This window comes from Coregonus clupeaformis, chromosome 21 (assembly GCF_020615455.1).
Source record: "Coregonus clupeaformis isolate EN_2021a chromosome 21, ASM2061545v1, whole genome shotgun sequence".
Lineage (NCBI taxonomy): Eukaryota > Metazoa > Chordata > Actinopteri > Salmoniformes > Salmonidae > Coregonus > Coregonus clupeaformis.
Genome location: NC_059212.1, coordinates 23,339,889 through 23,394,884, shown reverse-complemented (window position 1 = coordinate 23,394,884; position 54,996 = coordinate 23,339,889). Strand labels below are relative to the sequence as shown.

Here is a 54,996-nt window from a genome sequence, read left to right as displayed (position 1 = left end):
CTGCCAGAACTGCTCATCCTGAAAATAACACAAACAGAGCTACCCTCTGAAGAACTCCCCATGCTATTCCCACTGTGAGGCCTAGCTAGGTCTCAGTCTCTGCCTTTTCCTCTGAATAACTCAGGGTGGTCTAGGCCTAGTCTACTAGTCTGTCCCACTCCCAAAATAGTTCTGGGTTACATTTCTGAGGAAAAGTCGTTTGAAAAGTTTTTTCAGGATGACAGTCATACTATTACTGTATATGCCTCATAGAAAGAGTGAATTGTATTATTACTGTTTGATTGTGTGTAGGCTATGTCAAACATTTTCATTCTGTACATGAAACATATTAATGTGTATGATTCTGGTGTTTTGGATGTTACTTAGGTGATGAGAAAAAAAGTAAGGGAGAGAATTGGTATTCACCCAGGTAGGTAACAGTTGCCACAAAATAGAAAAACTAACTGTGAATGGAAATTCAATTACCTTTCTCCAGTTTGCACAAGCAGTAACTGTACATAGTCCACTAATCTGATTTGTAATTATTATTGTTATTTCTTGTTCACCAACAACTAGTGCCAACTGCACAATTACTGTAGGTAGTGTACTACTTACTGCATGCTTGATGCACAGTACACTGAAGCAATGACTGTTAGCCATTCTGATTTTGCTTAGGAAGGGAGACAGTCAAGACTTTCAAACTGCTCAAACGACAAACATCAGTCGAAAGACAAAAGTCACTGCAGAAGGTAAGATAATTCCATAGTGTAGAAGACATTTCTCATGGAAACTGGCAGTGGGCTTATTTCAACAGTGGCAGAAAGCCACATTGCAATGCCAAGACATTTACTGTTAAGTCCATCAGACATTTGTGTCTCTTTCTACATCAGGTCCTGCCGGGAAATAGGCTACATGGCATGGATCTGTATTGCTGAGTGTTAAAAATGGCAGAAACAGATATGTCTGTTTTCATGGTTTGTGTGTATGTGTGTGTGTGTATGCACGCGTGTGTGCGTGTGTGAGCCTATAGTGCTCAAACTAAAAAACGAGTAGAGCAGAGTACTGGCAACCAGCCATTGTCCATCAAATACTACCCAGTAAAATAGAACACCATTTCCCATTTTTCCCAGCTTGAGAATAGCTCCCAATTTAGGCAAAGATAGTTGCCTGGCTACCCAGACTCCTTGCTCAGGCCAAATGCTACGCCATGCCCACAGATGTTAGTTTATTTTCTGCAACGAGGGGATTTGATTATCTGGCCAACGTTACCCCGATGGGAGGAGTTTCCACTGGGGAAAAGTGATTGCATTAGTTTTGGAACCAGGCTGCCTCCCGGGTGTAAGGCAGGTGCACCATTCAAAGCCCACGGCGAAGTCGACTCTAGCCTAGGCTAGATTAAGCACATGGAGTAATGAGTAGGAATCTGTGTTTTCACATGCAAAAATGATTGCTTTTGATAAAAATGCTTTATCTGCCTTCCCATTGAAAACTAGTTGGAAAATTCAAACATATATTTTATGGAAAATATATGTTATATGTTTCTGGACGATGCACCATGCTGCCTTGTTGACAACATGACCGAGCGGCGCTGATTTCTGTTCGATTTGAGAAGGGTGCTCCGCTTTTGCCCGTTCACGTCACAGGCCATAGACCAGTGCACCACGGCTCAGGTTAATAGAACTCCCTCAGTGAGTCTGGATCTGAATACCTCCCGACGATTTCTAGAATGCAAACACATTCTAACTGTTTTGATTTGTCCCAGAAACTGATGGGTTGGGCCAGAGCCAGAACACAAGTGGGTAAAGCGGCATTTCGAAAATGTGCCATTGGCTTTGATATTCTTGATTGGTTAGAGATTATCCAATCGCTGATGACTTTGCTTTGTACATCACCCCTTATTTTGACATCACTACAAACAACTTCAACGATGGCAGTCTCAGACTGAAGTATGTAGCGAACATCGAGCAGCGGAAGATTTCAGTTTGAGTCGTCAGGCAACAAAGATAGTACTCACCATGTCAGGGCTTCTTGGGATTAATGTAACGATCCCTGCAGTCTGAGTCGGTTTCTGTCTGGGTATTAGTTTTTCTGCTCGGGATCTCCAGTTTCCCGAGGGTTCTGGAACGCTCCCTGCCTGGTTGCCGGGCAACGTTGCTAGGCGGGAGCTCTCTTGATTTCCGCACCTGCATCCCATCAGCAATCTGCACACCTGGTCCTGATCATCACCCTTCTTAGGCTCTGTCCTAACATCCATTCCCTGCCGGATCGTTAGCCATGAACAGTATGTTTGTCCGTGTATCAGCCTTGGAACTTCTAGCGTTAGTTTTGTTGTTTTGCACCTTTTTGACTTGCTGTATACTTACCTCCGTTTTGTTCTATCTGCAGTCACTCACCCGGAACCTTCACCCAACCTCTGCCTGATGGTCGGCGGCTGCCGAGCCATTACTGGACCTACCACTGCACCCTCAACAACCCATCCACGCCACCCGCTCTGTTCCCTGGATTATTCAGCCTCACTCGTGGATCTATTAAATAAACACTCACCTTTGTTTCAATTTACCTTGTCCTGGTCTGCTTCTGGGTTCTGGCTTAGTAAACCGTGACAGAACGATCCGGCCAGTAATGAACCCAGCGGACCTGGACTCTGTTCGCCATGCCATTACCCATCAGGAGAAGATGTTGGGCCATCATAGCACGGAGCTACAGGAGATCGCGTTGGCAGTTCGGAACCTTTCTACCGGTCTGACGGAGGTCCAGAACCAGCGCAAGTTTCCGGTGGAGGATCCACTACCGGTTTCACCCATCTCGCCTGCCGCTTCTGGAGCTGTGTCCTTCCGTGAGCCCAAGGTTCCGACGCCGGATAAATATGAGGGGGAGCTGGGAAGATGCCGTTCTTTCCTTATGCAGTGTGGGTTAGTGTTCGATCTACAGCCCTACTCTTATGCCACAGACAAGGCTAGGATAGCCTTTGTGATTGAGTTACTGCGTGGTCGAGCGCTGGAGTGGGCTTCAGCCGTTTGGGAACGACAAGACCCCTGCATGGCTTCATACCAGGGGTTCACGGCCGAGATGAGGAAGCTCTTCGACCATTCCGTCCGAGGGAGGGACGCAGCTAGGCGCCTGTTTTCGCTTCACCAAGGAACTGCGCGTGGCCGACTTCGTGATCGAGTTCAAGGCGTTGGCTGTGGAGAGTGGGTGGAATGAGGAGTCTCTGCAAGCGGCCTTTTACCAGGGTCTGTCGGAGCAGCTCAAGGATGAGTTGATCTCCTATCCGGAGCCTAGTGACCTGGACAGCTTGGTAGCCTTGTCTATTCGGGTGGATAATCGAGTCCGAGGAGCGAAGGAGGGAGAAGCAATGGGTTCCGTCCAATCGATCAGCTTCTCAGGTTCCAGTCGGGTCGGGGATTGGACCAGAATACGTCGATCATCGTCCACCACACAGGATTAGTGGAGAGGTCCTGTCTCCCGATTCTGAACCAATGCAAGTAGGGGCGGCACGGGTTAACCAAGGAGGAACGCCAACTCAGACGTAGGACTAACTGTTGCCTCTACTGTGGTGGTTCGGGACATTACCTCGCCACCTGTTCCCGGCGGTCGTCAAACTGCGCGGCTCGCTAAAGTTGGGAGGACTTTTAGCGAGCCAGTTTCGACCTCTCAATACCTCTGTCAGACCCCGTTTCCCGGCTACCCTTATGAACAGGAATCAGAGCTTAGCGATTAACGCTTTTATCGATTCAGGTGCCGATGGAAGCTTTCTTGATGCCGAGTTGGTGGAACAGCTGGGGCTTTCCAAGGAGCAATTGCCGGAAGCCATTGAAGCGACCACTCTGAACGGCAGTAGTCTGGCACGTATCACGATGAGGACTGAACCGGTTAAGATGCTGTTGTCGGGGAATCATTCGGAGATGATTTCATTCTTCATTCTGCCGTCTTCCCATGTTCCTCTGGTCCTTGGATACCCCTGGCTGAAGGAACACAATCCCACGTTCGATTGGGTGACGGGCAAGGTAACGAGTTGGAGCCTTGATTGTCATGCTAACTGTCTCAAGACTGCCTGTCCCCATTCGGTTCCCAGTCAGGTGATTGAGGCTAAACCCCCAGATTTGTCCCTGGTTCCCGAGACATATCACGATTTGGGGGAAGTGTTCAGTAAGCAGAAGGCTCTGTCACTCCCTCCCCCACCCGACCATATGATTGTGCCATCAACCTGTTCCCTGGAGCTGTCTACCCTAAGGGAAGGTTATACAGTATCTCCCGACCTGAACGTGAGGCTTTGGAGACCTACATCAAGGAGTCCCTAGCTGCTGGTCTCGTTCGTCCCTCGTCATCACCCCTGGGGGCAGGATTCTTCTTTGTGGGTAAGAAGGATGGCTCTCTTCGACCGTGTATTGATTATCGGGGGTTGAATGACATCACGGTCAAGAACAAGTATCCCCTGCCCTTGATGAGTTCTGCCTTCGACTCCTTACAGGGTGCTACGGTGTTCACCAAGCTAGACCTACGCAATGCGTATCACATGGTCCGGATCAGAGAGGGGGACGAGTGGTTGACGGGTTTCAATACACCGATGGGTCACTCGAGTATCAGGTGATGCCGTTTGGACTGACCAATGCTCCAGCGGTATTCCAGAGTATGGTGAACGACGTCCTGAGAGATATGATCGGTCTCTTTGTGTTTGTTTACCTGGATGACATTCTGATCTTCTCGAAGGAACCTTCCGACCACGTCCAGCATGTCCGGCAGGTTCTGCAGCGATTGTTGGAGAATCGCCTGTTCGTGAAGGCCGAGAAGTGCGAGTTTCACGCCCACACGACATCCTTTCTCGGGTACATCATCTCCAGGGGAGAGATTAGGATGGACCAGGAGAAGGTTAGAGCGGTTCTGGAATGGGCCCAGCCCGGTACGAGATTGCAGCTCCAGAGATTTTTGGGGTTTGCGAATTTCTACCGCAGATTCATCCGGGATTACAGCCGTGTGGCCGCTCCGTTAACTGCCTTGACTTCCAGTATCAGGATCTTCAAGTGGAATCCGGAGGCGGATCGAGCGTTTCTGGATTTGAAGAGGCGATTCACCAACGCACCGATTCTCTCTCAACCGGACACGGCCCGTCAGTTCGTCGTTGAAGTGGACGCGTCTGATGTGGGAGTTGGCGCCATCCTGTCGCAGCGATGCTCCACGGACAGTAAACTCCATCCCTGCGCCTACTACTCTCGTCGCCTTTCGCCTGCGGAGAGGAATTACGATGTGGGTAACCGGGAGCTTCTCGCGGTGAAACTTGCCTTGGAGGAGTGGCGCCACTGGTTGGAGGGGGCGGAGCAACCGTTTATTGTCTGGACTGACCACAAGAATCTTGCTTACGTGCAATCGGCTAGACGTCTCAACTCCCGTCAGGCCAGGTGGGCGTTGTTTTTCGGACGATTCAATTTTTTCCCTGACGTTCCGACCTGGATCTAAGAACGGCAAGGCGGACGCCTTGTCCCGGATGTTCTCAAGACGGAGGAGAGTGGGTCCAAGACCGAGACAATTCTCCCCGGGACTGCGTCGTGGGAGCAGTTAGGTGGAAGATTGAGGAGGAGGTGATGGCGGCCCTTCGGACGCAGCCCGGTCCCGGTAACGGTCCACCCGGTCGGTTGTTTGTGCCTGAGTCGGTTCGTCCTGCTGTCCTCAAATGGTCCCACGCCAGCAAGATGGCTTGTCACCCTGGCGTGGCTCGGACGATGGCGTTTCTTCGCAGACGTTTTTGGTGGCCTGCCATGGCCGAGGATACTCGGGGGTTATGTTGCTGCCTGTCCAGTGTGTGCGCAGAATAAGAGTACCAATCGGCCCAGCTCTGGACTACTTCACCCCCTTCCTATTCCCCGGCGACCATGGTCGCATCTGGCCCTGGACTTTGTCACTGGGTTGCCCGCTTCTGAGGGAAACACGGTCGTTCTGACTATCGTGGACAGATTCAGCAAGTTCGCCCACTTTGTGCCTATTGCCAAGCTTCCCTCTGCCTCGGAGACGTCCGAGATCCTGGTTAGGGAGGTTTTCAGGGTCCACGGTTTGCCCAGTGATATCGTTTCCGACCGTGGCCCTCAGTTTACCTCTGCTGTCTGGAAGTCCTTCTGTTTGGCCATTGGAGCTACAGTCAGCCTCACATCTGGTTTTCACCCCCAATCTAATGGTCAGGCGGAGAGAGCCAACCAGAAGATGGAATCCACGCTACGCTGCCTTGTCTCCTCCAACCCCACCTCCTGGGTCTCTCAGTTGCCTTGGGTTGAGTATGCCCACAATACTCTCCCCTACATCTGCCACTGGGATGTCTCCCTTCCAGTGCCTGTATGGCTACCAACCTCCCTTGTTCCCTTCTCAGGAGAAGGAGCTCTCAGTGCCCTCTGTTCAGGCCCATATTCGTCGTTGCCACCGGACCTGGCATCGGGCCAGAAAGGCACTCCTTAGAGTTTCGGACCGGTATCAGCTCCAGGCGAATCGTCGCCGGATCCCCGCTCCCACCTATACCATCGGAGATAGGGTCTGGTTGGCCACACGGGATCTTCCTTTACGGACTGAGGCTAGGAAGTTGTTACCGAAGTTCATTGGTCCGTTTGTGGTGGAGAAGGTGATCAATCCGGTGGCAGTTCGACTCAAACTACCGAGGACGCTCAGAGTCCATCCCACCTTTCATGTCTCCTGCCTCAAGCCTGTTCTCCTCAGTCCTCTGTTGCCTCCTCCGCCGCCTCCTCCTCCTCCTCCTCGGATGATCGGAGGTGGTCCTGCCTACACGGTGCGACGCATCATGGATTCCAGACGGCGGGGCCGGGGTTTCCAGTATCTCGTGGACTGGGAGGGGTATGGTCCTGAAGAGAGGAGTTGGATTCCGCGGCGACAGATCCTAGATGCTGACCTCATTCGTGACTTCTACCGCCTCCATCCTGGCGCTCCGGGGAGTCCGCCCGGTGGCGTTCGTCGGAGGGGGGGTACTGTAACGATCCCTGCAGTCTGAGTCGGTTTCTGTCTGGGTATTAGTTTTTCTGCTCGGGATCTCCAGTTTCCCGAGGGTTCTGGAAACGCTCCCTGCCTGGTTGCCGGGCAACGTTGCTAGGCGGGAGCTCTCTTGATTTCCGCACCTGCATCCCATCAGCAATCTGCACACCTGGTCCTGATCATCACCCTTCTTAGGCTCTGTCCTAACATCCATTCCCTGCCGGATGCGTTAGCCATGAACAGTATGTTTGTCCGTGTATCAGCCTTGGAACTTCTAGCGTTAGTTTTGTTGTTTTGCACCTTTTTGACTTGCTGTATACTTACCTCCGTTTTGTTCTATCTGCAGTCACTCACCCGGAACCTTCACCCAACCTCTGCCTGATGGTTGGCGGCTGCCGAGCCATTACTGGACCTACCACTGCACCCTCAACAACCCATCCACGCCACCCGCTCTGTTCCCTGGATTATTCAGCCTCACTCGTGGATCTATTAAATAAACACTCACCTTTGTTTCAATTTACCTTGTCCTGGTCTGCTTCTGGGTTCTGGCTTAGTAAACCGTGACAATTAAAGTACCGGTACTTGAAGTACTTCTCTCATGATCTCATTCAAATGCCCTTGTATGGTCATCACATATCTGGGAATGCCAAGTTTCCCTCTCCTACGCGGTGAGCCCCCTATTTCCACTCCTCCCAACTCAGAATTCTCCCCAGCTATGGCCATTGGCCCCTACTGTCATGCATGATTTACTAGAAACCGAACAAGAGATCCTCCCAGATACAAGACTAGATATATTCAATGTATTCAAAAGCCATTGTGACACATTGAGTATCATATGAAGGACCTACGTGGCCATTCGCCCCACACTTTTCAAACCTTTCAGGTTGACTAGAGGAAAGAATAGATGTACATTTTCCCTCTCCAACAACTTTTCCTCTCCATCGTGGTGACTCAAACATCCCACTCATCCCAACTCTATTGTAAATGCTCCCCATCTGTGACTCTTGGCCCCCTCTGTCATGTATGGTTTCCTTCCAAACAAAGTCGGAGCCCTTTCGATATGGAGAAGCTGACTGAAAAACACTATATAGAATGGTGACCGAGGTCCTGTATCAGCAGATTACGCTGAGATGTGGTGCTACACACTGCTAAATGAGAACCCACTTGTAGACCCTGACCCATGTAGAGTAGACATGCAGTAAAGCTCAGACAAATACTTCCCCCTCAGCCTAGACATCTGAGAGAGAGAGAGAGAGAGAGAGAGAGAGAGAGAGAGAGAGAGAGAGAGAGAGAGAGAGAGAGAGAGAGAGAGAGAGAGAGAAGAGAGAGAGAGAGAGAGAGAGAGAGAGAGAGAGAGAGAGAGAGAGAGAGAGAGAGAGAGAGAGAGAGGAATGCTTCCTAATGAATCATAAGGATTAAAAGACCCAGTCAAGTCTCATTCAATGTTAACATCTCACTGTTTAGGTTGTTCAGTCTATACAGTATGTCTATACATGGAGACAATAACCTTTAAATAGGCAAGATAAGTCATGAAAGTTACATAATGATTTCAATGGGGTAATTTCCTTGACTTTCAAAACACACTTTTCATTCAGCCCTCTGTATCAGGACCATTAAACATTTAAACATTTAAAAGGTTTGACAACCATTAAAAAGTATTGTGATTGATCTACACTTTCTAAACCTCTTTTGCAAATCCTAGCTGTATGTGCAGTAGCAGAAGACTATTAAGCCCCTAAGTGAAATGTTTTTTTCCAAGTAAATTATAACGGATTCTCTTTGACTTGATTATGTTGCCTGATAACTAACTTTTTTACGACCCACGAACAGATAGACAGAAGAGACAGAATAACATTCAGAGGCATTCATTGAGTAATGACCAAATTTGAGTAATTTGCTCTCATAATTAAGGTAACACTTCATCCAAAGTACTTCAACAGATGTGTGGTCCCGTTTACATTTAGAACAGGTCGGCCTGCGGTACATGCAGAGAGTTTTTGTAATACTGTTATTACGGAACATGCAGAGAGAGATTTCTTGAATTAGTTTGGTTAAATATTATCCAGAACAAATCCAGGTTTCTGAATTAATACTGTAAGCCAGTTGATGCTATTAGTAATTAGCCTCTTGGAATGCTGATTTGCTTTGTAATGGAACATATTTATTTTGTGAGTATAAACCATAGGCTACAGTGATCAGTAGTCATATACTTCAGTTCATGGCATAAAATTGGATATTAAACCATGTTCAAATCATATTCACTCATGTAGAAGAACCTCAGGTAGCCTAATTGATTAAGTAAATCATGCATACAGTAGCCTATCAATCAAACATGAAGCAACACATCAATGTTGTTGTTGTACTTTAATTTGATATAATATCACATAAGCTAGCTATGTAGTGTAAAAAATCCTTAGCTTACTTGAGACTACTCAAGAAAGTGTATATACTGTATTCATCAGTGGTAAACATCTGTGTTGGTGAAAAAAGCAAGTGAAAAACAGAAAGGGAATCCCACCATCTAGTGGTGATTATAAACAGCTATACAAGAGAGCAACTGATTATGTTGGTCATATGGGGGTATTAGCGTTCCCACAACACTGTTTACTTAAATGACTGGTTAAATGACATGCTATGGGTGAATGGCATGCAGTAAAGTAGTACGATACTCCTCAAGGCTCTTATTGTCATGTTCAAGACAACTCGAAACTCGGAAACCCAGAAATGTCCGACATGGAAACTCGTTGTAGAAAGATGAGCTCCGAGTTTCCCATTTGGATAAGATCAGAATCGACCAATAGAAAAATAACATATGTACATTTTAACTCGGAGGTTCCGAGTTTCCATGTTGTCTTGAAAGCACCATACAGTGCCTTCAGAAAGTATTCAGACCGCTTGACTTTTTCTACATTTTGTTAGGTTACAGCATTATTCTAAAATTGATTAAATTGTTTTTTTCCCTCATCAATCTACACACAATCATTTTTACTAATTTATAAAAAACAGAAATATTACATTTACAAAAATATTCAGACCCTTTAATCAGTACTTTGTTGAAGCACCTTTGGCAGCAATTACAGCCTAGAGTCTTCTTGGGTATGACGCTACAAGCTTGGCACACCTGTATTTGGGGAGTTTCTCCCATTCTTCTCTGCAGATCCTCTCAAGCTCTGTCAGGTTGGGGAGCGTTGCTGCACAGCTATTTTCAGGTCTCTCCAGAGATGTTCGATTGAGTTCAAGTCCGGGCTCTGGCTGGGCCACTCAAGGACATTCAGAGACATGTCCTGAAGCCACTGCTGCATTGCCTTGGCTTAGTGTCGATGTCCTGTTGGAAGGTGAATCTTCGCCCCAGTCTGAGGTCCTGAGCGCTCTGGAGCAGGTTTTCATCAAGGATCTCTCTGTACTTTGCTCCGTTCATCTTTCCCTCGATCCTGACTAGTCTACCAGTCCCTGCAGCTGAAAAACACCCCCACAGCATGATGCTGCCACCACCATGCTTCACTGTAGGGATGGTGCCAGGTTTCCTCCAGACGTGACATTTGGCATTCAGGCCAAAGAGTTGAATCTTGGTTTCATCAGACCAGAGAATCTTGTTTCTTGTCTTTAGGTGCCTTTTGGCAAACTCCAAGTGGGCTGTCATGTGCCTTTTACTGAGGAGTGGCTTCTGTATACCATAAAGGCCTGATGGGTGGAGTGCTGCAGAGATGGTTGTCCTTCTGGAAGGTTCTCCCATCTCCACAGAGGAACTCTAGAGCTCTGTCAGAGTGACTATCGGGTTCTTAGTCACCTCCCTGACCAAGGCCCTTCTCCCCCGATTGCTCAGTTTGGCCGGGCGGCCAGCTCTATGAAGAGTCTTGGTGGTTCCAAAGTTCTTCCATTTAAGAATGATGGCCACTGTGTTCTTGGGGACTGTCAATGCTGCAGACATTTTTTGGTACCCTTCTGCAGATCTGTGCCTCAACATAATCCTGTCTCGGAGCTCTACGGACAATTCCTTCGACCTCATGGCTTGGTTTTTGCTCTGACAAGCACTGCCAATTGTGGGACCTTACACAAACAGGTGTGTGCCTTTCCAAATCATGTCCAATCAATTACATATATAACAGGTGGACTCCAATCAAGTTGTAGAAATATCACAAGGATGATCAATGGAAACAGGATGCACCTGAGCTCAATTTCGAGTCTCATAGCAAAGGGTCTGAATACTTATGTAAAGAAGTTATTTCTGTTCTTTTTTATAATTTTTTTCTAAAATTTCTACAAAACTGTTTTCACTTTGTCATTATTGGGTATTGGGTGTAGATTGCTGAGGATTATATATTTATTTTAAATCCATTTTAGAATAAGTCTGTATGGTATCAAAATGTGTAAAAAGTCAAGGGGTCTGAATACTTTCCGAAGGCACTTTATATCCACTTATAGCAATCTGTTTCGTCACACAATACCATCGATACACACGCACATTACTGATGTTTGAGGAAGAGCTACCGACGCATGTAAAGTTGGGGTATATAAAATACGCTGTGAGAGCCACTGCAATGCCAGATTGTACAAAATGTGGACATGTGTCAAGTGTGTGCAGCAGGGGCGGTGTGTTCATTAGGGCGATATGGGCGACGCACTGCCAAACGGGAAAAGGAAGGGATTTTTTTTCTAATCAATTATATCACGGCAACAGTAGTTATCAGTGTTCTAATCTAGACGTCTGATCTGCCACTAAATGTCCAATCAGGCTAAAGTCGTGCTTCAAATGGCCCCGCCCCTTTTGGGGCGATTTCAGTCAGGTTGAAAATCGCCCAGAAGTGTCTCATAGCCTCTCATGTAAAATCTTTTTTTTTCAAATATCAGAGCTTTCAATACAATCTCTATGGGTTTCTGAGGGCTTGCACTTACGCTGTTATGTGGGCAGCTTGTCTCTCCCTTTTCTGTTTCCCTTCCTCCTTGTTTTGTCCCCTCTTTTTCTGTTGTATCTGTATGTGTGTTTGTCCCCTTTATGTGGGTGTGTCTGGAGTGGATCAGGGGGCGTGCTCAGGATCTGCCTCTCCTGTGCAGCTGCGGGTTGTTTCCAGTGATTCCTGCCTACGCAGCTGCATCCTATTCTCTCATCAACCTGCACTACTTATTCCTGGGCATGGCTCTCCACCGGCGCCAGATCGTTGTTCTTACCAGAGCGGTAACTTGGCTCACCAGTAAAGTTATTTTGTCTTTGTCTTCAGCCTGGCTCTCCACTCTCCTTAACCTGTCGTTTGTTTTGTCCTTAGTTTCGGACATATCTCCCAACCTGCCTGCCTTCCTGCCTGTCGGTCTGCCTGCCTGCCTGCCTGCCTGCCTGCCTGCCTGCCTGCCTGCCTCAGCCTCTCCTTCCTCCGGGCCGACTAGCCCACTCTGTTCCTTTACTTCAGTTGTTTTTGGACTAAGACAATTTTTACTTTGATTAAATATTTTTGTTTCTTCCACTCCCTTTGTCGTGTTGTTTCTCTGAGTGCTGGGTTGAACCATAGCCTAACAGAACGATCTGGCCATGGACCCAACAGAGAAACAGCACGGGGCAAACAAAGACAGCTTCCAACAAGCTATCCAGGCTCAAGGAACGTTGCTAGGACAGCATGACCAGTTGATTCGGACTCTTGTGGAAGATAATCATCAACTGCTGAACCAGGTGACTCAGTTAACTACACACGTCTCTAAATTGTCTGTTATCAGTTCTCCATCTCTCTCTGACCCCCAGTTTGATGCACCCCAAGTTGTTTCCTCGGACACTAGGCAGGCTTCGTTCCGTCGGGAACCCCCTGTCACGTCGCCTGAACCGTTCAATGGAGAATTGGACAAGTGCCGGGGATTTTTGCTTCAGTGTGACTTGATTTTTCGGCAGAGACCACTGTCGTTTTCTACTGATTCATCTAAGGTACATTATGTTCTGGGGCTGTTAAGAGGGAAAGCTCTGGTTTGGGCTGAGGCTGTGTGCTCAGATCAAACTTTGACTGGATTGACTTTTGCTGATTTCTCTGCTAAATTGAAGACTGTTTTTGACCATCCTGACCATGTGGGTAATTCCTCCAAGATACTTTTTAATTTGAGGCAGGGTTCTAACAGTGTGGCAGAGTACTCTATTGAGTTCTGGACGTTGGCAGCGGACTCCAAGTGGAACAATGTGGCACTTCAAGGAGCATTTCTAAACCGGTTTGAATGAGGCCATTAAGGATGAACTGGCTGCTCGTGATGAGCCACATGATTTACATTCTCTCGTTTCCCCTGTCCATCAAGCTAGACAATCGGTTGCGGAGAGGCGTGGGAGAGGCGATCGGCCACATCTAGGGAGGACGAGTTCCCCAGCCTTCAACCACTCGAGTCTCGCCTCTCCGGAGTCGGCAGCTTCTTGTTCCTGATTCCATCCCGAGCACAAAGGAGGAACCTATGCAAGTGGGTCGAGCTCGACTACCTCCAGCAGAGCGGCAACGGCGCCTCCAGGCGGGTGAGTGCCTGTACTGTGGAGACGCCACACACATTCTGGCTACATGCCCTAAGCGGCCAAAAGACAAGGCTCGCTCGTAACGGTGGGTCTACTTGCGAGCCCAGAGTTAGATCCTGAACCCATCATTCCCCGATTACAAGTACCTGTAACCTTACGTTTCCAGAGTCATTCCCTGCCACTCTCAGCTCTCATAGACTCAGGTGCAGAAGATAACTTTATTAGCCACCAGTTCGTTACACAAGCTCGTATCCCCATGGAGCCACTACCTACCCCCATTCGGTCACAGCCCTTGATGGGCGCCTCCTCGCGGAGATAACTCATCAAACCACCCCCGTTTCCCTAGTGATTTCTGGCAATCATTGTGAAAGCATTCAGCTAAGAGTTATGTCTGGCTCAGCTACCTCCCTAATCCTTGGCTTCCCCTGGTTGGCTCTTCACAACCCACAAATTGATTGGACACGTCACACCATTCTCAGTTGGAGCACTAACTGCCATTCCGAGTGCCTGAGGTCAGCGGTTCCCCCCACTAAGTGTAACCCAACTCCTCCCTCAGCTCCTCTTGATCTGTCATCTGTCCCCAAAGAATACCATGACTTAGCGGAGGTTTTCAGTAAGGACAAGGCTCTGTCTCTACCACCACATAGGCCTTATGATTGCCCTATTGAACTGCTTCCTGGTGCTCCCTTGCCCTCTAGTCGGGTTATACAATCTGTCCCGACCGGAAAGAGAGGCAATGGAGCAGTACATTGGTGATTCTCTGGTCTCGGGCATAATCCGTCCCTCGTCGTCTCCTTTGGGTGCAGGTTTCTTTTTCGTGGAAAAGAAGGACAAGTCGTTACGCCCCTGTATCGATTTCAGGGGTTTAAACAACATAACTGTTAAAAACAAGTATCCCCTTCCACTCATCAACTCAGCTTTTGAACCTCTGCATGGCGCCACAGTGTTTTCCAAGCTCGACCTCAGGAATGCTTATCACCTTGTCCGAATCCGAAAGGGAGATGAGTGGAAAACCGCTTTCAACACTCCACTGGGACATTTTGAGTATTTGGTCATGCCCTTTGGGCTTTCAAATGCCCCTGCGGTTTTCCAAGCCATGGTGAACGATGTTCTTAGGGGATTTTTGAACCGTTTTGTCTTTGTATACCTGGATGATATTCTTGTTTTTTCCAAGTCACCCGAGGAGCATGAGTCACACGTCCGTCAAGTCCTTCAACGGCTCTTGGAGAACAAGCTGTACGTCAAAGCAGAGAAGTGTGAGTTCCACAAACAGTCTACATCGTTCCTTGGATTCATAATTGAGAGCGGGCAGGTGAAGGCGGACCCCGAGAAGATCCGGGCAGTGACGGAATGGCCCACACCCACCACCCGTAAGCAACTTCAACGATTTTTGGGCTTTGCTAACTTCTACCGTAGATTCATTAAGGGTTTTAGTAGAGTGGTGGCACCCCTTACAAGACTCACATCTCCTAAAGTCCCTTTTCGGTGGTCCCCTGAGGCGGAGCAGGCGGTAGGGGGTTTTGAAGGAACTGTTTTCCACCTCCCCCGTGTTGATACACCCCAATACCTCTCTGCAGTTTGTTGTGGAGGTGGACGCGTCGGACTCAGGTGTGGGAGCAGTCCTCTCCCAGCGCTCCCCCACTGACCAAAAGCTTCACCCCTGTGCTTTTTTCTCCAAGAAATTGTCACCCACAGAACGGAATTACGACGTTGGAAACCGGGAACTGCTGGCGGTCAAGCTTGCACTGGAAGAATGGCGGCACTGGCTGGATGGAGCTGAACTGCCGTTTGTGGTCTGGACTGACCACAAAAACTTGGCTTACATCCAAGCCACTAAGAGACTCAACTCACGCCAAGCCAGATGGGCCCTGTTTTTTAGTAGGTTTAACTTTATTCTTACATACAGACCGGGGTCAAGAAATGTTAAACCAGATGCTTTGTCCCGCCAGTTTGCTGCTACCCCTCCCAGTTCCCAGCCGTCCCTGGTCCCACATTGCCATGGATTTTGTCACCGGCCTACCCAAGTCTGAAGGTAATGATACTATACTTACCATTGTGGACAGATTCTCTAAATCTGTCCACTATATAGCATTACCAAAATTACCGTCTGCCAGTGAGACAGCGGACCTCCTAGTCCAACATGTATTCCGTCCCCATGGAATACCTGTGGACATCGTATCTGATAGAGGCCCACAGTTTACTTCCCGTGTTTGGAAGGTTTTCTGTTCTGCTTTGGGTGCTTCCGTTAGTCTGTCCTCAGGGTTTCATCCCCAGACCAACGGTCAAACAGAAAGAGCCAATCAAAACCTCGAAGCAACCCTTCGTTGTGTGGCTGCTCAACATCCATCATCCTGGGCCAAACATCTGCCCTGGATAGAGTACGCCCACAACTCCCTCACCGCCTCTGCCACCGGTCTTTCACCCTTCGAGGTTACCATGGGTTATCAACCCCCTCTGTTTCCTGCTCAGGAGAAGGAATTGGCTGTTCCTTCGGTTCAGGAGAACCTCCGCCGCTGCCAGAGAGTGTGGAGCGACGCTCGGGAAGCATTGCTTCGGACCACCGACAGGAACAAGACAACAGCGGATAGGAGCAGGACTCCCGCACCTGTGTTTCATCCTGGTCAAGAGGTTTGGCTGTCATCTAAGAACGTACCTCTTCGTACTAAATCACGCAAGCTGTCTCCTCGGTACCTGGGTCCGTTTGTGGTGGAGTCCATCATTAACCCCGCTGCGGTTCGTTTGAAGTTGCCTTCAGCCATGAAGATACACCCTACTTTCCACGTTTCCCAACTGAAACCTGTGTCCTCCAGCCTTTTGTGTCCGCCGGCTGATCCACCTCCACCTGTTCGCCTCATTGACGACCATCCGGCCTACACCGTCAGTAGGCTCCTGGACTCTCGGAGGCGGGGTAGGGGTCTCCAATACCTAGTCGATTGGGAAGGTTATGGACCAGAGGAGAGGTCTTGGGTCCCTAAGCGTTTTGTGTTGGATCCTCAGCTGATCACGGACTTCCATCACGACAACCCTGACAGGCCTGGTGGGTCGCCAGGTGGCGACCATTGAGGGGGGTACTGTTATGTGGGCAGCTTGTCTCTCCCTTTTCTGTTTCCCCTTCCTCCTTGTTTTGTCCCCTCTTTTTCTGTTGTATCTGTATGTGTGTTTGTCCCCTTTATGTGGGTGTGTCTGGAGTGGATCAGGGGCGTGCTCAGGATCTGCCTCTCCTGTGCAGCTGCGGGTTGTTTCCAGTGATTCCTGCCTCACGCAGCTGCATCCTATTCTCTCATCAACCTGCACTACTTATTCCTGGGCATGGCTCTCCACCGGCGCCAGATCGTTGTTCTTACCAGAGCGGTAACTTGGCTCACCAGTAAAGTTATTTTGTCTTTGTCTTCAGCCTGGCTCTCCACTCTCCTTAACCTGTCGTTTGTTTTGTCCTTAGTTTCGGACATATCTCCCAACCTGCCTGCCTGCCTGCCTGCCTGCCTGCCTGCCTCAGCCTCTCCTTCCTCCGGAGCCGACTAGCCCACTCTGTTCCTTTACTTCAGTTGTTTTTGGACTAAGACAATTTTTACTTTGATTAAATATTTTTGTTTCTTCCACTCCCTTTGTCGTGTTGTTTCTCTGAGTGCTGGGTTGAACCATAGCCTAACATACGCGCTTTCGTCATACGTAACATAACCATGAACGTAACTAAGAAAAGAGCGGGTAGTAGCGTCAATCAATTCACGTACTACTATCAAGATGGCTAGCGTTCAGTGCAACTCGATTGTCTCTTTGAAAGAAGTTCACATCAAAGACCATTCAAAACGAGCTACTGGAGTGTATGCTAGCGGTCATGAGGGAACATATTGTGGAGGAGGTGAAGTCGGCGAACTTCGTAGCTATCCAAGCTGACGAGACCACGGACGTTTCTACACAGACACAGCTGGTGCTTGTGCTGAGGTACATAGATAGCAACCTCAGTCTCAATCGCCAGTGTGCTTTTGGAGAGACTGAACGGTCTTTTTGCCGACGACGAGAAAGTCAAACTGTGGTGCACTGGCACTGTACCAGGTTCTCATGAGCTACAACGACGTTCTCTGAGACTGTGACTCTGTTGAACATCCTCATAACTACTCCCATGACAACAGCTGAAGCTGAGAGATGTTTCTCAACTTTGACACGAGTTAAGACATTCCTGCGAAATTCAATGGGCCAGGAACGTCTGAATGCACTGGCCATGCTTTCCATGGAGAGGGAACTAGTCCTCAGCATGCCTGATTTCAATGAGAAAGTCATTGACCGCTTTGCTGCATTGAAAGAGAGAAGAGAACAGTTTCAGTACAAGTAATGTAGCCTCTCTCTCTCTTTGTCCCTCCCTGTCTGTCTCTTTAACACACACACGCCCAAATCAGTTCACAGTTGATGTTGTTTAAAATAGTTATTTTTCATTTTTAAAAAAGTACAAAAAATAAAATAATCTGTTCATGTTCATTTTTACAAATCTATACAATTGGCCAGAATATGGTTGTTCATATTTACAAATCTATACAATTGGCCAGAATATGGTTGTTCATTTTTACAAAGCCATACAGATAGCTGTGTTTACCTTTTCTATAAATTATTTTCAAATTCTGTTTTCAGGCAAAATGTCTATCAATGTTCATTTTCACAAATCTATACAAGAGGGCAGAATATGGAAGTCTATAAAAATGTCTTATTACCAATAACTTGCATCAATGTTTTCAGTAGCCTCTATCAAAAGCTCCTGCTTGCTTGTTGTGAATTATGCTCAGGTGCACATATTTCCAATTCAACCATGAGGCAAAAAAATGTGGTAAAAGCTCTTGTTGATCCTGCAATCTGAACAAATACCAAGATGCTGTATTTTCAGCTGATATTTCATTTGTTTATGGAAATGCATATTGTTTATGCAGTGTTGAGGAATGTGAAAGAACACCCTTGATTATTTTTACTGTGATAACTTATTTTGCTTTTGTAAGCCAACACTTTTGAGATCAGTCAATAAATGCTTCTGGCATTGACTTATATGCTGCCCCTGTCTTCATGTTGTTGCTGGACATATCTTTTTTAAAATGTGTGTAGGTCACCTAAATCATCAGAAAAATTGCCCCCCCTGAGAATTTTTTCAGGAGCCGCCACTGGTGTGCAGGCTGAAAATGTTTGTTGCTGAATAAAATGTTTGTTGAAGAGTCGGAGGGTGTAGGATGCTGCAATTGTGGTGGGAATCATGTTCCTGAGTCCCCGGGGTGCCCTGTCAGGGTGAAGGAGGTTGGAGGTGGCGAGGATCAGGGATGTCCAGCAGGTCTCCTATGCGGAGGCAGTGGAAATAGTTGAAGGAGGAAATGGAGATGAGGAGGAGGACATGGCAGTGGATGTCCCGCCCCGCAGCTTTCTGAGAAAGTTGTTCATCATAGATCCTGAAACACTGATGGTTGAGAAAGTGGATTTTGTTGCTTTTATTGAGAAGGTGATGAATTGTACTGGCCAAACTACCAAGAAATCGAAGAAACTGTATATCATACATTGTGAATGCGGCTAAAAGGTTTTTGGATCTCCAGGACATCACGGCAGAGACATTGTTGGGAATATTATCTGAAGATGTTTCCTCCTCTTAGGCCCCAGAGCCTGTGTGGGGATCTGAGTTGGAATTGAATAAGACTGAGACTATTTTGTTAGATTTTCTTTGTTGTTGATTTTTGGAATATTATGAGTATGTTTTTAATCCTTCTCCCTTTTCCCCTTTTACATTTTTTTATTGGCTTCACAGTTTTCACCCCACCCAGTAGGTGGCGGCAATACACCAAAACAAGATGTAGTCCGCCATAAAACCACACAGAAGAAGACAAAGTACGCACAAAGATGGTGGATAAATGAAGATAGGGCACTCAGGCCAGTTACCATTGAAAGAAATTGTCAGATCCGGTCTACTTAACTGGGTGTGTCTCCCATAGACAAAGCCGGCCGCGACCGGGAGACCCATGGGGCGGCGCACAATTGGCCCAGCGTCGTCCAGGGTAGGGGAGGGAATGGCCGGCAGGGGATGTAGCTCAGTTGGTAGAGCATGGCGTTTGCAACGCCAGGGTTGTGGGTTCGATAAAATAATGTATGCGCTAACTGTAAGTCGCTCTGGATAAGAGCGTCTGCTAAATGACTAAAATGTAAATGTAATGCAATTGCAGATGGGTCTGGTCTACTTACTTCATTGACTTTCATTGATCCAGAAAAAAATGGGGTGTCTCGCTTCCTCTTCCGTCTCTGGTACACAGACAGGACACACCCTTTTCACGCCACTTCGATACAGCTACGACCGGAAGTGATTTTCTCTAACCCTAACCCTTTTCCTAACCTTAACCTCAGTCTCCTAACCTGCTACGTTAATTCTCCTAACCTGCTATGTTAATTCTCTTAAACCTGATACGAAAAAGTCACTTCCGGTCGTAGCTGTATCGAAGTGAGGTGAAAATAGTGTTTCTCGTAGACAGACACACAGTTTTGGCTAAAGGCAGTGGAACATGGAGAAGAAGAAGATGGCGGAGGCTGATGTTTAAAAAATAAACTGATGGCGTGTCGAGTGTAGATGAGCGTGAGAAGGAATGGATTACCGTGGCGAACAATAAGGGAAATAAGAGAAATAAAGTGGTTGTGGAATCGAGTAAAGCCAAGCCTTGCTCTGACTCGTTTTTAGTTGGAGTGAAGGTTTTGGACCGATGGCGTTATCTGGGAGATCCGTTTGACATCTCGATTAATATCATAGATGCATTGGATAAGGTTGCGTCAGGTTGTTGAGGATAACAAGAAGTGGGCTTTGTGTGTGTGTGTGTGTGTGTTCGAGGAGCAGAAGGAGAGTGCTTTGCAATGGAAAAATATATTGGATTGGAATGTGTCATGTGTGGATCTGCATAGCAGGGCACGTTGACTGACCATTTGTGCCCAAACCCATGCATTGTGATACATTTCAACTATTTGGACATGTGTCAAGTGTATTTAGATGGGAGGAGTATCGTATGCCAGTTGAGGGAAAATTCTGCAATTGTGGTGACGAGCATTCACACCTGTTAGGGTGAAGGAGACCGAATTGGCAAGAGTAAAGGCTGTCCAGCGTGTTTCCTATCTGGAGACGTTGAGAAAAGTGGAAGAAGGGAGTAACGTTGAAGAAACCATGGTAGTTGGATTAGAGAAACCCCGCCAACAGGATCCTGACATGTTCCATGTTAAAAAGGTGGACTTTGTATCGTTTATTGCATTGGTTATAAACTGCTCAGAGGAAATCTGAGAAAGTAGGCATTGTTGTGAGTGCGGCTGAATGTTTTTTGGGACTCAGGGATTTTACAGCAGAGGCATTACAAGCACAGGCGGTTGGTGGCACCTTAATTAGGGAGGACAGGGTCGTGGTAATGGCTTGAGCGGAATAAGTGGAATGGTATCAAAGACATCAAACACGTGTTGGATGCCATTCCATTTGCTCCGTTCTGACCATTATTATGAGCCGTCCTCCCCTCAGCAGCCTTCTGTGATTACAAGGAATCCTGTTGACGAATGTGCCGTCCTCACAGGCCCCTGAGCCTGTGTAGGGATGTGATTTGGACTATGACTGAAGGAGTGGGATGGGTTTTTGGATTCATTTATTTTTATATTGTATGTGATGTTGGATTCCCACAATGGATTTTTGTTTTCTCGTTCACTACCCGTACAGTAGGTGGCGGCATGCACCTTTAACATTTGTTTGCGGACCGCCATAATACCAGAGAAGAAGAAGAAGAAGAAGAAGAAAAGAAGAAGAAGAAGAAGAAGAAGAAGAAGAAGAAGAAGAAGAAGAAGAAGAAGAAGAAGAAGAAGAAGAAGGCTGTAGTAGTGCCGATACGGAAACCAAGGAAAGACCCTACTAGTCCTTCAAGCTTTAGGCTGATAGCGTTGACATCTCATGTATGTAAACTTATGGAAAGGATGATAACGGAAAGGCTGACTTACTTTCTGGAGAGTAGAGGACTAATGTCACCAGATCAAAGTGGGTTCAGAAAATGCAGGGGAACAATGGATCCTGTACTGTGCCTTGAGTTAGTCATATGGAAGGCACAGGCAAATAAGGAGGTGGTGGTAGCCGTTTTCTTCAATGTAGTGAAGGCCTATGATATGATGTGGAAGGAAGGCCTACTTATCAAGCTGGATATAATGGGGGTTGGAGGAAGGGTTTTTAACTGGATAAAGGATTTTATTTTTGGGCAATACAAGTGAGGGTGGGGAGCTCTATGTCAGAAAGCTATGAGGTAGATAACGGTATCCCCCAGGGAAGTGTCATTAGTCCTTTGTTTTTCTCTTTGTTTTTCTCCATTATGATTGACGATGTATTCTCCCAGCTGAGATCTGAAATTGGGAGGTAATTGTTTGCGGATGATGGGGCACTGTGGAAGAGAGGGAGAAATATTATCCATACAGCCAGGAGAGTTCAAGAAGCAATCAGTGAAGCTAAGCAGTGGTCCCTCAGGTGGGGCTTCAAGTTTTGAGTTGAGAAAACACAGACTGTGTTTTTTTCTAGAATGAAGGTTGGGGAGGAAATATACTTGAAGTTGTATGGAAGGAATCTGGATAGGGTGGGAGTGTCTAGGTTCCTGGGGATCTGGTTAGATACTCAAATGGCATGGGCGGAGCATATTAACAGAGTAGTTGTCAAAGCAAAGAAAATATTGAATGTGATGCGTTGCCTGTCAGGAACGGAGTAGGTGACAGATAGAATGGCGTTGAAAATGCGATATATAGCGCTGTTAAGGTCATCACTGGATTATGGAAGTGTAGCATATGGATCAGCAGCTCAGACATCTTTAAAAAAGCTAGATGTAATCCAGGCCCAAGCCTTAAGAATATGTTGTGGAGCACTCAGGACCTCCCTGGTGGCAGCGATGCAGGGAGAGTTGGGAGAGATGCCATTAAAGTTGAGAAAACAACAGCGAACCATGACATATTGGGTAAATCTACAAAAGACATAAGGTTACACATCTTACAGAAAAGGTGCTCCTAGAGTGCTGGGAACATGAACGGAATCTGAATACAAGTTTTGGGTGGATAGGAAATGGCATGACGAGAGAGATGGGGTTGTTTGGGAGGGAGTTTAGCCCCTCTGTGGTTATTCCTGCTATCCCACCTTGGTTGCTCCGTCAGCCAGGGATTGATCTAGGGTTGCCTGAGAGGGTAAGAGCTGTGAGGAAGGAGTAGATTCAGTTGTAAGGGAACATTTAAGAACACAATACTATGCTTTCTTGAACATATTCACAGATGGATCTTAGGACCCTAAAAGGTGCAGCTTTTAGTGTTCCTGAGTTTAATGTGGCAGTGACAAAAAGCGCAATAGATCATTTATCTGTTTACACAATGGAGTTGATGGCCATACTCTTGGCTGCAGAGTGGGTGTAGGAGGTGAGGCCAGACAGGGTAGTCATCTGTTCTCACTCCTGTGCAGCACTGATGAGCTGAAATTCATTTGTGTCTTGGAGCAGTAAGGATGTATTGTATGAGGTTTTGCAGTGCTTGTATAGAGTGAGATAGATGGGGGCATTTGTGATGTTCCTTTGGATACCAGCTCATGGAGGAGTAGAGGGGAATGAGGAGGTGGATGTTATCGCCAAGCAGGCTCTTAAACATCCTAATGTTGAGATGGAATTGTCAATTAGTAATCAGAAGCCAAGGGGTTGATAAAAACAGTGATTAAAAACAAATGGCAAGAGTTGTGGAACAGGGAGGGAAAGTGAAGACACCTGTATAAGATTCAGGAAAAGGTGAGGGCAGGGAGGTCCTCAGGCCGAGAGAGAAGGGAGGAAAGTGTAATCACAAGGCTGAGACTGGGACACACAAGGCTCAATAGTACATTGAAATTGGTGGGGAATCATCCGACTGGAAGGTAAAAAGAATTGTCAGGAGGAGATGGAGACAGTGGAACACGTTCTATTTCAGTGCCAGAAATATGGGAGGGAAAGGGAGCGATTGTTTCTAGATTTGAGGAGTAATGGGGTTGAAGAGCCAAGATTAAGTTAACTGCTGGGGAAATCTTCAGGGGATGTAGTATTTAATTATGTATTTCGTTTCCTTAGGGAGACGAGGATATTGGGTCTGATTTAGACCGTCCCTGTCTCTGTCCACACTCCAGTCCAGTTGTTGGCGGTAATGCACCTTAAAGTTGGTTGCCAACTGCCATACAAAATCCACAGAAGGAGAAGAAGAAGAAGACGACGTCGACGAAGAAGAAGAAGAAGAAGAACTAGAACTGACTAAGAGGAACTGACTAAGAGGTGCGAAATGGAGGGAGGAAGAGAGATCTGACTTTAGAAGACAAGTAGAGACTGTAGAAACTATTTTTTTTTTTTTTTGTTATAAGAAGAAGCTTAGGTAATGGTACCTCCCACATCAGGGTACAACTATCAAACATCAGATTAATTCATTGCCTAACAGTTGCTTTCAAAACAGGTTTATGCTAAATATTTTCGGTGAAAAAAAGCCACAAAGGAATAGGCCTAGTCAAATTCAAATATAGCTAGCTTGTATTAACTTGAGCAACATTTTTCTTTAAAATATGGAAAGGCTGCGTTATGATTAGCCTATGTAAAAGCCATTCCGTTCGCATCATGGGTATGTGAAAAACAAGGTAAGTCGACAGCGTCACTAGCTAAAGCAAACCAGTCATAAAACAGGTTTGTTTACATTGTCTCCTGCATGAACATATGCGGATGTCATTCTAGGAATGTTGCCTAAATATTTCGGACAGCCAGTTTTACGCGTTTTCTTCAGTTGCGTTTGCCTTTTAGTCTAGATAAAATTTCAGCCTAGGTGTAAAGCAGTTATCCTTATAACGACCAACTCCTATTGTAGGCCTACACAGCCTGCGTTTCGATGTGGAGTCATTTTTCCAAAATATGTCGGGCAACCAGTTTTACGGGTGTTGTCTTTGACACAGCCTGGGTTTCGACATCACGGGGGATATTTATATCTCGGGATATGGTGTTCCCCTTGAAAATCACTTGCCCTTACTCGCACTTCTGCAGCGCACGATGAAGGCACTGTTATAGGGCGTCATTGCCAGTGCAAGTGCTGTTATTCCAACATGTCGTACCTCTACGCGGGGGAATATAATTGCTTAGAAACTACGACAGTGACTTGAGGGTAAGTACAGTATGCTTCTGTCAATAGTGTGCAATGTGCTTGCCTTGTATCAATTGTCTGCCTGTCAATTGACCTATCAGTATCACACTTCAATGATGTTACTCTCTTATGAACTGCTGTTAATACAGTATCTACCCTCATAACCTACTACTAGAGTATACTGTACTCAGTGACTACTGTAGAGATAATGTTTTATTGTACAGTAGTTATTCATGCTCTAGTTTTGAAAAAGTATGCTATGTCTACTTTTTCTTAAAAAATATCAGCTGTTTAGATTTCTGTCTGGCAACAATTTAAGCTATTCCACAATATCCAATAATTCCTCAGTCATTGGCTATTTCAGACAGATTCACTAGTGATCAGCAACTGCCTGACCGGACACTTGAGGAGAGTTTGGCGAGGTTCCCCATGTTTCCTTTCATTCGTGGAGGAGGGTTGGGGTTTAGGGCTGTGGGGACATGTAGGGGGATCTGCTTGTGTCCCTGTATTTAGTTACAGACCATCAGCGATTTTGACACAAAGTCAGATGCGGTCAAAGAGTTGTTTACTTGCCAGAAGTATGATTGGTCGGCCCACACCTGTTAGCTGAAGGTGAGGTTTGGTTTATTCAAACGATTTTCTTAAGGGCACTAGGAATGTTTCTCACAATTTTGAGGAAACAACACACTTCTACATGGACATGTTATTCTTAGTAGGGAGTTGAGAACAGAATTTGAGTTGTTAATACAGAAACACTTCAAGTAATTTTGAGGAATGCAGTTTGCCATACAGTTTCACTTCCTCCTAAAATGCCTCTCACCAAATAAATCCTTGCATGAAATATGGCCGCTCCAGCTTTAGTAATGACAGGTGAACAAAAGGTCAGGGTCATCCACTACACCCCTTCACCAAAGGATCTGATGACCACATGAGTGATAGTGTGACTGGCCTATTTGTAAAGCAGTGGGGGGGCACATGAGATGTGGCTTTGGCTGACCCATGGACTGATCATGACCTTAACGCGATAATGCAACTAAATCAACAAATACTATGCAGTAATAGGCAAATACTCAACTGTTGCAAGGCAGCCAGTGGTAAATACATGGGTCCTGGTCTGAGGTCAGATACTGCAGAAGCAGGTGATGACATACAGTCAGGTCCAACATTATTGGTACCCTTGATAAAGATGAGTAAAAAATACTGTATAAAATAACTCATTCAAATACTGAGCTATATTGTATGGTCAAATTGTTAAAGAAAATAATATTTTATACTAATACAATTGCTCAATGAAATAGATTTAGTTTAACAAGTAATACAAATAATTCTAAAAAAGATTGGTGTCAACATTATTGGCACTCCATGTTTTCAATACTCCGGCACCCTCCCCTTGCGAGGATAACGGCACTGAGGCTTTTTCTAAAATGTTTTATGAGATTGGAGAACACATTGGGAGGGATCTTAGACCATTCCTCCATACATAATCTTTCCAGATACTTGATATCCTTTGGTCTGCGCTTATGGACTGCCCTCTTAAATTCAAACCACAGGTTTTCAATGGGGTTCAAGTCCGGAGACTGAGATGGCCATTGCAAAATGTTGAAATGGTAAAATGTCCTGGTACTTGGAAGAGTTCATGATGCTGATGACCTTTATCAAGGGCCCCAGGACCAGTGAAAGCAATACAGCCCCATAACATCAAAGATCCACCACCATATTTTACAGTAGGTGTGAGATTATTTTCTGCATATGCATCCTTCTTTCGACGCCAAACTCACTGCTGGTGTGCGTGGCAAAAGAGCTCTATTTTCGTGTCATCTGACCATAGCACCAGTGCCAATGCCGTTTAGCAAACTCCAGGCGTTTACATTTGTTGGTTGCTCTCAATAAAGGCTTTTTTTCTGGCAACCCTTCCAAAGAGCTTATTGGCATGGAAGTGGCGTCTAATTGTAGATTTGGGGATTTGGGTGACACGAAGATGTGACCAAGTTCTGTAATTCTCCAACTTTGGCCCTTTGGATTTTTCTTTTTCTCTTGAACCATCTTCCTCACTGTGCGTGGGGACAAGATCCACTTGTATTTTGCCATAACAGAATGGTTTAATCATAATGAAAGAGAAACACACGCACACTGTGCTGCCAGTCACAGTGTAGGGCGCAGGGTGCAACTGAAATTTTGCGGGCGAGAGAGGATGAAGGAAGCTTGCCTTGAAGCACTGGGCATCTTGTTATGCTAGCTAACGAGCTTGTGTATGTTCAGAGCAGCACTATAATGAATTAAAACACATATTTTTGTAATTAATAAATCCAATGTGATACGTGATAACTATAGTAACCTTAACTAGCATTGAAAAGTTTTCATTTTTCTGAATCATGCTTGTAACGTCCTCAGTAGGCTGCAGTAACCTATGCTTCAGCGGGGAGGTGCAGGTAGCCTACGCACGCCACTGGCAAAGATTTCCAGCTGGCAAACTCACCACAGATGCCGGAATACATTTCTGAGTGACAGAGTGAGGGCTTTGCATAGGCGCTTTGTTGCCCAGAACATAAAATAACATTATTAACTGGTTATTTTCCGGTTTTAGTTTCTGTTCCCTGAACCGGTTCCAACCTTTGATTTCCACACTATGAGTTTGGAATAATACAGCAAAATTGTGAAACTGATAATACGCTTTTAGTGTTTGAATAGAGTGCCTGAAATGTCAGCCTCTTTTGGTGGGATGGTGGTTTGGCCTGCCTGGTGACAGGCGGTAAATTAGTTAATAGACCAATAAGACAGAGTTTCAAACCTCTCTGCCAATAACAGCTAGTTTAGAATTTCCCCTCCCCACTCAGACCACTCCCAGACAGTCCTAGCAATTTTTGGTGTATTTTTAATTAAAAACAATCACAGTAAGGTACTTAATTGTTACCCAGAAATAATTTTATATAGAAAAAAATGGCTGCATTGGACCTTTTTTTAAGCTGAGATTAACTTAAAAAAGCAGAAAATTAATGCAGATTTTATTTTGTTTGATTTTATTTATAAGAATCTTTAGGGGTGCCAATTATTGACACCTATCATTTTGAGAGAGAAAAACTATTACAAAATATCTTTCTCTGAGCAATTGTATTAGTATAAAATATAAATTGATGTAGGCAAAAGTCTGACTTACTGTACTATATGTTTGTATATCTCACGCTCCTATTTGTGTCTCTACTATGCCCTCATACTCCCCTGTGTATGTTTTTTCTATCTCTCTCAGTAACGAGTGATCATGGAGAGCTTCTCTCCGCTGGTCCTGGCCATTACTGCCACCAGCTTTGTGACGTTCCAGTGTCTGTTCCACTTTGTCAGCCCCTGGATCTCTGCTCGGTTCTTTCCTGGGTACCAACGTCTTAGCCCCAGACACACCATAGAGTGGAACTCCAGGTACAGCATCTGATCAGGAGACTGAGAAGTGATATGATTATTCAATCAAAGCTCCTATCAGAAGACATATTGTATTATCATTTTCCCAGTTAAAGCATATTTCTGAGCGTAGACACTTTCAAATATCGTTGTTGAGAATTGTCCATTGCGTGGAATCCCACTGCTGCCACCAAATGTTTAGTTTAAGGAAGTATGCTTTTATGAGTATTTGTGTCTGTTTTTTGTGTTATTTTTCTAGAACTGTGTCTACATTACACGCCTTGATAGTGGGGCTTTTTTGTCTCTACATATTACTACATGATGATGCAGTCAATGATGACCCTGTCTGGTAAGAATCTCCCTGATTACTAAGTGCTAAGTGTGCAATCCTTGGTAGAATAGTCATATTTGGTATATTTGACACCATGCTTTCTTATCATATTTCCTATAATTTCAACATGTGCTTTTTGCCATCTTGCCAATAGGGGAGATCCGTCACTGGTGAAAATAAATGTGGCCATAACCTGTGGCTACCTCCTATCAGGTGGGTCTCCACTTCAGTCATGTCTAACCCTTGTATTACTTTGCATATTTCCATGGATTATGTTGACCCATACAGTGAGCTATCTCCCTTGTCTGTCTTGCAGATATGCTGCTCATATGTTACTATTGGCGGGCGATAGGGGACACGTTTTTTGTAATCCACCACCTGGCAGCACTGTATGCTTACTACTATGTACTGGTGAGTTCCCTACTGATCCAGAGCAGAATGTGCAGGCAAGATGGGGAAGGGACATGGGCCAAGGGTGAACACCCATGTAGTTTGATGGGATGGGTTAGAATGGATAACAAAGGTCTGGTCAGTGATGAAATAGTTGGGTTCCACTTTACAGTCAGTATCCCTAATATCTTTATATTTGGAACACTTTGCTTTACAGTGTTGTTGTTACTGTGTAATTGACCTATAAGTACATTGCTACAAGTGTTGTTATTACTGAGTTTTAATCATTGCAAAATGTGTTTTACTGTACTTACGAGAGTATTACCCAGAAATAGAACACTGTAAAGTGTTTCCCTCCCCTCTTTTTGGAAGGTACAGTGTAAGTAAGCGCATACAGTTGAAGTTGGAAGTTTACATACAACTTAGCCAAATACATTTAAACTCAGTTTTTCACAATTCCTGACATTTTATCCTAGTAAAAATGTCCTGTCTTAGGTCAGTTAGGATCACCACTTTATTTTAAGAATGTGAAATGTCAGGATAATGGTAGAGAGATTTATTTAAGCTTTTATTTATTTCATCACATTCCCAGTGGGTCAGATGTTTACATACACTCAATTAGTATTTGGTAGCATTGCCTTTTAAATTGTTTAACTTGGGTCAAATGTTTCAGGTAGCCTTCCACAAGCTTCCCACAATAAGTAGGCCTCCTTGCTCGCACACGCTTTTTCAGTTCTGCCCACAAATGTTCTATAGGATTGAGGTCAGGGCTTTGTGATGGCCACTCCAATACCTTGACTTTGTTGTCCTTAAGCCATTTTGTCACAACTTTGGAAGTATGCTTGGGGTCATTGTCCATTTGGAAGACCCATTTGCGACCAAGCTTTAACTTCCTGACTGATGTCTTGAGATGTTGCTTCAATATATCCACATAATTTTCCTTCCTCACAATGCCATCTATTTTGTGAAGTGCACCAGTCCCTCGTGCAGCAAAGCACCCCCACAGCATGATGCTGCCACCCCGTGCTTCACGGTTGGGATGGTGTTCTTCGGCTTGCAAGTTACCCCCTTTTTCCTGCAAACATAACGATGGTCATTATGGCCAAACAGTTCTATTTTTGTTTCATCAGACCAGAGGACATTTCTCCAAAAAGTACAATCTTTGTCCCCATGTGCAGTTGCTAACCATAGTCTGGCTTTTTTACGGAGGTTTTGGAGCAGTGGCTGCTTCCTTGCTGAGCGGCCTTTCAGGTTATGTCGATATAGGACTGTTCACTCTTGGTCCTGTCCTGTGTAGGTGTTCTGGGCCATCAGGTTCAGTGGCTGCTAAGACTAACGATGATGATGACAATGGGGACCATTTTTTGCATGGATTGTGATGATTGTTTCCAGGACACATATTCAGCCTAGTCCTGGACTAGAAAACATGCTCAATGGGGAATTGCCATTGAAAGTGCTTTTTAGTCCCAGACTAGGCTTAGTCTGTGTCCAGGAAACCGTCCTGTAGATGTTCTGTCCATACTGCATGAAGCTTTCCCTTAATTCACTCAGTCTGTAATGATGGTGATAGGTGCATGCTGCCTTTTTTGCTTGTTTAGACCTTTTAACTCTACAACCCTATACAACTACACAAAGAAAGGGACCTCCTCTCCTATATTTCCAAATCACCACTGACTTATTTTGGTAAACTGTACTGGCTAATTCCCGGTCCCTTTTTTGGGTAATGTTAGAATGGATTGTAAAGTAAAGGTTATGAAAATGATCATTACATTAACTTATCCGTCATCCACATTGGTAGTCCATACATCTTTTATTTTCTCTAGAATGTTTGTTCACTTTTTCAATGTTGGGATGTTTTTTTTTTTTTATTGTGCCAGTTTTCACTAGTTGCACTTCTGTTTTGTTTAGGTATGTATTTTTTTTCTATGTCTCTCCTCCACTAACATGTGTGATCAATGAACCTAGTCTTGTGTCTCTAACATGCTAACTATACAGTACATGCAAAAAATGTCCTAAACAAAGAACAGGCCTGTGTCAATTGGTTAGGTACAGAAGGGGCCCTTCCTATCTTGTCTGTAGTGGATTCTGTTGTGGTACATTGAGCACATGTTGCCTAGTAACAGTATGGACTTACCAGTACATAGAGGTATGAGCATGCACTGCTGGAATGTTCACCACCACATTTTGAAAATGTCTGTGACCCAAGTTAATTAACTGTGTCATAACCCCAGTAAGTGCACCTCGATTTTTCCTTTTTAGAGATCGTACGGTAAGTTTACGATCATGATTTATCCTGAACTCATATTATTGAGAGTACTTCTCTTGCCATTATTTTCTTTGCACTTTGTTTTGTCTCTTTCTCTTTTAGAGCATAGGAATGTTGCCTTATTTTGCTAACTTCCGTCTGGTCGCAGAGCTTTCTACTCCTTGTGTGAATCAGCGGTAGGTAACTTCTATGCCAAATAGACTCATGAACGTGTGCAAACTTGCACACACACACACACACACAACGTTAACTGGGAAGTAGAGGGAACCTTTTAAAGTAACCATTTACTGCCCTGAATGTATTTGCAGAGGGGCTTTTGTCGTTGGTCGTTTAACCATTTCAGAAACAGTATTGACCGTTAATGTTTAACTACTTATAGTAAGTCAGACCAGACACACCCAGCTAAAAGCTTGTATCTGACAGCATTATTAGAGACCCATGTTTCATACTTAAATACATTTTGAGTCACATACATTTCCAATTGTATATTATCCTGATTTGAATCCAACAAAGACAAAATACAGATGCACTGTTAAAGAATTGTACTTAAAATCTTTCAAGTGCTGGGTATATATAGTGCCTTCAGAAAGTATTCACACCCTTGACTTTTTCCACATTTTGTGGTTACAGCTTGAATTAAAAATGGATTAATACAAAAAATCGCACATCTACACACAATACCCCATAATGACTAAGTGAAAACATGTTTTTAGAAATGTTTGCACATTTATTGAAATTGAAATACAGATCTCATTTACATAAGTATTCACAATAATGTCTAAACATGTTTTCTCTTTGTCGTTATGGGGTATTGTGTGAAGATGGGTGAGGGGGACAAAATCTATTTAATCCATGTTGAATTCAGGCTGTAACACAACAAAATGTGGAGTAAGTCAAGATGTAGTCCAATGACTTTTACGATGTCCCCTCCATAGTGGGGGATTGTAGTGAAGTGTAGGGGTACACAATTTACCTAGGGCTGGTCATGTGATACAAGGGACTCTTTCTGAAGGCACTGTATATGTGTAATGTAGGTGACCTTCTGGAACAATGCCAGTTGATATCCATGACTCCATTACAAAGTGAGTGAATCTTCAACTCTTATCTCACTCTGTCACATCCATAACTGTACTAACTGTATCTATCTTTCAGCTGGTTCTTTGAAGTGCTTGGTTACCCAAAAAGATCATTACCAAATATGGTCAACGGCATTGCCATGACGGCATCCTTCTTCCTGGTGAGGATAGCGGTCATGCCACTGTACTACAGCCGGATGTATGCCGTGTACGGGACGGAACCCTTCTACCGGGTGACTTTTGGTGGCCGCTGTGCCTGGATGGGCCCCAGTTTCTGTCTAGACATTATGAATGTCATGTGGATGCATAAAATGGCCCGCGGCTGCATTGGTGTCCTGCGCTCTCCTGGAAAGGTGAAAGTGGAAAAGATGCAGAATGGGAAAGTGCACTGAGGGATAGAAAAAGGCAATGATGGTGTTATTTTATTATATGTCTGCTTCAAATGGTTCATGGACATTTTTGGATCAAATGGTTCATGGACTGGAAATGTCTTGAGAGTCCCTAGTATCTCTTGACCAGCCCTAGGTAAATTGTGTACCACTACACTTATTTGCCCAGAAGACTTACAATTAAACAAGCACGAAAGTCCTCCACCATGATGGGAGGGGACATTGTAAAAGCCATTGGACTACTTCTCCTCTTGGTCATTACAGATAGAGAGTAAGTGAATGGACTGTGTGGCATCATGGATGGAAACAGACAGACAAATACTATTTTCTGCTGGACCCTTTGTTTGTAAATTGTTGATGTCCACCAAAAGGTATTGTGCGTATTGCCAAAATGATATGAACTGACATTGAAGAGAATGGAAAAGGAGCTCACATATTTTTGTAATGTTTATGAAGCTGTAAAGATGGCTCTTGCACAAATATCATGAGATATATGTACAAAAATAACATAATTACTAATTAAATCTGTGTTTTCACCAGCATTAGGATGTAAAAAATGTATATTGTTAGACTCCTACTGAAGTCTCTCTGCTCAGGAGCCTGCTCATGTTTGGAACATACAGTAGGCCTAGGAATTATTAGTTGTGCATATATTATCAGGGTAGATTAAGACAAAACACAGCAAACATGCCAGAATGTGTCATTTTATCTCTAGAAGGGACCTTACTGAGTGATGTATGATAACAGCCATAAAAGTGCACTTATGTCTAACCGACACACACAGTACAACTTCACTCAAGCAGCTTCACACAGTTAACAAATGACTGATCATACTTCACTGTCACTGTTGAAACAGAGCTTCATAATGTAATGTGAAAAATGAATGATGGTTTCCTGTTGGATTTCTGGACGAGAATATAATGCTATTTATTGTGACATTTACAGCTATGGTAATTTTAATATTTCATTTAAAAAATGAATTCTAATAATGTAGTCTTCTTTGAGTGAGTGATTTATGAACTAAATGTCCATAGCTGCTTTAAAAGTCTTCAGACCGTTGTCATAAGACAACACTTGTCTGCTTGTGTCTGCTGTGGAGATGTCCTGCTCTCTTGGATATGCTGCTCTCTTGTGGAGACAAAGCAGGACTGCAAACATTGTATTTTCCATTTTATCAAGACGAGACATACTCAAAGGGAGGGTACATTTTACATTTTAGTCATTTAGCAGACGCTCTTATCCAGAGCGACTTGGAGCATACATTTATTTTTTCATACTACAGTGGGCAAGGAGCATTGAGCAATATTCATAAACAAATAATTGACGTTAAGACCTTGGTTTGGTGTAATTTGGTAATCACATTGTTTTGTCTAAAAGTTCGATACTTATGGCTACTTTGCCCACCAGTATTACCTCTGGCTGTTATAAAAACGTGCAATTATGCATGTGTGTATTTTTTATTTAAGTTGAATAACATTAAATACTTCGATTCACTCACAAAACATTTTTTTAAATATCAGAGGGGCGGGACCTCTGGCTTTCTCATCCAATGTGGTTTGAGAAGGAGTCAAGGAGAGAGGACGCGAGGAGAATGAAATTGAGGTTCTCCCTATATGAGCCCATTTCTTTTGAAACCGGATGCGGGTTTTCAGTCGGAGTCGGAAATGACATCTTTTGAAATCAAATCAATTTTTATTTGCCACATGCACCGAATACAACAGGTGCAGACCTTACAGTGAAATTATTACTTACAAGCCCTTAACCAACAATTCTGTTTTAAGAAAAGAAAAAATTTTAAAAGTAAAGAATAGATAAGTAAAAAATAAAAATAGCAAATATTAAAGAGCAGCAGTAAAATAAAATAACAGTAGGGAGGCTATATATAGGGGGTACCGGTACAGAGTCAATGTGCGGGGGCACCGGTTAGTCGAGGTAATTGAGGTAATATGTACATGTGGGTAGAGTTAAAGTGACTATGCATAGATAATAAACAGAGTAGCGGGACAATGCAAATAGTCCAGGTAGCCATGATTAGCTGTTCAGGAGTCTTATGGCTTGTGGGTAGAAGCTGTTAAGAAGCCTTTTGGACCGCTGTGCGGTAGCAGAGAGAACAGTCTATGAGAACAGTCTTTTTTTCCTGTAGTCCACAATAATCTCCTTTGTCTTGATCATGTTGAGGGAGAGGTTGTTATCCAGGTCTCTGACCTCCCTATAGGCTGTCTCGTTGTTGTCGGTGATCAGGCCTACCACGGCAAACTTAATGATGGTGTTGGTGTCGTGCCTGACCATGCAGTCATGGGTGAACAGGGAGTACAGGAGGGGACTGAGCACGCACCCCTGAGGGGCCCCCGTGTTGAGGATCAGCGTGGCAGATGTGTTGTTACCTACCCTTACCACCTGGGGGCGGCCCGTCTGGAAGTCCAGGATCCAGTTGCAGAGGGAGGTGTTTAGTCCCAGGGTCCTTTGCTTAGTGATGAGCTTTGAGGGCGCTATGGTGTTGAACACTGAGCTGTAGTCAATGAATAGCATTCTCACGTAGGTGTTCCTCTTGTCCAGGTGGAAAAGGGCAGTGTGGAGTGCAATATTACATTTACATTTTAGTCATTTAGCAGACGCTCTTATCCAGAGCGACTTACAGTTAGCACATACATTATTTTATCGAACCCACAATCCTGGCGTTGCAAACGCCATGCTCTACCAACTGAGCTACATCCCCTGCCGGCCATTCCCTCCCCTACCCTGGGCCAATTGTGCGCCGCCCCATGGGTCTCCCGGTCGCGGCCGGCTACGACAGAGCCTGGATTCGAACCAGGATCTCTAGTGGCACAGCTAGCACTGCGATGCAGTGCCTTAGACCACTGCGCCACTCGGGAGACAATATAGATTGCATCATCTGTGGATCTGTTGGGGTGGTATGCAAATTGGAGTGGGTCTAGGGTTTCTGGGATAATGGTGTTGATGTGAGCCATGACCAGCCTTTCAAAGCACTTCATGGCTACAGACGTGACTGCTACGGGTCGGTAGTCATTTAGGCCTCTACCAAACCAAAGTGTGTAATCACAGAGTTTACTGTCTTTGATGTAACGACAAGGGAAAATTTTTCACGCCACTTCGATACCGAAGCATAGAGAACGATAGAGGCCAAAAGGTTATACAGTCAGGGAAAAAAGTATTTGATCCCCTGCTGATTTTGTACGTTTTCCCACTGACAAAGAAATGATCAGTCTATAATTTTAATGGTAGGTTTATTTGAACAGTGAGAGACAGAATAACAACAAACAAATCCAGAAATCATGTCAAAAATGTTATAAATTGATTTGCATTTTAGTCATTTAGCAGACGCTCTTATCCAGAGCGACTTACAGTTAGTGCATACATAATTTTTTTTCATACTGGCCCCCCGTGGGAATCAAACCCACAACCCTGGCGTTACAAATGCCATGCTCTACCAACTGAGCTACATCCCTGCCGGCCATTCCCTCCCCTACCCTGGGCCAATTGTGCGCCGCCCCATGGGTTCTCTCGGTCACGGCCAGCTACGACAGAGCCTGGATTCGAATCAGGATCTCTAGTGGCACAGCAGTGCCTTAGACCACTGCGCCACTCGGGAGGCCAGTTTAATGAGGGAAATAAGTATTTGACCCCCTCTCAATCAGAAAGATTTCTGGCTCCCAGGTGTCTTTTATACAGGTAACGAGCTGAGATTAGGAGCACACTCTTAAAGGGAGTGCTCCTAATCTCAGTTTGTTACCTGTATAAAAGACACCTGTCCACAGAAGCAATCAATCAATCAGATTCCAAACTCTCCACAATGGCCAAGACCAAAGAGCTCTCCAAGGATGTCAGGGATAAGATTGTAGACCTACACAAGGCTGGAATGGGCTACAAGACCATCGCCAAGCAGCTTGGTGAGAAGGTGACAACAGTTGGTGTGATTATTTGCAAATGGAAGAAACACAAAAGACTGTTAATCTCCCTCGGCCTGGGGCTCCATGCAAGATCTCACCTTGTGGAGTCGCAATGATCATGAGAATGGTGAGGAATCAGCCCAGAACTACACGGGAGGATCTTGTCAATTATCTCAAGGCAGCTGGGACCATAGTCACCAAGAAAACAATTGGTAACACACTACGCCGTGAAGGACTGAAATCCTGCAGCGCCCGCAAGGTCCCCCTGCTCAAGAAAGCACCGTCTGAAGTTTGCCAATGAACATCTGAATGATTCAGAGGAGAACTGGGTGAAAGTGTTGTGGTCAGATGAGACCAAAATGGAGCTCTTTGGCATCAACTCAACCTGCCGTGTTTGGAGGAGGAGGAATGCTGCCTATGACCCCAAGAACACCATCCCCACCGTCAAACATGGAGGTGGAAACATTATGCTTTGGGGGTGTTTTTCTGCTAAGGGGACAGGACAACTTCACAGCATCTAAGGGACGATGGACGGGGCCATGTACCGTCAAATCTTGGGTGAGAACCTCCTTCCCTCAGCCAGGGCATTGAAAATGGGTCATGGATGGGTATTCCAGCATGACAATGACCCAAAACACACGGCCAAGGCAACAAAGGAGTGGCTCAAGAAGAAGCACATTAAGGTCCTGGAGTGGCCTAGCCAGTCTCCAGACCTTAATCCCATAGAAAATCTGTGGAGGGAGCTGAAGGTTTGAGTTGCCAAACGTCAGCCTCGAAACCTTTAATGACTTGGAGAAGATCTGCAAAGAGGAGTGGGACAAAATCCCTCCTGAGATGTGTGCAAACCTGGTGGCCAACTACAAGAAACGTCTGACCTCTGTGATTGCCAACAAGGGTTTTGCCACCAAGTACTAAGTCATGTTTTGCAGAGGGATCAAATACTTATTTCCCTCATTAAAATGCAAATCAATTTATAACATTTTTGACATGCGTTTTTCTGGATTTTTGTTGTTGTTATTCTGTCTCTCACTGTTCAAATAAACCTACCATTAAAATTATAGACTGATCATGTCTTTGTCAGTGGGCAAACGTACAAAATCAGCAGGGGATCAAATACTTTTTTCCCTCACTGTATTTGCAAGGGCATTAATATAGTCAATTGGATGGGACTTCCAACTTCATTTGCTGATTCCTCCTCACGACCCTGTTGGAGTCAAGAAGAAGACAATTGACTACTTCAAAATGGAGATTGCCTCGATGGCGCTGCACATTCTGTCACAAACGCTAATAGCACAGATACAAATATGAGTACTCTATCTATCTCTATGGTCTCAGCTCTGTAGTCGTGGGCCGTGCGTCAAGCCAGGCTATTGGCGGACCGCTGTAAGAAAGGTAGCCAACTGTTTATATGTATTACGGTAAACCATAATAAAATACTTTGTTTTAGATAATTCACTTAAAGGAATAGACAACTATTTCACATAGCCAGCTGTTTCTAACCGAACGTCAAACCGTCTTGTGTGCTCATGGGATGGGAGTCCTAACTCTGTCACAAGAGATCCATATAGCACGTTGGGGGCGATGAAACAAAGGAAGCCCACTCATTTTCATGAAGGAAGCGAAGTGGGCGGGGGACCGTTGGGCAATGCTAGCAGCCATTGGCGAGGGAACGTGAACAGGACGGGACCAAAGTTGGGGAAATGTTTAACTTTTGTCACATACTTCGCAACATCGCGTTGCTATTGACTAATTGAAGCTCACTATAGTTTCCAGCGCCTACTGGATTGGCTGTTGATACCTAGCACTACCTAGCCTGCTTGCTATTATCAACATGAGGGCAAATCAAGCTTGGCTATCGGTGTCTTCCTGTTGAGGTCTGGTGGCATGCCCCAGGGATTTATTTTTGTTGAACTACTGTGAGGTCACTTCTGCTGACATTTAAAAGGACATTATTCTCCAAAATGCATGAACATTAAATGATGTTCTCTTCCTTTCAATCAAGGACAGTTTAATTTGATCTCCTTATCTCAATTTCATCACCAGCCAATTCTATATTAACCCCCAAAATTATTTAGCTAGTGTAACGTTATTGTATTTTAGCTAACAATGATTACATACATCTATGAATAGGGTTGTCTTCCAGGATTAGAAGATAGCTAGCTAGTTGCCTTGGAGGTTTCTCAGATGATCTGATAAGAATCTGAGGAAGATATGTAATTTGTTGTAACTTGTCACTATGATCTTAAAAGCTTGTTTCAGCAAAATGAAAAAATACAAATATATAGGGGAAACACTGAGCTGAAACAGGTTGAGACTGTTGTTTGTAGCCAATAAATCATACAACTAGTCCGACGTTAAGTGTTACAGTTTGCGGATAGCCATTGATACAACGCTGCTAATCAGAACATTTTCGACCAACCTTTGCAGGAACTAGTCATTTCTGTACAACCCAAAATCTGATTAAACAGTTTCCACTTTCAGGGGTGAATGCTTTTGATCATACAAAATATCAGGGGTGAATGCTTTTGATCATACAAAATAGGTTCCAGCATCGACGAACTGTATGACATCAGTACTTTAATTTGTTTGTACTAATGTATTTTGGCCTGTCCTCTCAGGTGCAACAGCACCACCACCAGAATTCCTTATGCACAAGGCATCCGCCCGGCCCAGGTCGAGACCACAACCCCCCCAGCAGCTCCAGCAGCAGGATCAGCACATCAGGACCGGGCCTGTGAGTTTGTGGAGTGCCCCATGAAGGCAGAAGACAGAGAAAAATGTGTGTCTGACATCGATATGGTAAACATGGTACGCAAAGCAGATACATGTTTTTTAGCTGGACTGTGTATTATTCTTATTACTGTGTAATTACAATACTTGTTACTCCTACAAGTATAATAACGCAGTAATAAGAACACTAAAGTGTTATAGACATTTGTTTTAATAAACTGTGAGGTACTGAATGTTGGCATTTGGTGTACTTCCTCTCTTTCTTTCTTTTTTTTTTTTACCAAGGAAGTGGTTGGCTAATGGCTCAAATGTATTTTAAACCAGTCAGTTACAAGATAGGAGCTACTACAGCATTACAGTGGCTTGCGAAAGTATTCACCCCCCTTGGCATTTTTCCTATTTTGTTGCCTTCCAACCTGGAATTAAAATGGATTTTTTGGGGTTTGTATAATTTGATTTACACAACACTTTGAAGATGCAAAAGATTTTTTATTCTGAAACAAACAAGAAATAAGACAAAAAAACAGAAAACTTGAGCGTGCATAACTATTCACCCCCCCAAAGTCAATACTTTGTAAAGCCACCTTTTGCAGCAATTACAGCTGCAAGTCTCTTGGGGTATGTCTCTATAAGCTTGGCACATCTAGCCACTGGGATTCTTGCCCATTCTTCAAGGCCAAACTGCTCCAGCTCCTTCAAGTTGGATGGGTTCCGCTGGTGTACAGCAATCTTTAAGTCATACCACAGATTCTCAATTGGATTGAGGTCTGGGCTTTGACTAGGCCATTCCAAGACATTTAAATGTTTCCCCTTAAACCACTTGAGTGTTGCTTTATCAGTATGCTTAGGGTCATTGTCCTGCTGGAAGGTAACCTCCGTCCCAGTCTCAAATCTCTGGAAGACTGAAACAGGTTTCCCTCAAGAATGTCCCTGTATTTAGCGCCATCCATCATTCCTTCAATTCTGACCAGTTTCCCAGTCCCTGCCGATGAAAAACATCCCCACACCACCATGCTTCACTGTGGGGATGGTGTTCTCGGGGTGATGAGAGGTGTTGGGTTTGCGTCAGACATAGCGTTTTCCTTGATGGGCAAAAAGCTACATTTTTTGTCTCATCTGACCAGAGTACCTTCTTCCATATGTTTGGGGAGTCTCCCACATGCCTTTTGGCGAACATCAAACGTGTTTGCTTATTTTTGTCTTTAAGCAATGGCTTTTTTCTGGCCACTCTTCCATAAAGCCCAGCTCTGTGGAGTGTACGGCTTAAAGTGGTCCTATGGACAGATGCTCCAATCTCCTCTGTGGAGCTTTGCAGCTCCTTCAGGGTTATCTTTGGTCTATTTGTTGCCTCTCTGATGAATGCCCTCCTTGCCTGGTCCGTGAGTTTTGGTGGGCGGCCCTCTTTTGGCAGGTTTGTTGTGGTGCCATATTCTTTCAATTTTTAAATAATGGATTTAATGGTGCTCCGTGGGATGTTCAAAGTTTCAGATATTTTTTTATAACCCAACCCTGATCTGTACTTCTCCACAACTTTGTCCCTGACCTGTTTGGAGAGCTCCTTCGTCTTCATGGTGCCGCTTGCTTGGTGGTGCCATTTGCTTAGTGGTGTTGCTGACTCTGGGGCCTTTCAGAACAGGTGTGTATATATACTGAGATCATGTAACAGATCATGTGACACTTAGATTGCACACAGGTGGACTTTATTTAACTAATTATGTGACTTCTGAAGGTAATTGGTTGCACCAGATCTTATTTAGGGGCTTCATAGCAAAGGGGGTGAATACATATGCACCCACCATTTTCCGTTATTTATTTCTTAGAAATCTTTGAAACAAGTTATTTTTTTCATTTCACTTCACCAATTTGGACTGTTTTGTGTATGTCCATTACATGAAATCCAAATAAAAATCCATTTAAATTACAGGTTGTAATGCAACAAAATAGGAAAAACGCCAAGTGGGATGAATACTTTTGCAAGGCACTGTAAATGCAGAATTGTTACGTGATATGCATTGCTTCCATACACCGTTCCAGTGGTGGTAATGAAAAGCACAGACATTTTCAACAAACCTTTACATGGCGATACTTCCTTAATTCTCGACTTGGAAGGCACCAGTGTCTCTCCCTTCGCAAGTTGCAGGTGGAACGTTGGAATTTAGAAAATGCTCTGTTATTCAATTAAATACAGTTTTGCTTCATGAAGTAATCCAACAATGCATAGGCAGCCATTTGGTCTATTTCTAATCTTCTCTCATTGATCAAGACAGAAATTAAGCATTGCTTTGAATGACACCTGATGTGACTGAAAACTCAGTAGGCTAGTTCTGTTATTTCTCTTTATCCAGATGCCTCCATCCAACCAGCAGCACGCCCTAGGTCAGCCGTTTGATCCCAGATCCCCTGGGCGGTACGGGTCAGAACCGGGTCTACACCTCGGAAGAGATGTTCTGGAATGCCATGCTGAGGAAAGGGTGAGTGGACCAATCATAACACTGCTAGAGGAGGAATAGGGTTTTAGTGCACCATGTAAATGGGTATAGCTAGGCTCGTGTTTATTTGGCACTGAAAATGGATTGAAACAGGGAGGACTTATAAACACTAAACACTCATTTGTTTTGTTTTCCTTGCATGCCCTAATGAACACGATCCATGTACTTTTAACTGAAGCTTCAAATAGCTCCTGAATGACCTGTACTTGTCATTTAATGTGTGCCATGCCAGATATGTGAAATGTATTATATTGATTTCTTTCTAGGGAACTAGACCCTCCCTGTTATGTTCAGTGATGGAAAAAGTACCCAGTGATGGAAAAAATACCCAATTGTCATACTTGAGTAAAAGTAAAGATACCTTAATAGAAAATGACTCAAGTCAAAGTCACCCAGTAAAATACTACTTGAGCAAAAGTCTAAAAGTATTTGGTTTTAAATATAGTTAAGTATCAAAAGTAAATGTAATTGCTAAAATATATTTAAGTATCAAAAGTAAAAGTATAAATAATTTCACATTCCTTACATAAGAAAACCAGACGGCACGATTTTCTTGTTTTTTCATTCACGGATAGCCAGGGGCACACTCCAACACTCAGACATAATTTACAAACGAAGCATTTGTGTTTAGTGATTCCGCCAGATCAGAGGCAGTAGGGATGACCAGGGGTGTTCTCTTGATGTGTGAATTGGACAATTTTCCTGTCCTGCTAAGCATTCGAAATGTAACAAGTACTTTTTTAAATTACAAATGTAGTGGAGTAAAAGTAAAGTAGTAGTAGTCAAAAATATAAATAGCTAGCACTCTTTGTGTGGTTGTTTCAATTTATAATACAATAGATTATATAACCTCATTTTGTCTTCTACTCTTTGCAGGTATGGCTTACCGTTTGACATGCACGACTGGATCGTAGACCGCTGTGTAAAAGAGGTGCGCTTGTGATTGACTACTACAATGGCGGTGAGATCAATAAGCAGAACTTCACCATGCTTCGACTCCCTCAGTGCTGTGTGGGACCGTATGAGAGTGGCCTGGTGGCACTGGACCTCCTCTTAAGCCCACACTGCCCACACTAATAGTCTGGTCTCAGATCTGTATATTGTCATGCCATTCATTGATAGTCAGAGGAGTTGGCTAAATCACATACAGATCTGGGACCAGGCTATCCACTACCACTTTAGATTCACAGGGTTGAATACAGTCTCCATGTTCTCCTTCATTGATTTGAGGGAGTAAACATGTATTTATTGAACAGACTCTGCTAATAACTAAACCTTTAAATGACAGCTAGATTGGCTTCATTGCTTGAAATGAACTGTTTTGATTGACTTTGAGTCCACACACACACTATCACCATGTACATTGCCTTCGGAAAGTATTCAGACCCCTTAGGTTTTTCCACATTTTGTTACGTTACAGCCTTATTCTAAAATTGATTAAATTTACACACAATACCCCATAATGACAAAGCAAAAACAGGTTTTTAGACATTTTAAAATATCACATTTACATAGGTATTCAGACCCTTTACTCAGTACTTTGTTGAAGCACCTTTGGCAGTGATTACAGCCTCAAGTCTTATTGTGTATGACGTCACACCTATATTTGGGGAGATTCTACCATTCTTCTCTGCAGATCCTCTCAAGCCTAGTCCGGTTGGATGGGGAGCGTTGCTACACAGCTATTTTAGGTCTCTCCAGAGATGTTCGATCGGGTTCAAGTCCGGGCTCTGGCTGGGCCACTCAAGGACATTCAGTGACTTGTCCTGAAGCCACTCCTGCGTTGTCTTGGCTGTGTGCTTAGGGTCGTTGTCCTGTTGGAAGGTGAATCTTCGCCCCAGTCTGAGGTCCTGAGCGCTCTGGAGCAGGTTTTCATCAAGGATCTCTCTGTACTTTGCTCCGTTCATCTTTCCCTCAATCCTGACTAGTCTCCCAATCCCTGCCTCTGAAAAACATCCCCACAGAATGATGCTGCCACCACCATACTTCACCGTAGGGATGGTGCCAGGTTTCCTCCAGACGTGACGTTTGGCATTCAGGCCAAAGAGTTCAATCTTGGTTTCATCAGACCAGAGAATCTTGTTTCTCATGGTCTGAGAGTCTTTAGGTGCCTTTTGGCAAACTCCAAGCGGGCTGTCATGTGCCTTTTACTGAGGAATGGCTTCCGTCTGTCCACTCTACCATAAAGGCCTGATTGGTGGAGTGCTGCAGAGATGGTTGTCCTTCTGGAAGGTTCACCCATCTCCACAGAGGAACTCTGGAGCTCTGTCAGAGTGACCATTAGTCTTGGTGGTTCCAACATTTTTCCATTTAAGAATGATGAAGGCCACTGTGTTCTTGGGGACCTTCAATGCTGCAGAAATGTTTTGGTACCATTCCCCAGATCAGTGCCTCGACACAATCCTGTCTCTGAGGTCTACGGACAATTCCTTCGACCTCATAGCTTGGTTTTTGCTCTGACATGCACTGTCAACTGTGGGACCTTATATAGACAGTTGTGTGCCTTTCCAAATCATGTGCAATCAATTGAATTTACCACAGGTGGACTTCAATCAAGTTGTAGAAACATCTCAAGGATGATCAATGGAAACACGATGCACCTGAGCTCAATTTCGAGTCTCATAGCAAAGGGTCTGAATACATATGTAAATAAGGTATTTCTGTATTTAAAAAAAATGATAAATTAGCAAAATTTCTAAATACCTGTTTTCACTTTGTCATTATGGGCTATTGTGTGTAGATTGATAGAGGAAACATTAATTTAATCCATTTTAGAATAAGGCTGTAATGTAACAAAATGTGGAAAAAGTCAAGGGGTCTGAATACTTTTCGAATGCGCTGTGTGTGTGTGTGTATATATATATATATATATATATATATATATATAGATATACAGAGGGGAGAACAAGTATTTGATACACTGCCGATTTTGCAGGTTTTCCTACTTACAAAGCCAGAAAATCACATTGTATGATTTTAAAGTAATTAATTTGCATTTTATTGCATGACATAAGTATTTGATCACCTACCAACCAGTAAGAATTCAAGCTCTCACAGACCTGTTAGTTTTTCTTTAAGAAGCCCTCCTGTTCTCCACTCATTACCTGTATTAACTGCACCTGTTTGAACTCGTTACCTGTATAAAAGACACCTGTCCACACACTCAATCAAACAGACTCCAACCTCTCCATAATGGCCAAGATCAGAGAGCTGTGTAAGGACATCAGGGATAAAATGGTAGACCTGCCCAAGGCTGGGATGGGCTACAGGACAATAGGCAAGCAGCTTGGTGAGAAGGCAACAACTGTTGGCGCAATTATTAGAAAATGGAAGAAGTTCAAGATGACGGTCAATCACCCTCGGTCTGGGGCTCCATGCAAGATCTCACCTCGTGGGGCATCAATGATCATGAGGAAGGTGAGGGATCAGCCCAGAACTACACAGCAGGACCTGGTCAATGACCTGAAGAGAGCTGGGACCACAGTCTCAAAGAAAACCATTAGTAACACACTACGCCGTCATGGATTAAAATCCTGCAGCGCACGCAAGGTCCCCCTGCTCAAGCCAGCGCATGTCCAGGCCCGTCTGAAGTTTGCCAATGACCATCTGGATGATCCAGAGGAGGAATGGGAGAAGGTCATGTGGTCTGATGAGACAAAAATAGAGCTTTTTGGTCTAAACTCCACTCGCCGTGTTTGGAGGAAGAAGAAGTATGAGTACAACCCCAAGAACACCATCCCAACCGTGAAGCATGGAGGTGGAAACTTCAGTCTTTGGGGATGCTTTCTGCAAAGGGGACAGGACGACTGCACCATATTGAGGGGAGGATGGATGGGGCCATGTATCGCGAGATCTTGGCCAACAACCTCCTTCCCTCAGTAAGAGCATTGAAGATGGGTCGTGGCTGGGTCTTCCAGCATGACAACGACCCGAAACACACAGCCAGGGCAACTAAGGAGTGGCTCCGTAAGAAGTATCTCAAGGTCCTGGAGTGGCCTAGCCAGTCTCCAGACCTGAACCCAATAGAAAATCTTTGGAGGGAGCTGAAAGTCTGTATTGCCCAGCGACAGCCCCGAAACCTGAAGGATCTGGAGAAGGTCTGTATGGAGGAGTGGGCCAAAATCCCTGCTGCAGTGTGTGCAAACCTGGTCAAGACCTACAGGAAACGTATGATCTCTGTAATTGCAAACAAAGGTTTCTGTACCAAATATTAAATTCTGCTTTTCTTATGTATCAAATACTTATGTCATGCAATAAAATGCAAATGAATTACTTAAAAGTCATACAATGTGATTTTCTGGATTTTTGTTTTAGATTCCGTCTCTCACAGTTGAAGTGTACCTATGATAAAAATTACAGACCTCTACATGCTTTGTAAGTAGGAAAACCTGCAAAATCGGGAGTGTATCAAATACTTGTTCTCCCCACTGTATATATACATACATACATACATACATATATACATATATATACAAAAAAATTATAATGGGGGATTGGAAATTATGCAGCCAATTACATTGATAGAAGCCACAAACTATCTGCAATGTTAAAGCTGATCTAAAGGCTATCCTTAGAAAGGCTATGACAGGGCTATTCAACTATATTCTTATGGGGGCCAAATTGCGGTTTTTGTGACAGTCCCTTCTAACATGTCCTGCCCGGCCTTTGATCTTCATAGAGGGGAACAGAGAGTCTTAGCTTTCAGGAATAGGGTTATAATAGGTTATAGCCAAAACGGTTCAAACGCTAGAGACAAATTCATATGAAGAAAAATAATTTCAACATGCTACTTTGGCTTCAGAAACCGCCAGAAGCTTTGGTTTACCACAGAGAGCGTTTGATTCTGAGGATCTAGAGGATCTGTTCTCCTCTACCTCTCCTGGCTGGCAAAGTAACAGAATTTTGTCTCTGGTTTTGAATCTGAATCTAGATAACTGAATTTGAAAACTGAATCTGAATGCAGCTGAGAAGTTTAACATATGAAACTTTGATCAACTTGAAATTATAGTTTGTAAACTTGATAAACAGACAATAATGCAATATCTACCATACTGAAGCTGAATATAAAAATACAGAATTTAAATATTCAATCAAATTGAAATATAATTTTATGAATTCAATTTATGAATTCAATGATTACATTTGTGCATTACAACTTCTAAAATATTAAATTCAAATTCTATATCCTAATACAAATTCAAAATTCTGGAATTCAAATACAATTTCTGTTAGCACTGATATTGCTCCATAGACTTGTTTTTGAATGGTCAAATCGGATTTATTTGCCTTCAATGGTTTTTAAACTGTTATTTTGGCATATCTTGTTGCTTGCTAGCTACAGTTTCAAAAGAACATGTGGTAGCTAACTAGCTTGGTAATTGTTTACAAACAAATTAGTTAATGTGCTAGAAAGCTACTGTGGCTAGCCAAAAAAGGACTCATTTTGAAAGTTGCATTATCTTATCTTTTGAGGCTTAGAGAACTGAATTTGAATTATTCTGAGAAGTTGAATATATGAATAGAAAGGGAAAGGGGATATCTAGTCAGTTGTACAACTGAGTGCACTCAACTGAAATGTGTCTTCTGCATTTAACCCAACCCCTCTGAATCAGAGAGGTGCGGCGGGCTGCCTTAATCGACATCCACAGCGCCCGGGGAACAGTGGGTTAACTGCCTTGCTCAGGGGCAGATTTTTACCTTGACAGCTCGGGGATTCAATCCAGCAACCTTTCGGTTACTGGCCCAACGCTCCTACCCGCCAGGCTACCTGCAGGTTGCAGGTTTCGATGAACTTGAAATAATAGTTTGTACACTTGATACACAGACAATGAATGTAATATCTACCATATTGAAACTGAATATATAAATATTGAATTTTAATATTAAATTAAATGTACATTTAATTTTAAAACTGAATGCAGTATTCATTCAATTCCGTTTCAAATCATGGAATACAAGTTAAATCTAAATATTACATTCAAATTCAATATCCTATGTCCTATGGCCAGGAATCAGATTTGTATCTGACTTCAAACCACCTATGAAGGTGGTTTGAAATGTGACTTGTGATTCCATGTGCTTTTTGGCTGTTCAGATGGCAGGAAAAAGAACAGATTCTAATCGGATATACCAAAAAATTGGATTTGAGTCACTTCCAATGTGAACATGGCTTAAATGCAGCCTTAGAGACATTTTAATACCATGTGTAGACGCATTTCTGAAAATGTGGGCACATTAAGAATGTGGGCAAGATCAGGACGAATGTTAGCACCAGGTATAAACAAGGCTCTAGAGTCCTGCATTGGGTTGGATATCCGCTGGTGGGTGGAATGAAAACATTCTTTCAACCCGCGGGTCAGTTTGCGGTTCAGAAAAATTATATACTGCGGGTCGGAAACGTTTTAAATCATGAGAATATATTCCATTCTGTGAATGGTGAGGCACACAGGCTACCAGCCACGCAAGCAGTGGATCAGGGAACTGTCCATTATTTGTGTGGTGCTGAAACTTATGTTTCATCACCCCACGTGAGAATACATGGCCAAGTGTACTTTCCCTGCCTAGCCTACCTCACAAGAATTGCATGAAATTTACTTCAAAACGTAAATAATTCTCTCCACTGTCAAGAGAGGGGCCACTAAAATGTTTTGCCCGTGAGGTGGGGGGGACCCCCAACCAAATCTCGGTTAGGGCCCGCAAAAACGCTAGTGCCGGCCCTGGCTTTGGCTCCAAAAGAACTTCACTGAACTCACCTCAAATGAACAGTCCCAGGTAAAGGAGGTGCAAGAGGAGGGTGGTGAGGAAGAGATGTGAATAGCTCTTCTTCTAGTAGATCATATGAGATCCAAAACGAAATATATAAAGACAATTAAAAAGTGGAGCTTGGAATTGGGGCTAACCAGAAGATTGTTCTTTGGGAAGTTGATACTGGTGCTTCTGCAAGAAGCAAGGAGGAACATCAAGGTTGTTTCATCCAGTTTGGACAACAACTGATCCAATGCATGTACTGTAGGGCTATGTTATGTTTTAATCTATTTTAAAGCAGTGGTGTTAATATTAACAAGCTCTCAGTCTCACGTAAGAATTAGACATTCATACATGTTTCTCAATCTTTGAATTTCAAAGTTGATCCAAACGTCAAATTTCAAAGTGTTTAAGGTTAAGTTTAGGAATTAACTCAGAAAACGTAAGGTTAGGCATTAACTTCAAATGGTTAAGGTAAGGTTTGGGATAGGCTTAAAACTAAAATCTCAAAAACAACTTTCCCACTTTTCTTTTGTTAATTGATTAACTGCATGTAAATCAACTTGTACTGAATATGGAAGTTGGAGAATTCAGACAGACTGTGTTGGGACATGTTGACTTGACACCTTAATTATTGCAACATCATTATTAAATGTATTGATCATTATTAACCCGCTTTCTTCTTCATAATTTGCCAATAAGGAATAATTATTACCCATGCTAAACTTGTACTTGAACAGTATTAATTAATTAAGCTAAGATAACAATGGCCAATCAGAAATGCCTATCATCTCCATGACAACTGGTTTGACAAGTAATTATAATTACAAGCCTCAAAAGGCCTCAAACAGACCATCCATTTTATATTTCGCCCTGTTTACCATTTGTTTTCCCTCTGTAGGAATATAGTACATCCATATCCAGAGAACTGTGAAAGTAGACGTGGATTCATCAGGAAAGAGATGCAAAGAGAAGATGATGAGAGTTCCTTGTGAAACCCCAGTCTCAGACCTCAAACAGTTAATGATTTTCTCAGCTGTTCTGTATGAATTTGTGTCTTAACTTGGCATTGTACAATTGGGCATTGTAAAGGTCTTAGCAGTAAATGTGTTCAAGGTATCCGAGACAATAGCCAGCAGCCACATGCTCTTCCAAGAACTGTCTCTATGCTGTGTCCTTGATTTATCTTACTGCTCCTCATGACTCTGTCATCCATCATTGCGTTTCTTTCTCTCTTTCATTCACAGGATCTCATCTTTTAAAGTCAAAGTAAACGTCTGATGAACATTAAATGATGGGTTACATTTCTGCATTGACATGTAAAAGGTCATTAATTAATTGTTTTCATTGATTGTAATATTTTGTCATCTTTGACTTTTATACAGTATACCATCCACAAGATGGCAGCAAAGTCTACCATCTCAATCCGAGATTTGTAAAGTTGTTTGTTTGTTAGTCTATTCCCAGTTGAAAAGTTGTACCTTTCTACTCCTGACAGATTTGTCCCTCCCTCTTGTAGCTCTTCAACATGTTGATGATGCAGGTTGATGGTAAATACAATAATGTTAAGGTCATATAGAAAAACATTAAGCGGTGGGCAAAACCAGGATGTAAGATAGAAGTTACATTGTAGGACGAAGTAACAACATATACTATTACACTATTCATGTAACTGCCTTTTAGCGCCACTTAAAAATACTGAACTGAAAGGTTGTTGCAAAGTTTATCTCAAACTGTGGGAAGTACCACTCATCATATATTCCTGCCTCCATCGGCCATAAATAAAACAGAGCCCACAACACAACCATTACTCAGAGTTCCCTGTATGTCAATATCAATTGTTTTTCTCCCTTACAGAAGGCCTGCAAATTAGGCCATTTATATGTTAGGCAGTGTTTTATAGTTTTATTGATCTCATCTTAAAACAGCTGCGTATTGGAAGATGGATGTCTTTTACATTTCGGAGGCACATTCAATAATATCAGCTTATTCCTGTCCTGTCCTGCCCAGCCATCGAGTTATTATAATTAGAAATTACAAGCAGAGAAGTAGTCATGTTGACTGTTGTACCTATTAACCAGCTGTCATGGGTATCTGTACTGAATACCTCAGGTTGTTGTTAGGAAACAGACTTTGAGGGATTCAGTGTCACTATCAATGGTACAGGTATAGAATGTTACAGGATACATATGTGTCATTAAACAATATATAGGTACAGAATGGAATAAAAGTATTTATGAATGGTATATTACACAGGTGTAGAATTGTACCGGAGAGTGTCTGTATGAATGGTAGATGGGTGCAGAATGGTACAGTCCGTACAATGGTATAGAATGGTATACAAGTATCCTTGTGAATGGTATAGGTACAGAATGATATAGTGTCTCAATGAATGCTATACAGGTATAGAATGGTGTAGGAGATAGTGCTTGTGAATGGCGCAGGGATACAATGTCTTTGTTTTTCTCAGTGATTAAACAGGCCTTAATGAAACCCACTCACTCCAGCACCTTTATACCACCTCCTGCCCTGGACAATCAATCCACCTGGCCTGCCCTTTTCCCTGACACACACTCTCAAAATAACACTGCTTAAATGTCACTCACCTACTGGCATTTCATTGGATAAAACAGGGCTTAGAGCAGAGAACACAGGTCCAGCCAGTTATGAAATAGAGATTATGACAAAAAAACTATTTTGTCTGTTCAAACCCAAATCAGAATAATGATTGATTTATACAATCTTAGAAAAAAGGGTTCCAAAAGGGTTCTTCGGCTGTCCCCATAGGAGAACCCTTTCTGGTTCCAGGTAAAACCCTTTTTGGTTCCAGGTAGAACTATTTTGGGTTCCATGTAGAATCATCTGTATAAAGGGTTCTACATGGAACTCAAAAGGGTTCTACCTGGAACCAAAAGGGGTTTTCAAAAGGTTTCTTCTATGGGGACAGCCGAAGAACCCTTTTAGGTTCTAGATAGCTCCTTTTTTTCAGAGTGTAAGCTCAGTGGTGGACGTGTTGTTGTATAAAGCCTAGATTATTACTCACTCATCAGATTAACTAGCCTAGAGCAGGGTTTCCTAAACTTGCAGTGGCCCGTCTGTGGGTGAATACAGACCTTGGCCGACTAGACGGGAAGGAGCCTCCCTCTGCTGTCATCCTAAGGTAAGACTTCACACCAGAGAAGTATGGCACCTTCTAGTCTAGAAATAATATCTATATTGGTCGAAACTAATCCATCCATCATAAGGTATGTCCTCCCTGTGTTCCAGGAGATATTCGTCAGGTGGATAGTTGTTGCCATGGCGGTACAGCCCCTGTACTGTGGGCCTTTGGTCAAGAGGGTAATACATAACTTTCCCCTGAAGCTGTCTGCCATGAGAGAGGCCTTCAATGTGAGTCCTTCAATAGTATCTACAAATGCATGTTTCTAGTCGTTACTGGTATACCGCTACTGTAGGTATCATGAGTTCCAACATGCCCTTTCATTTCCTTCTCTGTCCCATAGACCCTCCTGAGCAACAAGAAGTTCATTAACTTCCTCCGTGACTGGAGCAATGTAACTGGGTGGATAGGCCATTGCTGGCAGCAAGGTAGATATAACCTCTGACCTGTAGTGGTCTCAATAACCTTGAAGAGTAACAACATGCTGTACACTTAAGGCTCTATTCAATCCATAGCGCTGAAGAGACGCTTTATAGCGCGATTGACAATTAAAGGCAATGTACCCACGTTGGCGGAGACGGCATTCATGGGAAATGCCGAAAATGTCGGCTCAATCCAAATGACCTTTAAATTTATCTCGCTCAATCTGTAAAGCTTCAGTGATACGGATTGAATAGAGCCTTAATACTGACTTTGTTATGAATTACTTTATGTCTCTCTTGCTTCCCTTGAAACAGAACAGGAGAGAGTTCTACTCCCTCTATGAATAACTGCTGATGTACGCCAGGGATGAAACAAATCCTACCTCAATCGGCCAGGAGTTGGCCGACCATGGAGTCAGTTCACCACATTTTTAGGTCTATTTACTGTATATACAGTGTGTACATATGAATACCATATTGCGCAATAGTCCCAAACGAACAGGTGTAAATTGACTGAATGACACCTTACAGATCCAACATTTTAACTTTTCGGACGTCATTTATGCGTCACATACGACATACCATGCATTGTGGCAGAGCTTCATTGCAGATGTCGCAAAATCTTATCAAGAACTTGAAGTCAGCCCTGGTCAACTCAACACCTTCACACTCAACAAATACACAGTATATATCAATCGCCTGCCCCCCAACAAAGTTTAAATTAGTCCAATTCAACAACTCATAGATTTCCAAGATGGCAAATATTTAAAACACGCCCCCAAAACTCACCCAAACTGTAATTAGGCCATCCCATTTAGATAAGCTGAAAGTCTCGCAACCCATCAGCAGCCCTCCTCTCTCCTCCCTCTGTTTAACCCTCTCTTCCCCTTTACCTTTACTTTGGAAATAAAGAAATATTAATTCATGTACTTGACCGGATGTGTCTGCATTCAGTGAATCTCTCGTGAACAGATCTACGTAAACATAACTGGTACCATAGAATCTGTCGGGAAGGAATTGGCTGCGTGGAATAAGGAGCAGCAGGACATTGGGCCTGTAACTTGCAAAGAGAAGTGGACCTCCTCGTTCCGGTTCTGCTCCTCATTCTAGTGCTTAATCTCTTCTCTTAACATGTATAGACCCAGAATTTAATCGAGCAGCTGACCAATTACGCAAGACTTTAGTTCTGGGTTAACCGAGATTAGCATACATTCAATTCCTCGACATTTTCCAAGGATTCATTGTGTTGCACATAAACCAAACCACACACACACAGAGTTCTTCAATCTTTATCAGCGTAATGAATTAGTGAATGACAGTGTCATCGGATGTGGCATTTCACCCTGCACTGACTGTTGACGCTCTAATCATTCTCATGACCTGCCCCTCACGGCGGTGCTGATAGCGTGGGCACGCACACACACACACACACACACACACACACACACACACACACACACACACACACACACACACACACACACACACACACACACACACACACACACACACACACACACACACACACACACACACACACACACACACACACACCTGCCTCAATTACCCTGGCATTACTACTCCTCTCCCTATTATTGAGCTGGCTTCTTAATTATCCCTAACTCGTTAGCATGCAGCCGCACGCTCCTGAGTAACGCAGCGAGAGGACGCTTGCCTTTTTAATTAAAGTGGAGTAGTTGTTTTTTACGTGAGAGATAAACGTGTTATTGGCAATTACGCAAAAGGAAGAAAAAAAAGTGGTACAGGACGGGACATAATGCTTCTGATTGGTTGACGGGATGGATGAGAGAAAGTACCTGGAATTATGTTTTTGGATGTCTGTCATACAGTATAGTAGGGCTATGTGGCTTTACATTATGATTCAAGGCTTAGTTTTTGTTAGTTGGTGACTACTGTGACATTAACTGTGAGATAAATAGTTGTTTTCAATGTTGGTACTTCACAGATTAAGGAAGTCTTATTCCATTAATCCAGACAAACCAAACAAACAATTCATGATTTCATTGTCAAACCAAGATTAGCATTTTGCCCTATCGTAAGCACTCTGCCACCAAAATCTATTTTCCAACACTGTTACTCAATCAAATTCAACGGCAATCTTATTTTCCTGGAGAAGATAAGACAGCTGACATGCTTGAGAGGGGTAGGCAAAGATTAGAGAGTCAATTAGGAGAGCGCATTATACCCAAACCACAACGAGGGGAATGCACTGGTCTACACTGAGTGCAGTGGAGGCTGCTGAGGGGAGGACGGCTCATAATAATGGGTGGAACAGAGCAAATGGAATGGCATCCAACACATGGAAACCTTGTGTTTGATGTTTTTGCTACCATTCCACTTATTACGCTCCAGCCATTACCATGAGCCCGTCCTCCCCAATTAAGGTGCCACCAACCTCCTGTGACTGAGTGTACAAAACATTATGAACTCTTTCCTTGACATAGACTGACCAGGTGAATCCAGGTGAAAGCTATGATCCCTTATTGATGTCACTTGTTAAATGCACTTCAATCAGTGTAGATGAAGGGGAGGAGACAGGTTAAAGAAGGATTTTTAAGCCTTGACACAATTGAGACATGGATTGTGTATGTGTACCATTCAGAGGGTGAATGGGCAAGACAAAAGATTGAAGTGCTTTTGAACGGGGTACACCAGGCGCACCGGTTTGTGTCAAGAACTGCAACGCTGCTGGGTTTTTCATGCTCAACAGTTTCCTGTGTGTATCAAGAATGGTCCACCACCCAAAGGACATCTAGCCAACTTGACACAACTGTGGGAAGCATTGGAGTCAACAAGTTTAGTACACTCAGTGTGTGTTTGTGTGTGTGTGTGTGTGTTTGTGTGTCCGTCCCACGTCTCAGTGTTGATGACACATAAATATGTGGGTGTGTAATTTTCTGCGCAGACCTCAATTACTTCTTTATGAGACTCCATTTTGATGAAGTCTTTGATATTCACATGAAAGAGTTGGAATGAAAAAATAACACAAGTATTCATACATAGACACAGTGAGTCAATAAATATTTTAATAGAGCCTGTATCTCCTGCCCCCTTAGCTCCGAAATAATACCAACTTTAAACTTGAAGGCGATGTGGTGATGCTGGGAAGGGGTGATTGACAGCTTAGGCCTTGAAAAAC

General features: G+C 43.8%; 2 protein-coding genes and 1 long non-coding RNA gene across 7 annotated transcripts; all 3 read left to right on the top strand.

Annotated features, from left to right (window-relative positions):
• The first annotated feature begins 23,634 nt into the window (after positions 1 to 23,634).
• LOC121535107 (TLC domain-containing protein 4-B) lies at positions 23,635 to 33,826 on the top strand. 5 transcript variants are annotated; one of them, XM_041841830.2, is made up of 8 exons: positions 23,659 to 23,791; positions 24,445 to 24,562; positions 27,786 to 27,952; positions 28,191 to 28,280; positions 28,417 to 28,475; positions 28,579 to 28,673; positions 31,021 to 31,094; positions 32,071 to 33,826. In XM_041841830.2, the coding sequence occupies exons 3-8, from the start codon at positions 27,798 to 27,800 to the stop codon at positions 32,384 to 32,386; spliced, it is 789 nt and encodes a 262-aa protein (XP_041697764.1). In that variant the 5' UTR covers positions 23,659 to 23,791; positions 24,445 to 24,562; positions 27,786 to 27,797; the 3' UTR covers positions 32,387 to 33,826. The 5 variants fall into 5 exon arrangements, with proteins under 5 accessions (XP_041697767.1, XP_041697764.1, XP_041697766.1 ...); XM_041841833.1 differs by lacking the exon at positions 24,445 to 24,562 and having other exon boundaries at positions 23,635 to 23,694; XM_041841832.2 differs by lacking the exon at positions 24,445 to 24,562.
• A 4,110-nt stretch (positions 33,827 to 37,936) lies between these two features.
• LOC121534803 (RWD domain-containing protein 3-like) lies at positions 37,937 to 50,690 on the top strand. Its single transcript, XM_041841365.2, has 5 exons — positions 37,937 to 37,962; positions 38,910 to 39,090; positions 41,367 to 41,397; positions 48,328 to 48,476; positions 49,164 to 50,690. Exons 1-5 carry the CDS (start codon positions 37,937 to 37,939, stop codon positions 49,314 to 49,316), a joined length of 540 nt encoding a protein of 179 aa, XP_041697299.2. The 3' UTR covers positions 49,317 to 50,690.
• Positions 50,691 to 51,346: 656 nt separating this feature from the next.
• Positions 51,347 to 52,234, top strand: LOC121534757. Its single transcript, XR_005994681.1, has 4 exons — positions 51,347 to 51,414; positions 51,522 to 51,644; positions 51,758 to 51,842; positions 52,152 to 52,234. It is a non-coding gene; the product is annotated as an uncharacterized LOC121534757 (long non-coding RNA).
• The last annotated feature ends 2,762 nt before the right edge of the window (positions 52,235 to 54,996 follow it).

What these genes read in the sequence shown, in the direction of transcription:
- LOC121535107 (XM_041841833.1), top strand. Translation starts at nt 27,798, where the DNA reads ATGGAGAGCTTCTCTCCGCTGGTCCTGGCCATTACTGCCACCAGCTTT. An exon ending in ACCATAGAGTGGAACTCCAG is followed by an intron (nt 27,953 to 28,190) that starts GTACAGCATCTG and finishes TTATTTTTCTAG; the next exon opens with AACTGTGTCTACATTACACG. An exon ending in GTCAATGATGACCCTGTCTG is followed by an intron (nt 28,281 to 28,416) that starts GTAAGAATCTCC and finishes TCTTGCCAATAG; the next exon opens with GGGAGATCCGTCACTGGTGA.
- LOC121534803 (XM_041841365.2), top strand. Translation starts at nt 37,937, where the DNA reads ATGCTAGCAGCCATTGGCGAGGGAAC. An exon ending in CAACCAGCAGCACGCCCTAG is followed by an intron (nt 41,398 to 48,327) that starts GTCAGCCGTTTG and finishes AGATGTGAATAG; the next exon opens with CTCTTCTTCTAGTAGATCAT. An exon ending in CAAGGAGGAACATCAAGGTT is followed by an intron (nt 48,477 to 49,163) that starts GTTTCATCCAGT and finishes GTAGGAATATAG; the next exon opens with TACATCCATATCCAGAGAAC.